A 51562-nucleotide genomic window follows, 5' to 3' on the forward strand; every position below is an offset into this window, starting at 1 on the left:
CAGCCAAATCATCAAGTCCACAGCAAATCAGCTGGCAATAATCTTATTTTCAATTACTCAAATGGCATCCATCTTCATATCTGAACGGCGCGGGCCAGTCACTCAATTTTATGAATCGCGCTTTTGCGTGAGCTCTGTTTGAGTTAACGAGCTACTTACGTTAGGGTTGACAAAATTATATTTATTTATGGATTAGCGAATACTAATATAGGGTGTTCTTTTTAGAGGTATACAACTTTAAAATGAAATAAATTATGTAAAAATATGTTTGATTCACCTGGTATTAGTTTTGTTTAAAAGATGTTCTTATGCCTTTTATGCTTTAAAATGAGTTGTTCTGAAGTAATTCTATTTAATTATAAAATGGCAAAACATACTGTCCACAAATGTACCACCAACTATCAAATTAAATATCGCTAGAAACAGTGTAACCTATTTAAAGTTGTATACCTCTAAAAAAAACATCCGTTATAAGTTAGTTACTACGTTATCTTTGAAAAGAGGCTGACAATAATTTACTGAGTGATTGACTTTATTGCGCTGCTTCTTTTCAGCACTGGCACATAATAATACTGTCCCGAAACAGTGGTAGGGTTAGGTAGGACGTATAAAAGTGGTCTTTGAAAGATTTTTTTAACAGTTATAAAAAGGTCAACCAACGCCAGTTGTAGGTAACTTCATCATCATCATTTCGGCCTCAGGATGACCACTGCTGATCTTAGGCCTCCCGTAGTGATTCTCAGACTCAGATTGAGTTGAACGCGGCCTGCACCCAATCATTTAATTGATGTATGAATACACAAATATAGCTGTCATATATGAATTTCAAATTAGCCTAATAGGAGTAAAGGTAAAGTTTAATGAGTACCAAGTATATTCTTGAATTACCTACACCTCAAAATGTTATTAAAAGTTATGTGGATATAAAGGTTACAGCCACTTAGATAACAGTTTTTATAGTAATGCGTAGTTTCAAACTTCGACTACGCCATTATGCATAATTTCAGCCTAGTTAATTTTTATTTCACAGCAAAATGTTAAGTATGACTTGTTGAGATCTCTATGAGATCTTCAACATACATAATTTGAATTTCTTGTAAAAGCATCATCAAATCAATAAAACTTCTGAATATAAACCATAAACTCGTAAAGTAGTTGGTGTCTATGACCGACGAAACCTCATTGCGGTCACTGCAAACTTGTCATGTGGGCTTTCTCGTGTAGTTCTAGGTATTTCTCGGGCTTACCGAGAAATTGTTGACAACTTCGCTTGAGGCGGTATAGGATTGCGAGAGCCCCGACAATGCCTTCAGGCGTTATTGTATTGTATGCGTAGGGCGTTATACAATTCCAGGGTGTTACCGCAGATTGCTCTCGCTTTCAGAGGCTTGATTTGAGATTCTCTAGCTGACATTTAGACTTAACCGATTGCGGATAGACTACGAGTATAATGTTTTATCATTAACCTTGTATCACTTGTATATTACGATTATTATAACTAGACAAAATACATGCTAAAGTTAATACTGATCACATAGACGTCTTGTATGTATCATACATATCTCATGGTTGATTGACCATTGATGATGTTTTGTTACATTTTAAGTTTTGAATCATACAAAATGGGAAAGCTGTATCGAATTTGACTAATCGTCACTCTTGATCATTATAATAGTCACCTACATGAGGCTATATGAGTATTTTCGACCTTCATTACACATTTATCACATTTTGGGACTATTCCCACATCTCGTTCCCACCGTTGGGACTCCTGTGTAGCCAGGATCTACAGCTAACCGCCAATAAAAACCCGCCCAGTAAAAGTCAAGTTTGTCCCCGGGGAAAGTTAAAATGTTATTGGACCCGCTACGAAATTAATCAGAAGAACATAGGAGTTTGAAGTTAAGGTTCTACTTCCCTCCAGTGCAAAGCGGATGACAGGAGACAAAACCAAGCTAAGTAATACTTTCCACATAATATATTTTCTGCTTTTATTTTTCAGAATCTTTCAGAATAATTTTAGAATTTTTCAGAATAAAAATTATAACACAGCTGGCAACCCTGGTAACGTTATAACAAACTTAGCCCCCTGAACTGCTCAAAGAATTAGGTGAAATGTGAATGACTAAATTAGCTAGTTATGTTTGCAGGTAGATATGGAATTCAATCTACAAACCCTTGAGATTCTGCGTAATTTCGTTTACGCAGGATTCACGTAACTTTAGTTTGCCTTACAAATTGAGAAAACGAGAATCTGGCAATTTTCAGATTCTTTGACCTGTTCGATGGACCGATGACCTCAAGGAGAAACCTAGTAGCGGCTGGGTGAAAAAAAAAAAGAAGAAATCAATATGGCGTTCTTTGGGAAAAACTTACGTCTAGGCTAGCAGTGGATTGTTATTCTTTACAGGTTTAATTTTTCATAAGAAAGGATGATTAAAGAAATTGTCATCAGTTGGTGAGATATTCACAAAAAAAATAAGTTTTATAATATTACTAATACTTAATCAAATCTGGGGGCACGGCAGTGCCCCCACCAAGTCGAGCAAAAAAGCGGCACGGCCGTACCATCCTTTTCTCGAAGCAATTCAGGCCATTTTCGACCACCTGTAACTTCGTTGTGGATAAAACTAGAAGGCTGAATTTTCATTAGCTATGCAGGCATTGTAAAGACACGGTATATTTAAAATTTCATTCAATTTGAACCAGTAGTTTAAGAATTATAACGGGTCAAAGTTACTTAATTTTGTCACTCACTGACTCACTGACTGACTCACCGATCATCAAAACTCTAAGGCACTTCTAGCAGATCTAGAAGCCTCAAATTTGGAATATAAGTAGTGTTTGGTGTATGAATCAAGGAAAAACTAAAATATTTGGGGGCACGGTAGTGCAACCGCCAAGTCGAGTAAAATTTTTCAATTTCGGTCCAGTTTTCTAGATACATAACTGCTGTCTACAAAATACAAAAAGAAATGAGATCCCATCAAAAACAATACTTGTCAAAAAAACCAAGTCTCGCAACTCAGTTGTTTTACGGTAAAAAGTTGTGAGATCCATGTAATACCAAGTCCAGGCCAGGAAATCTTTAACGTTTTACATAAATTATTGACTTGGCCATCGCACTAAATAATTTAATTTACACGTGTTTTCATGCGATGGCCAAGTCAATATAAATATAAATTTTTACCGTAAAACAACTGAGTTGCGAGACTTGGTTTTTTTGACAAGTATTGTTTTTGATGGGATATAGTTGTCTATTACAACTTTAATAACTACCAACTTATCAAGGTTGTACAATCTCGAAGTTATTTCAGAACTATCAGTAACACGTTTACTTTACCAAATGTAACTTGTAATCAATGGGAAATTCCAGTGAAATCACCTTCATTACCGTCCAAGTCCAGAAACCATCGCCCAATGAAATTCCTGAGAGCAGATATTTCAGGTACGACCCCACATTTGTGAAGTTCCGTGTTAAATAAATTTACATATCAGCGGAAATGGGGGCAGACTGGAGGAGTATCGCAGATAACTTTGTGGGATAGACGCATACAGGGTGGAAACGATAAGAAAGTGATCTCACTCCATTATTTCTAAACAAGATATCGAAAAACTGGTTCCTGATCCTGAAAGTGCTTCATGAGCTCAAACGGTACCAATAACAGATTACAGAATAAACTGGAACTATCTGATAATTCACTTCCTGCACCTGCACTTTCAGGATCAGTAAATGAATAAATATCCTTGGACATTTTACACTGCGCTTCTAGTCCCAAACTAAGCAAAGCTTGTACTATGGGTACTATCAGTAATTGGTTTTTTGATATCTTGTATAGTTTAAAAATAATCGAGTGAGATCACTTATCATTTCCACCCTGTATAGACCTAGCGGAATAGAGCAACAAAGGTCTGAACGAGGGAGATGTCACTAGCAGCAACACTGTGTGATGAGATGCGAGATGCTACGTAACAGAACCGTTTTTTTCAACTGTTTGACAGTTCTTTAGCACTTATTGGTACGCTGAAAATTTTAACTATGAGATTTTTTCAGATTTTTTGTGACTGAAGTCGTGGATGTTTATGTAAAAAGTGCTTCAAAAACGTGATAAATCAATCACTGAATAAGTCACCACGGTAAACTAATGCTGACAGTAACACACAAAATGTCACCCATGACATTCTAAAATCGGTTTCGTATGACAACTTGTAGTTCTTGCTTTATTCCTTGTGGGATAAAGGTACCTACGAACGAATTTGTAACGAGATGAAACAGGAGCTAGAGTGAGCTTTAAAGTTATAGCGACGATCTAACGCTCGTATTCACAAACATTACTATGAGTTTTAAATAAACAACTTGAAAAATCGAACTGCCTAAGGCGGGACTCGAGCCCACGTCCTTCCGCTTGCCGGGCGAGTGCTCTTCCAACTGAGCTACTTAGACACTGGATGAACTTGTCTAAATATTGTTTGATAAGCGACTCTATTCGCTAAGAAATTTTAATTACTATGAGGTCTCACTGTGTGCGTGGACGCACAGGGTGACACATGAACCAATCACAGAGCTCTATCTATTCAACGCTGCGCGTTCGATTTACTGCTTTACTTAAGCAAGCATCGTTTGAGAATACTGGCGTAAGTCTCTATTAAACGCAAAGTGCAAGTACCTACTTCATAAATAATTACACATTCAATTTTGTGATTTATGTGTGTTTGTAGACAGTGCTTTCACTGCTGTTATATTAGTTTAGTATTCATAACTAATAAATTCTCTATCTTCAGTTAACCCCTAAGAACTAAACTAGATGTGCTTGTATCACGAGTTCACCATAATTAAATAGTCGAGAGGCGGCGGGATTCAAACCAGCGTTATTCGGATGTAGAGTGACCTTCATATTGTCACTCTTATATTAATATGATTTGAAAATAAAGTGCAAGTACCTAATCTGATATCACCATTTTCCCTTGGATTTTAAGGTAAATTAGAACACAAACAAGGCCAGGTGAAATTTTTTGCTCAACAACAAAACTTATACAACGCTTTCAAGCGTGAACACTATTTTCCTTGCAACGCTTAACTTCTATTAACTACAAAATGCCAGCTTTTGAAACTGACATTATTAAACATAATTTCAGGTAAACACTCCTGTACTCGCCACGGTGCATTTTTTTGTGCAGAACAGGGCAGGTATTTAACCGCAAAGGCACCTGATATTAAGTGAGATGCTGTCTAGGATGATACATACAAGTACCTACCCCTGTAAGTGCTATTCACTCTCCCATTGAAAAGGTCCGGATTATAGAGATCGGGAATGAAAACAGCAGGCAACGAATTCCAGTCCCTAGCTGTTCGCTTTATAAAATTAACTAAATTAAGTACTTTCAACGCACTACTTAACAACAGAACTTACCAACCTCTTTACGTGAGAGCTGTCATAATATTATGAATTCATAATTTTATACAGAATTAATTTAATGCTATAAAGTTGACGTCATTTGTTTTCTCTTAACTCTTTACAATTAATTGAAAACCATCTTTTATATACCTAAGTTGTCTGTGTAGCATACGCTGAATTATTGCGGTACGAAATGATAGGACAAATGGAGAGTAGTGTTCAGTAGATAACTGAACTTTGCAGTGAACAATGAAGAATGATCTGATGAAGAAGCCCTTTCTTTGGTACAGTCGACATAAGACTTAAAATGGCATGACTTTTGTTGCAAAATTGCACGTTATTCCATAGCGCTTACCTACTTTGATGTGACGTCATCGTACGTCAAACATTTTGTTTCAAATGCTGTAATACTGTGACCTAGTTAATCTCTGCTTTAATCATAAATGTAAGCTTTAATTTAACTATGCACATTTCAGGCGAAAGACATTGTAAACAAGTTTAACACACTTCAAACTTTTACCTTCCATTATGAGATTCGGAACATTAGCGAGAACGAACATACGGACACTTCGGATGGTAAACAAATTAAAATTTAAGGCTGAGTTGCACCACCTAACTTTAACCGTGACTATAACGATAACCGGTGTATTTTGTATGGATTTTGACAGATTTTTAACCTTTCTTAAACACAAAGTAAGATGGTTCAACCCAGCCTACTTCATCTTCTTAGACTTGAATCGTGCACCTACCAAAAATACTACTTATGCAATTAGATTTTGTTAATCTCATTAAACTGCATCCATGGTAGCCTAGAAGCTTGCTTTTTCAAATCTAAGTCAATATAATTTCTTTCGTCGTTTCAGTCAAAGGACGTCCACTGCTGGACACAACCTCTTTCAAGAATTTCCACCACCCAGTGTGGGATCTGCCCACATTGTGTTTACTAGTCCGTGGTAGCCACTCGAGAACTTTTATGCTCCAATAATAAATTCTACGATCTACATTACGTAATATTTTGTGGCAAATTGCAATTTGTTGCCCTCACTGTCGAGCAGTGTGTACCTCTACTTTGTCCCAGCGTGGAGTTCTAATGCACAGTCGTGGTTGTTGGCGGAAAACAACTTACATTGGCGCGCTGCCACCGGCTGGACTCGTATTGATTCTGTTCGGTCATGGGGCACATCATTGAGTGCACTTTTGTTGCAAAGTCGAACTTATTACTACTGTATTAAGATCTAGGGGCTTAGCTTGATGTGAGGTCTGTGCAAACAGATAAAAACGCGGCAGTAAAGTTTAACAACTTGTACGTGAAGAGCAAGGCTTTACCAAAGTTGGTTTTGTATGGTATGGTTAAGGAGTTAGACTCCCTCAATGTTTCCTGATTCGAATTCCAGGAGAGACAAATAATGTAGTGTGATTAACCAATTTTATACCTTATACGGAGAGTCAAAATATGAAGTTTGATCACTGCTTGATTTCGAGCTACAACTGGTAGAACTGATGATCATCAATAAAAGCTTCATTTAAGAAGCTTAAAGCTTGCACTAAGTGTAATAACGTCAGAAGTTCTCAACAACAAAAAATTGAAGCAGCCATCATGACATTGTTCGTTTGAGCCAAATGACGTCCACTGCACTGGACAAAGACCATCCCCAAGGATTTACATTTCCATTTCCATGGGCATTACAACAACTATTATGGAATCACTGTTAATTGCGTATCATGTCAGTATTCCGCGGACAGCGTCTATTTGCGCGATTATTCCGTACGAACTGAATATGCAATCAGCGGCCATCAGCGCTGGGACGCGCGTGACTGTGTCGAGACCTATTTACACGCGTTTACAACGCTGCAGTAACATAGTGCTTGTGTATTTTGTTCTATAGAAAGTAATTGGGTATTTATTGGTATTTTGTTCTATGTTTTAAAGACAATCGTCTGTCCACATTGTGGATGGACGTCTGACGCTGCGCTAACCGGTACGTTAAGGTTACAATCATACTTACTTACAATCAATTGAGATTTGACTTAACGAGCCGAAACATTAAACTGTTGTGTTTATCAAACTGTGTTCACCAACTGTCTTGACAAACTATAGAAATGGACGTAGTCCAAAAATACCTTAAGTTAAAGAAAGATGACTGGCCATGATCAGCGGTGGGAACGAGAGGTTGGAATAGTCCCGTTTGGCCATGATCTGTGAAAACACGGGTTCCCAAATCGAAACACATGAACACGTAAACCTCCTCTATGTAGGAGTTATAACTGGCAGTGGCGGGATTAAAAAGTGGGAGAATTATGCTTTGTGGTAGGTATTCATCTTGCAGTGTACTGCAATTGGATTAAATTTTGATAGTTATCTTCCTAATTCTCCCCGTTTTAGTCCCTCTTCACTCCTACTACGAGTAAGTATTCTCGATTAACTAAATATCCAATTTTAAGTTTTCTGACAGCGATTTTACCTTTATAGACTAGGCTAAAAGGCATCTAAAAACAAAATCATTATACATCTTACAGCGTTACGACGCATAATAATACTGAAATATAGTAGCGATTACAGAAAGCGCTTTCAAACGATTGTATCTGCCTGACCGCCATTTTCCAAAGCAAGAGTATGCTCAGGAAAGGTTATCGCCCATCTAACGATTCAGCAGTATGACGGCGTTGTCTTTACTTAAAGATATTTGTGTGATATTTGAAAATTTCCTCTAGGTGATATTAGATAGGGCACATTTTAGAGTGAGCGGAGGTAACAATTTATAACGAGAACTGCTTACCGTGGATGCATCGTTTTATAAAACGAATATCGTTACGTGTTATTAGCTCAGAAAAATACTAATATTACGTTCTATAAGTTGCGGATTTTTTGGTTTCGCAGTTAACTTTTGTGAATGAACAAATTCATAATGGAAATGAATTATGTAAATTAAATGCTGCTCAAAATATAACAAATATACAGCTTACTCACTTAATTTATTCCTTGTAGAAACTTTATATTATGTATGTTTTTCGTTTCAAAAGTAAAAGTGTTTTTGAAATCATAAATCACAAAAATCAGCAAATACTATGTTCTTTAGTAACTTTATTAATTTGTCTTATTACTTAAACTACAGCTCATTTCATGTCAGACAAAATTAAGTTTCGAGTAAAAGCGGGTTGCATAAGATCAACGGTGAGTCCGCCATACTAAAATGTCATTTCCCAGTTCCAGTTGAGTGAATGGCCTTTTACTGGAATGAGTGAAATAATTAGTTAACAGTTAGCTGCTGGAGCCTTAATAAATCGCAGTGCTGCCCTGCGCTTGGACTGAAATAGTGATGGGATTAATAGGTCTGTATCGAAAACTTGTGGATAGTTTTTGTTAGTTGGTCATTTATATTCTTTAGGAGGACAGGTTAAAAAGGAAGAAAGAAAGGTCATCGCAGACATCTAACTCAAAACGAGGTTGAGGTTGTAAATTGGCTTTATTGTTTCTGTATTATTCAATTATAATACCTATTAGTGCCAATCGGACCAATATATCTTAAATCTGAAGGTGCCGTCCAAAGTAAATTATTATTAATTCTTCTCAGCGACAATATTTCCAAACAAAAAAATAGGCCTTCGATATGATTGAAAAACAATGTAAAAAAGATAAGTGAATGTTGTCGAAGATAGTTCATTAGGTATATCTTTTCACCCACTAGAAAACAATAAACGGAAGTAAGAAAAAGAGTGAAATTGCAAATGCATGTTGCGCCAGGAAAATTAGTAATTTTTCATCTGCATAGTTTCTCACGCATTGTTTATCGACACAATCACATCCCTAACCAGTACAAACTGCGAGTGCATTTGGCGGTGCGCCAGGGTTAGTAAGAAACCTGTGCGTATCGATTGCGCGACCCGACACGTTGGCTTCCAAACATTTGCCAAGAATAAACACAGCAGTTGAGGGTTGACTTTCGATGTTATTTGGGACTCAATGCCACCGTACGAAATTTGATATAACGTATGCCATTGTGAAAAGTCGACTGCGTATGGATTTTGAAGAGCACGGGTGGGAAGGACAGATTGAAAATATTATGGAGTTTGCTCTTGCTTACGAGTTGAAAATAAGTAAAGTGTATTTCTGGGAAATTCTCGATTATTTTACTAGATAATAATAATAAAAGTGTGAAGCTTTTTTCGGCAGAAGTAGTAGGACGCCCTCCAGCTAGGTGAAGTGTAGACTTGTGAAGAGTCGCTGGCAGAAACTGGATACGGCAACTTAAAGACAAAAAAATGCTGTTAAATGGCGCGTATAAAAAAGGCCTATGTCCACCAATGGACTGCTATACGCCGATGATGATAATGATAATAAAAAAATCATCATTATCATCATCATTTCAGCTATAGGACGTCCACTGCTGAACAATGCTGCTGTCTCCCCCAATGACTTCCACATCTCATGGTTTGTAGCGGCCTGCATCCAGCGCCTTCCTGCTACCTCAATCAGGTCGTCGTCGGTCCACCTTGTGTTGGAATATATTATGAAATATATTTATGTTTATTATGTGCCGAAACGTATTGGAATAAATGTAACCTTGCGTCCAGCTTATGACTTGTAGTGTGGCTTCCAAGTTAAGGCGCACCCGAAGAGATTATGGGTCAGAGATTAACCCATTAATCATGCTGTAGGCTCTTACCTACTTACCATGTCACTTCTCATACTGCTAAGGTTTCTAACCTTAATTTGATTTTCTTCAAATCTATGTTTAGGTGGTAAATAGGTGCAATTATAAAGACGAAGCATGATAAACAACATCAATATTAGTCACACATTTAATATAAAAATAAAAATTACATTACAATGTCATCGTCCTCTATCATATCGGTGTTATTTAACAAAAGCCTTTGAAATTCTTTGTTAAAATAATCAGTTATCATATTCCAAACACTAGCCGAATACCATACAATAATGCCTATTGAGAAAATCAGACGAAAGAATAAGCCTAACATTGTTAAAACTTTATTTTAAACTCACGTATTTCGTTTAAATAAAGTTCAATTTACTCTAAAGTGTGAAGACTTTGATCTTATAAACTTGTAACGACATTCAAGATTCTATCAACAAGTAGTCCCAAATATCTACATTCGCAAAACCTACTTTTAGTGCTCATAAAATAGTTGAGACTGTCACCAGCAAGATATTATATTAGTTCACCGGCTCTCAGTGTTACTGGAGTGAATAAAAATGGACCTTCGTGAATACAGGACAAAGGCGGTATTGATATATTGTCGGATCCAGCAGTCAGTATAAAGTGTCGGGGTCATATATCATCTCTGATATGATCTCGATTGCGGTTTGAACGTGTGGATAGACGATAGTCGTAAGCATTACAATGGTGTTCGCTATGACGAAAAGTTTCATGGTCTCAATGCCGTCGGAAGACCTGAAAAGTAAAATATTACAAGCATTTATACAATTTTACGAACTACAATTTAATAATTGATATTTTAAAAATACAGGCTGTTAAAAAACATAACTCTCCTTTAACAAGTACAGATTTATTACAAAAGTTATTTTGATCCTCTTAAATATGACCGTCATTTTAACACCACATTTCAAGTTACATTTTATAATTATTATTAAAAGTTTTTATAAAATATTGGAGCAGCGACAGATTTTGTTTGTTGTAAATGACTTTGGAATTTAAAATGTGACTTTGTTAACAATATTAAATCTAGGCTTCTTAAAAATGAAAAGCATTTATCTGACAATACAATTAGTATATTGTCTGAAAAAAGCAGTTCATTGAGATTCAAGCCTTGTTAAAAGTTTAACGAAAAAAAAGCATTATTGATGTTGACACAATGTTAAAATTTTCTAGAATATCATTCTTAACACCCGCTACAAATTTAAAATTTGAATTTTCTTTTGAAATAATTGAGTTAAGTACCTACTCTTGTGGCGGAGTTTTGGGCGCACACTGTATTGGTTTGTTGTCGACACGACAAGAAGAAGAAGATTCAGTTGAGTAACCTTTTTTCTTTTCTACACAAAAATATCTTAAAACATTCTAATAGTAAGTTAATAATTATTCGAATACTTTTAAATATCGTTGTTTTAATATGCCCGTATACGGGACTATTCTCACAATGACTGCTGCTCACACTCTGTATTGTAAGTTCGTTCATTCGTTCGTTTCAGCCAAATGACGTCCACTGCTGGACAAAGGCCTCCCCCAAGGTTTTCCACAGTGAACGGTCCTATTATAGTATTGCAAGTATAGAACTACAAATACTTGTCTGATCTGCTAATTAATTAATTGGAAAATAAATACAGACCTCAGCCATCCTCCAAAGCCTTGATCTTCATCATCCAACGAGTCAGGTTTGACACCAACTTTATCGGTTTTCTCAGATTCCTTGCTATCAGCCACTTTTGTTGATTTTCTCTTAGATTGTCCACTACTTTGCCTGTTCTTCTTCATAATCTACTGAAACAAATATTAGACATGAAAATTAAATATACTTGACTATGGGACCATGGGGTCCAAGCGCTCGTTCCTTTTATAAGGAACTGGCAAAGAGGCTCACCGAGGTGACCGGTGATCAAAAGGCTGGCAGCTATTTCGGTCAGAGAGTTAGCCTGGCCATTCAACGTGGCAATGCTGCCAGCCTTTTGGGCACCATTCCTGACTGCGGCGCTGGGAGTGAAGTATTTTTTATTTTGTAAATAGTTTTTATCATTAGTAATTTTTAAATTTTAGTTTTTAAGTCATTTTAAGTTAATGTATTATTATAAAATTTATTCTTTAACTTGAAAAATACATATTTAGATCTAGAGGCAACTCCTAACCTCAGAAAAAAATAATAACTATGAAAATTAGAGTTTTAAATGATATTTTATTTTTACGAAACCCAAACTGTTCAATCTCTCAGAAATACACAATACGAGTATCTAGTAGTCGTAACATGAAATGTACCTCTTTATTATTTCAAGACTATTTTTATTTCAAGACAAAATGGATGGTGAAAAAATGTATTACGAGTCAAAACAGTCACATTCAATTTGCTGAACAAATGGCAAATTGAGAAAGGTTGCACTCATACGACAGAACGTCAAAATCTTGGGAAAATACCTGAAATACTTCAAAGGTATCTGAATTCAAATAGTTAGTTACTTGGTAATTTTTTTCATGCATAACAAGGCAGGTATTTGACCACAATCCCACCTGGTGTTAAGTGGGATGCAGTCTAGGATGGTAACATATTTGCCCTTTAAGTGCCTATTCACTCTTATTCACTCTCACCTTGAAATCATTGATGATATCACAAACATTTGAAAAAAAAAACGTCAGTATTGGACAACTAGCACAATAATCTACTGTAGCAGAAATGTAGAGCTAGTTTTCTACAAATAATGCTCCTCAAAATTCATTGCATCAAAAACGTACCTGTTCCAGATACAGCCATCGAATTCTTCTACCAAATAAACACTAGCACCTGCTCGGTAATCAAATATTATCTGATCCAATACAACCAGTGTGGTGGACGAAGAAACAACAGGCACGCGCCTCCCCGTCGAACTAACGTGCTTAACGAACCGCATTCAGAAGCCTCTCAAACGCTGATCGATAGTCTTATACAGGTGTACTATACAGTAGCTTCACGTGATACATGGTTATAGTATAACCCGATCAAGCTACACTAAAAAAATGTTTGGTTACTGCTTACACAACAAAAGTGACCACCGAACACCGTGGTTATGAGGAACAAAATGTTGTGTAAATTAAACAAACAATTCTGTAGTGAGCTAGACTTAGTTTGGTTATAGTTAACACTTAGTTCGGTGGTCACTTTTGTTATGTAAGCAGTAACCAAACATTTTTTCAGTTTAACTGCGCCTCTCCCTCGCACTTACCCGCGCACATCCCCGTATTCGCCCTGTCCATACCAGTACCTCTAGCATGAACAGCTTTCGTCTTCGAATCGTTTGCGTATTTGACAAAACTCGACACTCGACCTTCGAATTAAACGATAACGTGACATTTTTGATGCTCAAAATAAGTTTCGTGCATCCATTTCTCATACTAAGTTCACTTTACGACACGTTCACAAGGGCGCAGTTGTAGTTTTCGTACTAAATCTTTTGCTGGCGATTCGAATACGCATACGATTTGAACTCGAAAGTTTTTCGTGCTAGCCGTACGGAGCGTCAATATAATGTCACGGCATCCAGGTGCGCGCAGTTAACTTGACCGGGTTATACAGCGAAAGACGTAGCAAAGCAGTCACAAGATACCATCTGTGATTTAGAAGTAAAAAACGATCTCCGCGTACTTTGGTCTGTTGTCAAGCTGTTGGTTTGTACAGACAACGGCAAATCAATGCAAATACAATAATGTCAACTAAATCTAATACTATGTTGTTAGTCAATAATTAAGTTCCTTATCTAGTAATTCCGTCGGTTTTAATACCAAATCATTGAGAATCACATTTTGACTGCATATAAAAAGTATGCCAATTGACAGTGGTGTCTAATTGCCTTGGCTCTGGCCTGAACAAAAGGTATCAAAATAATCAAAATAACTTACTTAAAATATCTTCAAAGTGACCGACATAGCTCGCAGAATTGCTAAAATCAAGTGGCAGTTGGCGGGGCACATAGCTCGTAGAGACGATGGCCGTTGAGGCAGAAAAGTTCTCGAGTGATGACCATGGGCTGGAAGACGTAGCGTGGGCAGGCCTACTACTAGGTGGACCGACGATCTGGTGAAGGTCGCGGGAAGAGCCTGGATGTGGGCAGCGCAGGACCGTTCATTATGGAAAACCATGGAGGAGGCCTTTGTCCAGCAGTGGACGTCATTCGGCTGAAACGAACGAACTTCAAATATCTACGTAGGCATATCATCAAAAGTGGGCCTACGTTACGTGTGCCATATTGTATTGCTAACGCGCTGCAGGTGAGACACAAGAGCGGGTTAGTTAGCGGTTATTGATGTGAGCGTTGGAAATGAACAAGTTCCATATTAACTAACTAATAGTCAGTTCACCGAGTCACTGAACTAGTGGAAACAATAAGGTTGAGTTGCACCACCTTATTTTAACAGTAAAAATAACAATAACCGGTGCTTTTTGTATGGAGTTTTTTGACGTTTGTTAAAGTTAAAGTACGTAAGAACGTCAAAGAATAATAAATAATTAAATAATAATTTGATATAGATACTTATGGCTTCCAAAACAATAATTGAATTAACATACGAGCAAGCCCAAACATGGCTTCACGAATAAAATTATTAAGAATAAGAAAAAGAATGGACACCCCTTAATTCAGAACAGGACTTGTGAGTACTTTAACACACTTTAAGCTGATAATTCAATCAATCTAATTGTTACATGACACACTTAAGAAGGTTTAAAGGAGGTCATGTAACTTTTGTAAGCCAGCCTTAGAAATAAGATTATGTTACTAGTACGAATCACTATCATTGGACTCCAGATATTGTCCAGATATTTAGTTTCTAGAATTTCCCACAGTTAGTTTCATGAAGTTTGACTTTCAAAGGTTTCAATATTGTAATTAAAACTGTCAATATTCTAACATCCAAACTTTGTTAATTTGACTCTTCACGGTCCAAATGTTGTGGTGAGGATAACTTACAGACTAGTTCATGCCGCAGTAGTCTATTGTTTGTTACAGTTTAGAAGCACAGTGTAAGTGAATACGGTAGTAGGTATAGAATACATATAAAAATGTATGAATCACGCCAGGTAGTGCTATTGGTATTGAGGCAAGCTCGTCTTATTCCGCTGGCAAGAGTTAGCTCTTCTATGGCATAATATTTGATAGACGCTTCTTGATTGTATACATATAATCAATTCCTTTAGCTGCTTTACGTCAGAAAAGCATTGGGTCATTTGTGTAGTTGACAGAATCACAGAAAAGCTTATAAGTTTTAACTAATTGTGTAAAACATAATTTTATTACATACCTACCTTTGAAATCGATTATTTTTTTCCGATTGTGATGGCCATGGTTATTATTGGCCTCTACAAATTTATGCAATTAGGTATGAAACATGACACGTACATAGTCTAAATCTTAGAGAAGTCCCAACATTATTTATAAATATCTACTATTATGTTTGACTAGACTTAGCAGAAAATCGGGAAAAGATATGTATAGTTTCTTGCAAGTCACCTTCATTTTCTATATTAGGAATGAATGAGCCTTTTTCATCTACTTCCATTATGTTAGTTGTACGAGTATAATAACAAAGTGACGCTGTCATTAAAACTTGGTCAACAATATCAGTTGCAACAAGGAATATTTGATTCAACAATGAATGACAAACATTTATTATTTATCTTCTATTGGGCCGTGGATTGTTTGTCATCCTACTGGGAAATCTAATTGTTAGGATAAGATATAAAATATGAAAACAGATTAATTGGCTCATCAAGTAAGTAAACACTGAAGGTTGGGGGTATAATGTCCGTCCAATATTATCGATGCAAGCTATACTCATAGGTACTACGCTGAAAGCGTGAGATCAGTCAAAACCACTTTTGACTGCAAAAATCAGTCACAAGAGGTTTTGACTGATGCCCTTGGTCAATATCACTTTTGACTGATTTGTCCTGTCAAAAGTGGTTTTGACCATGGGCGTTAGTCAAAACCCCTTTTAGCTGCAAAAAAAACAGTCTAATATAAAATGGGCTTTTGTTAAACTAAACACAAATAAAACTTAGATACTTACGAATAATGACTATAATAATTATTAAATGCAGCCGTTATCTCATAAAACAATGTTTTAGGCACCAAAATGTAACAATAGGACTTTTTATCTCCAATTGGCTCCAATTTAAGAAAGTTGTGACAACTCTGAAATTAGCTGGATCTCAGATCTGTTCAATCTAGAATTTACCAATAACATCGCTCCTAAATTGACTTAAGGCATCAAACTGCTGCTTAAACCATACCCGGGCGACACAAGGGCCGACAGTGTTAAGTTTCAGCCAAACCAACGCGTGCAGCTCACGTTGGCGATAACGCGGGCGACGACGATCACTGCGCGTGAATAAATCGCCGCGACCAATGACAGGTCGCGTTGATGTAAACTCATCGCTACAAATTCATTATACGACGTAGACGCAGGCTTCCCGCGTTGGTTTGGCCGAACCGTTACAGGCAGGCTATTACCGGGACAGGAGAGGCGTGACTTGTGGCCTCTGTGACGTAGCTGATTGTGATCCTGCGTACGGAACCCAATTGGTAACACAGAGGCTGTCTAGATTTGGATCCTAGGTGAAACAACCAATATAGTCTAAAATCATTTTGTGTAAATTTTGCTTTTTTAACACGCTTTTATTAGGGTGACTTGTAACGAACGAACTAATTGCAATAAAACTATACAGGGTGGAATTTTCTGATGCCACTTGAAGATAAAGTACTCCTAATTACTATAGCTAGAAAAGAAAATATTCCTTTATTTTTTAAAAGAAAGAAAACGACATTAAAAATTTCCGAAAATTCGCACCAACTAAAATATGATAAAAATTACACCTCGTACTTTTATTGAATGGATCATTAGGGTCAAATAAAAACATGATTAATCTCTGTAAAAAACTTGATAAATCAAATGAAAGGAAAACCATGATATTTATTTTATTTTATATTTTATTTATATTAAATCATAATATAATTACGTTTAAGTAAATATTTAAATTATCAATTCTAGTAAGTTACTTGAACTAACTATTTATTCAGCACCAAACCGAAAGCTTAAGCAAGCTACGAGGTACCCTTTGATGCGTCGCGTCGTAGCAAGCTGTAGCAACAGATCGTAGCGCTCGTAGTTCGTAGCTCGTAGTATGTGCATCGAACACGATAAAGCCGGGGCATTAAAAATGTACATCGTGAGTCAAACCCAAGACTGATCTTGTAGTCAAGATACTCGTTGTTCACAAGTTCGTGAGTATAAAATACATAAGTGGTTGATTTAGTTTTTCAATTACAAACATAGGGTGTATACTTTACTACAATGTGTACTTGTATAGTTGTTATAAATGCAATATTCAATATAACCTACCTATGTCATAAAGCTTACGCTAATAGAAGTAAATGAGTACTAAAAAGAACTTGCTACTTGATTGTGTTTTTTGTTACCGATATTTGTAATAGATTGAAATAGCCGTTATCGACGTAATCAGGTCACTTGGCCTAGGTATACCGGCATTTCCCCTATGCCCAGAAAGAAGGACATTCGTGGTTGTTTGTGGTTGGGTAGGCCCTGCCCTTCTGGCATGGAGAGCCCCACATAACCTGTCGCCTGACCACAGCGGCAGGTATGCAGTTTTATGCATTTTTTCCACGTACAAAAAAAAGGTACCGCGTCACTGCAGCGTGCCGTTCGTTGCTGTAAAAACAATTGCTTGCATGAAGTTGGATGTCATTACAATTTTAACTCAATAAGTAGAGACGACAACTCCTATAAACAAAATCATATTATTTTCAACATAAAGTTGCTTAAAGAAGAAAAACACCTTATCTTTTAGCTTCAAGGTTCAGTATCATACAAATGAAGTTTACAAAAACAAATATTACAAAACATTAAATCAGTAAGAACACGAATCGCGTGGTTTCACTCTTCTCTGAGTTTGTTGCGGCGCTTTTTCTCAGCACTTGCGAAATTTTGGTCTTGAAGCGCTAGCAAAATATTTGACGATTTGTAAGTTCCATTTAAATAGTCTATACAAATAAAGAAATTTTGACTTTGACTTTGCCTTCAAGATAAGAGTCTTCTAAAAACATATGAAACATGACACATTCAATTTATGTCACATTGATGCGTCATTTCCGAATTAATTTACCAAGCTTGCTTTACATGTCGACAGATCAAAGCCCTCCAAGTCTTCAATTTTCCATAATCCCTTGATTATTTCTTCGGGTGTTATTTATTAGGTAGCTGGGAGTTTCTTCAATTTTGTACGAACGCTCGGCGCGTGCCAGGTTTCAATGAAAATACACGGTACTATTGTCTGCGCATTTCTGTTTGATTCTAATAATAGACTTGACTTGAATGAACATGTCTCTCAAAGAGTTGAATCTAAAGAATGAAACATTCTATTTTGACTCGACTTTATGATCTCTTGACTTTATTTACATCTCTAACTATGGTTTAAAGCTTTATTGAATAAAAAAAGTTGATGAAATTAGATATTTTTTAAGTAGGTATACCTAATTCATTGATGACATTCAAATTTATCAGTTAAATTTTAAATTAATTTTGCCTGCTACACGTAAGTATTAAAAATACTTACATCTTATTTTGCCAAATTGGGAACGCAAGTCTGCCAAATATCTCTAATTATAAATCGAAATCCGTAAGCATCTTTTACCTTTCTACATTCTCGTAGTAAATACATACGAGTAACCTCATTTATGTCAGCCTCGTAGCGTGGGCAGGCCTCCAATTAGGTGGATCGACGATCTGGTAAAGGTCGCGGGAAGAACCTGGATGCGGGCAGCGCAGGACCGTTCACTGTGGAAAACCTTGGGGGAGCCCTTTGTCCAGCCGTGGACGTCATTTGGCTGAAACGAACGAACAAATGAAGGAAGGAAAACTCCGAGCTACCGCACGCAACACCCTCCCGTATGCTCATTCCTAACACGATTATCGGCAGGCAGTATTCCGGCCGCGGCCCATTCATCCGGCAGACGTTATCGGTCGCCCACGTCACGGATCCGTTTGTCAGTCGGATGACACTTTCGTCTGACAGTGTAATGCGACCCTGACGGAGGACGATTAATATGAGCGAGATCCTCTTCAACTATAAGAATGATATGTGGACTGTCCGTTAATTTATGTGAATTATTTCCCGTACTTGGGAATAACACCTTTGTTACATCCACAGATTAGGAGCGTTTGTTAAATGACACACTGATATTGGTCGCTTTTTTTTTTTTTTTTTTGAAGGGACGCGCTGGTAGCTTGAGGAGCTTTTCCAGCTTCACCGGGCAGAGTGGCGATTGGTCGCTCAACGAGAGTTGAGCAAAAGTAGTTCAATTGCTGTCGCGTCTGTGCGACGGGCGCCCGCAGTGAGTGTGCGAGTGCGACAGCAACATAATTACGCGCGAGCGATAAGGATGGGTAGCTTGGGGTCATTGGACAAAATTCTACGTGCTCACGGACCAGGCTTTGGTGCATTCTGCCGGGCTTGCAGAGATTCGATAATTGAATGTGTAATGTGTTGTTTGTGTTCTGTATTCAAATATTACATCAGTGTGAGTACATGTTCGCCTCAACTTTCGTCGAGCGACCTATACTAATTCACTAATTTCCATTCCAGGTTGAGGTAATTCGAAAATGCTAGGTGAGTTTGTTCTATTTTTGTAACCAAATTAATGAGTTCGCGGCAATACGTTCGTTGAGTTTGTATTTACTTTACCTATTTGCCACAAGCTTACCTAACATTTTCCTCAATTCACTGTAATTTGGATTTAGACATAGTCCAATATGCTCTCGACTGTACAGATAACTTAAAACTTAACACTGGTTCCTAAGTTGTTGCAACAGGAGCGATTTTCAAACAAAAGTGTAATCTAATGTAAAACCTACTACTTACTATGTAAACCGATAAAATATTGAATGTTTAAGACTTGAATCGTAATTTCCCAGCCCCTTTGCTTTCTTAGCTGAGTGTTTCAGTCCTCAAGGCTTCGATAGGAATCTAAAACACGCTTCTTTGAGCCATTTGGCAGTGACTTTACGAATATAAAATAGGTTGCTTTAGACAAGAAGAAATAGCATCGATAAAGTTTGTTTCTAACTTTTGTGCAGTTGATGTGAGATTTAAAATCTGTTTCAGGAATGAATCATTGAAAAGGTAGAAATGTGTTGTGATACTTCTCTATTTATGATGTTATTTTCTCCTTCGTAATTCAGTATTCCTCTGTTAGTAAATAACATTATAAAAAATCCTAGATCGTCTTTGTTTGGCAAGAAAATAACTTAAAACAACAGTTTTGAAAATTATCTACCTTAGTAAAATAATAAATGATAAAATTAGCCACAGATTTATTCACTCGCGATTTTTAATATTAATTGTGCAATAAGTAAGTAAATAAACCTTTCACAAGATAATAATATTTATACCACAGAATAATAATAAGTACTTGTTTATACGGGAAAAAATATCATAATCGGAGCTTTCGGAGCTTTGTAACTGTCAATAAAGAATTCACATTAAAGGCATGTTACTCTTAACCTACTGAAAACATTTTGTGTTCCTCGTCGATTGGTGATAAAGTTTTCATTTTACTGGACGAACCCGTAATATTTTTATTAAAATTGAAAGCCTTTAACCTTATTTCGCACGTGACTTACAGAGGCTAGTGAATAAACAAGTCGTCCGCAAATTTACCCGGCTGCAGAAATAACATACAGAATTTGTATGTAAAACTCATTACGTTGTTTTATCGGCCTTACCGCGAATTGAATGGATAATGTTTTTTGGCGATTGGTTCTACATTTTTTCATTAAACTAGCTGTGCCCGCGACTTCGTACGCGTGAAAACCCGTTTTCGCAACATTTTTCATTATTGCTCTGCTCCTAATCATCGTAGCGTGATGTTGTATAGCCAATAGCCTTCCTCGATAAATAAGCTATCTAACACTGAACAGAATTTTTCAAATCGGACCAGTAGTTCCGGAGATTAGCGCGTTCAAGTAAACAAACAAACAAACAAACTCTTCAGCTTTTTAATATTAGTATAGATAAAGCTTTTTTATTGACAAGCTATTTCGTCAACGAAATAACAATCGTTAAAATGTTTTGACACATGTGGAGTTCGTTTCTGTTAATGACGTCCGCTGCTGGACAAAGGCCTCCCTCAAGGATTTCCACAAAGATCGGTCCTGCGCTACCTGCATCCAGGTACTTCCCGCACGCAACCTTCACCAGATCATGTGGAGTTTGTGTCATCGGGCCAGATAAAAAAAATATTTTTTTGCTTAAATTAATTTTAGCAGTGCACAAATCCCAACTAATATTATAAATGCGAAAGTAACTCTGTCTGTCTGTCTGTCTGTTACGCTTTCCCGCTTAAACCTCGCAACCGATTTTGATGAAATTTGGCATAGAGATAGTTTGAGTCCCGGGAAAGAACATAGGATAGTTTTTATCCCGGTTTTTGAAACAGGGATGCGCGCGATAAAGTTTTTCTGTGACAGACAAAATTCCACGCGGGCGAAGCCGCGGCCGGAAAGCTAGTTGCTAATAATCCCGTTAACATTTTCTGCTAATCCAATTATAATACGTTTGTGTAAGGAGGTTGTGAACGACGGGATTCGAACTACGGACCCTCAAATCGCTCGCTGGTAGTAGTCTCAAGCTACCGCTGTTGCGAGCTCGCTGACAGTTAATAGGTTTTCAAAAATCGACAATGTCACAACTCTCCTCTGTTACAGCTCACCTCGGTCTCCCCTACATGAAATTTTTTAGTTTTTATTAAACTTTTATAAAAATTTTACGACACAAAAACTGCAAATTCAATGCATACTAAATGCAACGGTATTGCCGCATAAAATAACCCAAAGTTACCGCTCTCTTTTTATCACGTTCAGTTTTTAATCTGCGAGCGTTGAAATGCAATATGTTACTTACGTACGTGTATAAAATTGTCGGCGTCCCATGCTTCGGCGTAATTTGTCACAGCCGGTCGCTACTGACGTGGCCTGCCCAATATCCTGCTCTAAAAAGTAATACACTTTAAGTAACCTTTCACGTTTAAAGGTATAAGTAAAACAAAAAGTTGGTGAATAGGCTTATGGCCAAATGGCACGGTAAGTTACGTTGATGTAACATAGTTAATTCATCACTAGCTGTGCCCGCGACTTCGTATGAGTAAAATATTTTGATCATTTTTCCACTTTTCAAAAGCAACACGATGATGCTTCTATTGGTCGTAACGTAACCTATAAGCCTACCTCAATATACGGACTAACCCAGTAATATAATAATGAGCATAGTGCCCATGTATTTGTAACAAGTGTGATAAATGCAACCAAAATAATAACCTGATGTATGTCACCTGTAATGTAACAGGACTTTTCTTTATGAGAAGAAAAGTTGGCAATTTTTCACAATTATTTGACCTAAATGTATATTTAAAGTGACGTTGTTGATCCCAAATTGCTTTTGGCATAGCAGTATATTTTTTAGATTTCAATTAAGTTTCAGGACTTTAGCTGAAAGAAACTTGGAGATTTGCCTAATTGGCCGCCGATTTGAATTTTATGAATACCTAATGTGTTTCCAAGAGTTTTATCTAAACTGTCATTGCTTTTTAGTCTTCAGGCAGATTAATAAATTCAACAATAACATGCTAACCGAATTACATTTACTTATTTTAATGAGCAATCGAAAATTCTCCGACACGATTCCGTTCGTATTTTTGTTTCATAACTATGAACCGTTTTCATTAGCATTGGTTTGTTATTGTTTTACAGATAACATTATTTATTTTATTATTATGGCCAGTTTGCTTTACTAGTAAATATTTATATTCCTGAGCCTAAAATGCAGACATCTCTTTAAAAAATAAGTACAATGTGAAAAAAATAACTTAGAAAAACTAATTTAATGTTTTAACTCCATTTAAGTATTTTGTCATCCATTTCTATACGAAGGTCTCCCTCATAGATTTCTACAATCATCGATTTTGTACTGCCTGCATCTGGGTGCTTCCTGTAACCTTCAACAGATCGTCAGTCCACCAAGTGGCAGTTATATGGTTTGAATTTAAATAGTACAGTTGGCAAAGTTCAAATAACAAGAAATTCATGTTAGGTATTTGAATTTATTAAACAAAGTTCGGGGCACATAGCTCGTAGAGACGATGGCCGTTGGGGCAGAAAAGTTCTCGAGTGGCGACCACGGGCTGGAAGACGTAGCGTGGGCAGGCCTCCTACTAGGTGGACCGACGATCTGGTAAAGGTCGCGGGAAGAGCCTGGATGCGGGCAGCGCAGGACCGTGCATTGTGGAAAACCTTGGAGGAGGCCTTTGTCCAGCAGTGGACGTCATTTGGCTGAAACGAACGAACGAACGAACGAAACAAAGTTATTCATTCGTTAAACACTTGTTTAAAAGTGACGTCTAGTTTAGAAATGACACTTAAAACTACTGTTCAGCAAGTGTACAACTTTTAATTAGTAAGGGGGTTAAAATTTAACCATAATTATTGTTTGTTTACTTGTCAAATACAGAAGCTTTACGATTAAGAAAGCCAAACATTCCATTAATACTGTTTAGATCGCTATCGTTAATTTAATGCTAAGAAATTAATTGTATGGCATTAATAAGTCACCACACTTTACATAGCTTGAGTCAATGGATCGTCTCACGCGATTATTTTTCCAGTTAAATTGCGGTTCTATTATAACACCGAGTTACGGCATATTAAAAATTAAATGGCCTTTTCAAGCCTTTGCTAACAAGTTTATGGTGCTGTAATATTTTATACGTTATTATTATTTTCGTAACTAGTAATTTTCCGTTATTAAGGCCGTCAAACGGTTAATGCAAAAGCACATGATTTTTACTTAGCTTTAAGGTAAGTTATAAAGCTATAAATACCTTTTTATTTTTAACTTATTAATTTGGTTTCTTATGAAATTACTTTTTGTGAAAATTAAATAAAACGGTTCTTTTATTACTGATGATTTGGTTGTGTTTGTTAAATTGTATTGCGTGTTAAATGAAAATAAATAAACCATTCCAAATTGTCGTTTAATTAGTGAGATATAATGCTATTTTATTAAATAAATTACTTTTAGTAAACGTGTTAATAAAATGTTATTATAAATAATGGAATAGGTATACTAGTACCAGTGTGGTTTTGAACGTTGTGTTTAGTTATTAAACATTGTTTAATAATCACGGTTTGTTGTGGAACTTATTGGAAAATAATCTGTTAATGAATGCTCGCTGTCTATCATAATAATGGAATTTGATTTGATTCACTTTTCATGAAAAATACAGTAATGGTCAGAATAAAAAAATATCAATGTATTATTTCGACAAGTTTTCCTGGAAAAAATAACAATAAAATCATAAATTATTGAGTTACACTTATTAAAAAAAACCATTCAATTTTTCTCTAAAATTCGATTGCGTATTTTTTTTGGTGCGATTTCGTAACGCTTTGGCTAGGGTGCACCATCAACTGTCAAAAATCTGTCAATCTCAAAACAAAAAACACCGATTAACGTTTAAGTTATTAAAGTTAAGGCCGGGTAGCAGAGAAAATGGCGAAAATGAGGTTTTCGTTTTTCATTTTTGAGGTACTAAACAGTAAAATTAAAGGCTAAGATTTTTTTTGGGCATAGTTGAGGATATTTTCTAGGGCTATTAACGGATGGAAACACGATTTGATGAAGTTGACTCGATAGAATAAATTCCCAAAGTTACCTCTATTCGTTTTCTATATATGGTTTTATTTTTAAAATAAGCTATTTTAGATTCTGAATCTTTTACTAAACTAAAGTTCAGAAATAACTTGAGGGCTTTTAACGGATGAAATTTTTATATTGCGTCTTATTTAGTTACTATGTTAAAAAATGTGGAAAAAATCGCCCATGACGGCTTGGACAATCTCAATCAGTCGCGCGGTGGCGCTTACGGAGGACGGACGCGTGTCAGTTTTTAGGCCGTGACAGTTCGCGATTTGTCAATATTTTTGACAATGATGACTTTGATGAGTCACAGTATAATAATATCAGTGTTACTGGAGAAAGCTAAAATTTTTGATAATTAAGAATTATGAATTTTGTCTACCTATTGAAATTTAAATCGTTTGCATCCTTTTAAACTGAGACTGCTCATGATACATAGTACATTCCTCAAATATGAGACAAAACCAATGAGTTAAAATTACATTTTAATAGTACCTACCTACATACAATCGTCTTACACTCTTTAGAAGAGCACACTGACACAAATAAATAATAAAAAATTAGGTCAGTGGGTCAAATATAGGGGCAGCTGCACGTCACTGAAAGACGATTCTGTTTACTCGGCATCTGGACTGGAGAACATGAATCCTTGCTTACAGATGCAGATGTAAATAGAGTTATAACTGGACAAATTTGACATGAAATGTTTAACAGAAATCAGTTAAAAGACACATACATGGAATACCAATAAGGTTGCGGAGGGAAAGCTACCTATTATAAACTACCGGCCGCCCGCGACTTAGTTGGCGTGGACCTCGTTTTACCCCCGTTAGATATTATGATGTTTTACCTCGTTTTACCCATGTTAATAGATGGCGTTTCACGGCTTCCCCCGAATGAATATTTACGAACGTCATACCGTAGTTTGTCCAGTGCTGTAGATTTTAATCAATGACGATAGATTTTTAGACACGTCTTATTTATTTACTAGCGGCCGCCCGCGACTTCGTACGCGTGGATCCCGTTTTACCCCCTTCATCTATCTTACGCGGTTTAGATTTTTTCATACAAATATTTTTTCCCGCTAACTCCCGTTCCCGTGGGAATTTTGTTATATCCTGTTGTAACTAAGCTTTAAGTTTACTAAGGTACCTGCGTGCCAAAATTCAAGCGTCTAATTTAAGCGGTTTAGATTTTTCATACAAAAGGATTTTCCCGCTAATTCCCGTTCCCGTGGGAATTCCTAAGTATACTATAACCTGCACAGGAGTATGAAGAATAATTGTACCAAGTTTCGTTAAAATCCGTCAAGCAGTTTTTGTTTCTATAAGGAACATACAGACAGACAGACAGACAGACAGACAGAAAGACAGACAGACAGACAAAAATTTTACTGATTGCATTTTTGGCATCAGTATCGACCACTAATCACCCCCTGATAGTTATTTTGAAAATATATTTCATGTACAGAATTGACCTCTCTACAGATTTATTATAAGTATAGATTGAAATTTATTTGCCACATATCGTCATAATGTTAATCTGGGTTAGAAACAATACTTAATACTGTAAAGTTTCAACAAAATCCGTTCAGTAGTTTTTGCGTGAAAGAGTAACAAACATCCAGACATCATGACATCCAGACATACAAACTTTCGCCTTTATAATATTAGTAGGATATTTCACAATCCAAACGAATATTTACTATTTAGCATTTACTTACAGTAAATATTAGTTTGGATTGTGAAATATTTAAAATAAAAAAAAGAATAAAACAAAATAGGGTTTCAAATTACCTATCTATATCTAATATTATAAAGAGGTAAAGTTTGTGTGTTTGTATATTTGTTAAATTGTAAGGGTTAATCTACTGAACAGATTTTAAAAAATCTTTCACCAATAGAAAGCCACATTATATCAGAGTGTAATAGGTTATAATAAAAACCGAAAGCTAAAATTCAGGCAGCGCAGGACCGTTCATTGTGGAAAACCTTGGGGGAGGCCTTTGTCCAGCAGTGGACGTCATTTGGCTGAAACGACGACGAACGACGACGAAAAACCGAAAAATTCCACGCGGGCGAAGCGGCGGGTGGAAAGCTAGTTTATTTATAATTATGTAAGAGCATAATTATTAAAGTCGAAGTCAAACATTCTTATTTGTGTGGAACTATATTAACGAGAGATTACAAGGCGTCAAGTACCGATTTCAAGAAAAAAATTAAAAACTATTATAAAGCTAAATTTCGCTCTCATGGAGCCTTTACCTACTCTGACTAATTAAGACTTAGAGAAGAAACTAATAATAACATTATTTAACTGTCCTGCAATGAAAAGCTTGATCGGGTACAACACCTCAACTTATTTCAGAACTTGATTTCATTAAAAGACTCCGAATATCAAATCGCTTAGGTATCTAAAGTCAAACGATTCTGAAATGTCAAGTGGCATAAAGTTGGGACTAATTAAGATAGTAGCGCCCTCCTGTCAATGACATACCTGGAACGATAGAGTATTGGACAACTAATAAAAATGCTTTGTCCTAAATGACTGACGGATATCGTAGAGACCTGAAAGTTGGAAGATGTGTTCTTTGGATGACGTAAGCATCTCATAAGAAAAGATTTTTCGAAATGGGGTCATGAAATGAAGGGGGTGAAAAAAGGGGGCAAAGTTTGTATGGGACAAAGTGATTCCTTGGTTCAATCTACTTGAAATTTAGCTTAACAATTCCTTAATATAATTCATGAAAGACGTGTGGAACGAGTATAAAGTAATTTTGGCAGTCATTTTCTTCAAAGTTGATATCAATACTACTTAGTGCCTTTGATTTAATTACTTTTTATTTTTACAAGTGTCTGAAAACTCCATGTCAGATTGTGTTCAATGTCAAGTGAAATCTCAAATTGAAATGTCTCAATCTCAATGAGGAGACTCTGTATTTATTCCTAGAATTCCCCTATCACCGTCAAATTACCCTTTCGAATTCAAGACAGTGCAGTTTCCCATCAGTCTGCTTCGTAATGACTATAAACAAAGCTCAAAGTCAAACTCTAGGGACCTCTGCTTAAACTCCCATGAGTGCACAGAGGTACGCAGGTAACCGCGTGTGATGCTCATAGTAATTTTCGATACAGAACCCCGTACATATACGTCATACATATTATAGAAAGAAAACACCCAGACCAATACAAACAATGTTTCTGCAATTTTAGTATAATATTTTTATTTATTAATAAACAAAGAGACTGAACAAAATTGATGCGTGTACTGATTAATGTTATTAACCACATGCAAAGCTTCGTGAATTGCAACAACTATAATTTATTATCCAAGCTCTAAATAATCGCTACTAAGAGTAACTTATCATACAATGTTTTTCTAATCGCTCGAGCTCCCAAGGGCCTACCGATAGGTCGGGTGACGTAATCTTGAAATTATTTAAGCCGGCGCAGTACTTCCAGAAGGTCGGGCGACGCCACGGCCACTTTGAACCGTGTTTACTTCTGCAGTTATATTTTATATCTATTCGATTCTAGAATATATTCCCAAAAAGTCTGAAAGGTGTTTTAATTTGTATCACTTGGATATGATTTGTATTAGAAAGTGTTGTGAGTGTGACGCTTGAAGGGAAGGAAGTCAACCTAACCTAACCAACTGCGTATTTCTATACTGTGTAGCTGGAAATTGTGGCGGGAGCTCTTTGGCGCGCTGTCTTTGGCGAAGAATTGCGCGCGCAGATTTTGACAGCGCGAAATACCTACTTTAGCAGAAATACCAAGCCTTAAGTGGTGCGACTCAGCCTTAATCTGTTGATAATGCACATATAACCATTGTATGAAACACTCTTTGCCAAACCAACCGTGCATATTCCTTACTGTGTTAATTTTAATAAAGGCCCACGCACTTTAATCAAGGCTTCACGGTGTACATTTGAAGCGTTTTCAAAATTACTTTCCCCAAAAACGCACGAGTCAACACAAACATCACTTATTCTAAACATGCCCTTTAATCTCGAAAGAGGAAAATTCACCACGCGATCTTGATAACGTGGGTAAATTACCTTGTTTTTACCACAGTTAAAGGGTAAGCAGTAAGTCTTTGAGTAGACAGAGCTAGTATTTCATCTTTTCGTGCCAGTTTTCGGGCACTTGTTTTTTATACATTTTGTAAAAAAAAGCTATTTAGATTGCATTTTACAATTTAATTCTTGTTATAGAGAGTTTACTGTGCCTAGACCCAAAAAAAAACTGGAGAAACTTGAAGGATTTGAAATTTTCGACCATATTTCTATTATAAGAGAAGATGCCAGATGATAAACAAAACTAGTACATATTAAAAAAAGCAAACAGGCCAGTATGTATTTTGTTTAGGGTAAGCCCAATTCCCACCTTTCGTTCCCACCGCTGCAACTCCTGTGTAGATCCTGGCTTAAAGTAAGCCTACTGAATAAACCCATTTGCACTGTGGTTCACCGTACCCAAAAAATGTTGAAGTTGTAATATATCGTGGTTATGCATGCCCGTCTTGCCCGACAAAAGGTATAATGGCACAACTCTACCAAAAAGGCTTGCTGCACGTACACCATTGCAAGTAAGGTTTGTTTTACGGCGGCACTTTCTGCAGAATAGGGTAAGTTTAATGTGATATAACTTTACAAAGTATTATTTATTTGTTGTAACGTGATACGAACGTAATGAATGTGATAACATCATTATTTTTTTGAAAGCATTGTGTGACTGTGTTTCTTGAATCACTGTTGGGCTATTGTTGCCTTGATAATAATAAGTTACTTTGATGTAGGATCGGTAGTGAAGTGTTTTGTCCTTCGCGTGAGTTACTGCATAAATGAGAAACGCATGCCATTTACACTAAGGTACAGCTTTGTGCAAGGAAACCTTTGCGTAGCGTTGCTACGATATTAAGTAAAGCTATCGATATTATTACGATATCCTAACAGTATCGATATGACCTAGAAGATTATTGACCATGTAAGGATTTTAACAATATTACTGGGCACTCTGGGCAGGGGTTTTAAAGGCATTAGTAATGGTTATTTTTTAAAGTAGCAATACCGAAGAGTGCTTTTAGTCTTAATGTGACTGTAACTAATATTTTATAGTTGTAGTAGTACAGTTTGAAGTGAGTATTTTACACAAATCATAATCAACAATCAAACAATGACCAAATGTATAGAATGTTCCACATTATTAACATTATCGACTAAATTACAGATATCTCATCGTCGGGCTCCGCTTTCATGAAGGTAAGTACGTAACAAAGCCTTGAAGAAGTCTAAAACCTTCAAGCACTATGAACAAGTGACTAGTAAGGTTTCCTTTTGTAAGATAATTATAGTCTCTTCGGTTGGGTCTATAAGGTTCGAGCTGAATACACTAAAACAAGCAACAATATTTTAGTTTTTAGTCTCGTCAACTTTTAAAACTGAAGAGACTGACGTTTGATAAAAGTTTAAATCTATAAAAAAGACTGAATCAATAAGCTAACAAAATATAAACATTCAAGTATGCTTTTCCGTGTGTGGCCAAAACAAAAATAAAAAGCATGAACTAAGCCATGCAAAGCTCTTTGAGCTCAGTCTCTAAGCTGCAAATATTAGTTCGAATATTGGCTTTTTATAGAACGTTAGCTTTATTAAATAAACTAGGAGCACTTTTTGAAGTAAATCTCTCTCAATATTTAGTTTACTAAACTGGTCTAGTTGCTAAATCAAGTGGCAGTGGGCGAGGCACAAAGCTCGTAGATCTTCTGCTGGGGCAGAAAATCAGTGTGGCCAGCGGGCTAGGTGGACCGACGATCTGGTGAAGGTCGCGGGAAGTATCTCGATGCGGGCACCGCAGGACCGGTCTTCTTGGGCGAGGCCTTTGTCCAGCAGTGGTAGTCATTTGGCTGAAACGACTGAAATACTGGTCATTTACTATTAATTATTGTATACGTGTCTCATGCAACTTGACTTGACTTAAGGTCCTATGTCCCCTAGATGGGGCAGAGGGCGTCCACAACAGTCCTCCATCTCGTTCGGTCTTGAGCTTCGCACTTGATCTCGCTCCAGGTCTCATGCAAAAAGGTACATAAATGTTACAAAATGTTTTAATAAAACTCGGACGAATTCATAACTTTTTTTGAAACTCCATAACGTACAGTCAAACTTTGAGCTTATTAAACAGTCGTAAGTCTGCAGTATGAAGGCGCCCTTACGTAAGTGATGATACGTACGTGTTTGGAATGGGTCGGATCGAATGGGAAGGGAAGGACAACGCCATCACTCTACGTTATGGGCCGAGTCACGAGTGTCCTCTGATACCTACAGAAGGATTTGCGCTAAGAAATTAGATCAACGCAATGTCAATCCCAAGTAATGACAAGGATAACCAACTTAAGTGGATCATCAAGGAAAAAATATGTAATTAATAAGTAGGTACTTGGAATGACTTATTAATTTGGTTTTGATAACAACTAGTCTTTTTCCATAATTGTGTTATTACTATTTCTATCTATCTATCTACGAGTATTAGTCTGGATTGCCTGAATTTCATAATACTTTTAGGAAAATATTTTAAAAATAAAAATAAAATTCCTCAATCTTAAAACGTGACAGACTTAAATTAATAATTACGAGTAGGTATTTTAAATACTTCGAACAGAGAAAAAACTTCCGAAGAATTAAATCCTGAAAATGTAATGTAAGAAAATGAAAATGAAAGAATTAAATGGGATGTTTCTTTCGTTTGTAAAGCTTGTTGCGGCTCGTTCATCTCGTATAATTTTACTGGCACAAAAATACAAACCTTGAATTCCTTTTCAATACACAGCCGTAAACTACGAGTGTGAAAGGAAGCCAATATCGCAAAGAAAACACATAAAAATCCCTTCTGCTCAATTACTCCCGGCAAAAATGTAAAGATCAAATGTTGTTCGACATATCGAATGGTATTTGTATCGGGATATCTGAACTGACCTTCGCTTTCTGATGATTGATGGTTGCGGTTTCTCACAAGTGGGTTATTGGCAGCGAAATATATCAGCGATACAAATGAACTCTTTCCTGTGTAATCTGAATGTTACGCATTATATCTTCTGTGCGTCAGAAGGTATTAGGTATTATTTTTTATTTATCTGAGGGAATTTTCATGCTTGAAGTGTCGTTGACCTTTTGATTTCATTACTGACAAAAGTGACTGTGATTCTAGCGCTGCTTATTGTAAGCACTGGCTCACTTTGATGTCCCGAAGCAGCGAAAGGGTTAAAGTCTCCCACTATATATTTTTTTAAATTTTTATCTTAGGTATTTTTATACATTTATTTTTCCTGACAACAAGGCGGGACGTGTAAGCGCTTTTGATAAGCGTATATTTGCAGAAAATATACGAGTTTTTGACTGTCATTAAACCTGAATAACCTTTACATAATGTTGCTTTAATGACGTTTTAAAGGGTGCCTGATTGATCAAATGAGAAACTTTAAGACAAAGTGAAAATGTATATGAACTCTTTGCGTCTAAGAGCATAATAAACAAACGTAAAGATACGAAATACACAAGAAACATTATTATCGATGCTAGCGCGAGTAGCTCATACACTTGTTTACTTTACGAGCTAAGTTACAGTACATAATTAACATCCTCAGACATGTTTTAACACTACGAGGTTCTTGACTTTAAGCTCTTGTTTAAACAGATCCTTCTTAAGAAGCGTTCATACTCGTAGGGATGCATAGAGTAGACACATTCATGACATGATTAAAGCCTATTATTTACTTAATGGAGAATTAGTTACTAAATATTATTATTATACTTACTGCTAAAAGAAAAAGGGTAGAGAAAAGGGTACTGACTGAGTGACAAAACTAGTTGCATAGGTATTTTTTCCTCAGTTGGCGATATTCAAAATGGTCAGTTTTAAAAAAGTAGTTACCTAAATACCTACAGTCAATAGAATAGCGCAAAGTATGCTATTTTTTACACGACATCAAAAAAGGTGGAGGTTCTATGATCGGCTGTATGTAATTTTTAATTAGCACCTATCAGAACCATCTAAGATACCATAAATTATTTAGCTTGATGAACATAAATTTATTGTTTCAAAAAAATCTTCCTTTGAATCTTAATAATAATAATAGCAAGTAAATTTAAAGTGTCTTTGCGTTGTAACTTCAGAAAACTTTAGCGCTTTGTCTTTTAGTCAATGTGTACGCATCTTTACCCGATTCGAAGCTCAGCTGCGAAACAAGCTTAACGATGCTCCAGCTGAACCCTAAGTATAGCCAGAAATTATGTTTAAAGAGGATAAAAAACTGGCGGTTTTAAGAAACTTACTATACAAACCACTTTTAAAATAACATTAGCTATTTAACTGTTATCACCTGGAAGCGAAAGGTAACTTAAAATTCAAATTTATAAAGCTGATAATATCGCCCGTATTCACAAACGATGCTTGCTTAAGTGAACCAGCAAATCGAACACACAGAGTTGAATAGAGCTCTGTGATTGGTTCGTGTGTCACCCTGTGCGTCCACGCGTACTGTGAGACCTCATAGTAATGTTTGTTTAGTCTCCACTGCCACCTCATGCTAGAGAAAAATGAAGGATTTAGCCTACAATACTCAGTACTCATGCTAGCCAGTGAGGAGGTTGATATTTGCATATTTATCACATAATCGCCTTTCTGACGTCTACGGGAAGACTGACGGTGATCCTATTCTGCTCTGCTGGAACCACACATCAATACAGGGTGACTTTGTAATCAGTATCTTTAATCGATTCACGTTAAGAAAACTTAAATGTATATTTTTTTCACATTTAATTATTTTTATCCGCTGCGCGCGGATTCAAAATTGGCTCACGTGGATAGTTTGCTTCATCATCATCATCATCATCATCATCATTTCAGCCATAGGCTTACACATAGTTAACTGCAAAGCTTAATAGACATAAGCTTAATAGGCACCCGCGAATTAGATTTTCATTTCTTTTTGCGAAAAATACCACGATTAAAAATAATTAAGATAAAGTTGTATTGTTAAATTGTTCTAAAGCTTATTAAAAAATGGATACTGATTGTAAAGTCACCCTGTATATTCAGCTGCAATCATGTTTTACCATGCCTCACGCAATCCTGCACCTCAATATGCAGATTAGCCGCCTAAACGCAATCGAATATGCTCCTAAGAGCTAATAATCATTGAGTACACAAATCAATACTAATTCACGGCGAGCAAGCAACTCGTTACCTATTGACATTCCGATATCAACAGCCAATAATTGCGTGCTGAGGTCCCTCGGCCATAACTATACTTCATTAGTATATTATATGTAGCGGATCAAACATCCCTCTGACACACTGACGGCGTGGCCGGCGAACTTTCCGAAAATAAGACCGTCTCACTTTTCATAAAAATGCGTTTTATACAAAACAGGTTGGACTTGTTGACTTATAGTTCTTGCAACTCACGAAGGTAAGTGAGCTTTACTTGTGTGTGTACGTGTACATGCACATAGCGCTAGTTTAATTTTTATCAAAACTTTTGGAAATCGAACAGTAACGAACCACCACACATGTAAAGCTCACTCGCCTCCGTGAATTGCAACAACTATACCTACTTAATTTTATCTGTAAAAGTTGTATCTGTTTGTTTTAAGGACTCTACACACTAAGCCCGCCTTCATCCTGGCGGCTTGGTGTCAGCAGGTTTATTTCAATTCTTGACGTTCTTTCTAGACTTTTGACAACATGTCAAAAATCGACGACTCCAGTCAGTGGGTCGGCGGGTTTGGTGTGTAGACTAAATTACTATACATAGTAATAATATTAACCTCGTGTGTAGTATTGTCTAGTCTAAAATTAGGTCTTTCAGTAAATTGAAAGCATTAACCTTTAGTTAGACGAATTAGTATGCTGAACACATTTCCTCGTGCTAAAAATACCCAGACGTGCTCCTCAAAGATAGTGTACTCCCACGTTACGCATTATCTTAACCTAGTTTGAATATAGCCTTCATAGTAAGTAATTAATTTTACTCAAATCTACTAGTGTAAACTTATGAATAGATTCATTTATCTTTGATTAGTATGCCAATTTCATCTAGTAATCATCACAAAATTATGTGTGATATAGTCCATCAATTATGTATTACCAAAAAATATTGCAGACGTATTTTTTTATTTGTCAATCACTTAAGTAATATCAAAGTTATGATGCGTTGAAGTTCCGCGTGACATCACAAAATGCTACACTTTTAAGCACTCCTTATAAACTTTTGCACGCTTTTTCTCTTTCATTTTTCAATAGTTTGAAAAAGTGAAAAATACGTGTCGAGTATTTTTTATTAAGTTACTGACGGACTAATTCAAACTTTTGATTTTTTACCCAGGAAACATCCCTATTATGCTGGTCAATTTTAAATACAGTGTGTCCCAACATCAAGCACATACAAATAGTCAACGGCCAACTATACGGGCTGACAAATGACGACCGAATATGAGGCCACTGGCGGACAATGATAATGTCGCCAGTAACAAATGGGGGGGCTGCAGCGAATAGCGAGGGCTCGTGATTTGAGGATTACGATATATTATTGCCCCACGACACTATCGCGGCGATGACACGGCCGGCATGGCGTGTGCTGGCTCGGATTTAGAGCCACTTGGTTTTACGAGCGGAGGACACGCGATGTGTGGGATTGAATACGGACTGTGTTTTGCTAATGAGTTTTGTCTTGCGTAAGTTATAGTTAACATTCTGTTGCTCCTTTTATTACACAAATCTCCTCTCTTCAGGTTGTCAAAAGAGATCACCTCTTTTAATCAACATTGCTATGAGGTCTCACAGTACGCGTGGACGCATAGTGTGACTCATGAACCAATCACAGAGCTCTATTCAGCGATGTGCGTTCGATTTGCTGCTTCACTTAAGCAAGCATCGTGCGTGAATACGGGCATTAGACTTTTGCTTGACTTGTATGGTGTAAAGGAAAGAAAATTATAGTACATTAATGTATCTAACTGTAAAACCTTTCAAAAATCTTTCCACGCCCTAGCTGTAAATATTTTTTGTCTTATAAAAGTTCACAGATTTGGTTAAAAATTAGTTACTATTATACGAAGGTACGGTTTACACAAACTTTAAACCTAGACAGAAACTAATTATAGGTCTTCAGTTAACAAACCCGAAAACAACAGAAAATTAATATTGGGCAGCTCCCAGCGACTCTGTTGTTGAGAACAATACGACCGCAAAAATACAATGCATCTCTTGGGACTGCGTTAGGTCCCAAAACAAAAGAAGTCTATCCATTTCACCCACTTTAGACATTTTAGATAACAACTCTATGGTAATACTATCTTCTATTTAATCTAAATCGCTTCAGAGGCTGAAAAGGTAACAAACAGACCGAGTTATTTTGGTATTTATAATATTAGTACGGACTAGTAATGTATTTTATCTCACATCAAACCTGAAGTCAAAATAAATGTATCTTTCAACATTACGTTATCTGTATAAAAAAGATAACAAAAGATACTCCAATACTAGATACTACTTATCAATCTTATCTTATCCAGGGGCAGCTTTAACCCACTGGGATACCTTGTTATTTATTATTCCTTATTATCTTACAGTTCCAAAATAAAGCGTATATCTGTATGATAATGTTCCTGAATCATTGTTTATTGGATTTTGAGTGCATCAATATGTGTAGGAATTTGAATTTAAATGCATTAACCGAAAGCATAACGAATAACGAAAACCTTTATTTACATTTTTATCATTCAGCGTACGGGAAATTTAAAAAAAAAACATCTTCTATCAAAACTATGCCGTATTATTCCATGTGCCTCATAATAAATTATGCAAATATAGGTTAGTGTGAAATCAAATGGATGTGTCACGTAAAAAAACTAATAAAAATTTCAATGAAACTTTCGTTAGTTCTGATGTTAGAACTGAGTTAATGCCCAAATTACAACGACAAGTCTTAAATAAGTCAGACTTTCTGTAACGAATTGATTTTCACGCGGACGAAGCTGCGGGTAAAGCTTGTGAGAATATCACTGAAACAAATTCCAAACAAACCACTTCAGTGATTGAAGAAAGAATCGGACTGCCATTTAAAAACAACGAAACAAGACATTGGAAATGTTAATTAAAAGTATGCTTTGGAACTTAGCCGATTGCCAAAAACTCGGTCAGCTGTATTGGAAGGCTGGAAGGAGATTTTCGTATTAAATTCGCTAATGAAAAAGCCTGCAAAAGCTACAACACTGAAAATATGATTTAAATGTACCTTCAATTTGTATCAGTAACATTTATGTAAGACACTTTGAGTTAACCACAAATGAGATCTGAAATACATGAAAAAATGCTCTTTAAATATTGATTTCAATTAATTTTGTTTACTTAAAAATGGGGGTGGGTTCAATTCCCGCCTTAGGCAGTTCGATTTTTTCAAGTTATTTATAATTTTCAAATTACTTAAAAATAGTCAATTTAATCGATGGCAAGTAATGTAAAGTACTATACAAACCAAGCCCGCCAACTGCCTGGTGGCTTTATTTCAAAAGAATCATGTCCACGACTTGTACATTCTATGACTTTTGACAACATGTCAAATGCAACGACTCATGTCGGTGGGTCGGCGGATTTTTAGTGTGTAGGCTGCATTACATCAACACAACAACAAAACGAAAAAGATATTATCTCATTAGGTAATTGAAACTATCAAGCATCACGTTTTTCTAGTGCTTACTGTATGAGCAGAAAAGTCTAAGAGGGATCTTTTTAGGTCATTATAATTCAGCCAGTGTGGAGCAGTTCCGATATCGTTTGTCAAGCTCGCTCTCCGAGGAGGGTGTCAACTCATTTGGATGATATATCTACCTCTTAAAGGCAAATGGTTTGTTTGCTCTTACAACCTTCTTAAGTCTGCAGGGAACTTCATTTTAGAATTAGGTACTTATTAATTTAATTAAAGCTTGGTTTTGTTTGAATAAATGGTACTGATAACTGTAGGTTATAGCTGTATGTCATTTGTCATTTATTTGAAACTTTATTATACACTAGCGGCCGCCCGCGATTTCGTACGCGTGGATCCCATTTTACCCCCTTAGGGGTGGAGTTTCGTAAAATCCTTTCATAGCCTGCATGCCAAATTTCAGCCCGATCCGTCAAGTGGTTTGGGCTGTGCTGCGTTGATAGATCACTATGTCAGTTAGTCAGTCAGTCAGTCAGTCAGTCACCTTTGAGTTATATATTTAGATAGTCGTGTATATCATACTATAATTTTTCCAATATACGTAGCCAAATAGCCCAATGGTGTCGGCGTCGGACTGGCCAAGTCGAGATCCGAGGATCACGGGTTCAAACTCCGCCGCCTCTGGCATATTGTGGCCATGTGGTGAACTCATTCATAACAATACAATAGCTTAAGATGAAGGGTTACCTAACAGTCTATTAGTAATTTCTAAATAAAATTTTAGAAAATTACTAACGTACCTACCTACTTAAAAAGAACAATCTTCACCATTAAAAGTGTAGCTACAAGTAGGTATAGGTATTCTAAACTTACTTGTGAGCCTTCCTATAAGTCCATTCACGACCGCATTTTCTAGTAGGATCTAATTTTATTGCTTTTAGTCTAACCTTTGAGATAAATACCTTTTTGCGCATAGAGATATAGAGAGATGCCAGCTAATGCGCTGAGTTCGAAACTCAGTGTCGCATTAGAAATTTACACACACAAAGTAATCAAAATTTGTGCTCATTATCCACTTTAGCACTACGCAGGCAATGTAAACTGTTTCGTTATAACGTCGCTGCTGACATTATTGCTCTCACAAGAATTGTGTTCTATTTTTGGGCATATTGCTGCAACACCGGCCATGCCCCCTTGTCACATCTTCCTTTAGTTTCTGTGATCTATGACTTTGCGGTACATCGTAAAGTCGTTTCAAAGCCACTGGATGCACGTCGGAAGTGACAGCCATCTCACATCCTACATCACGAACGCCCGTATTCACAAACATTACTATGAGGTCTCACAGTGCGCGTGGACGCACAGAGTCACACACGAATCAATCACAGAGCTCTATTCGACGCTGTGCGTTCGATTTTCTGCTTCAATACAAGTATCGTTTGTGAATACGGGTGGAAGTGTACCGAATACACGTACTGTAAACATTGAAGTTATGAGTTACTAAAGAAAAACAGGATGTATGAAGATTTACAATGTTGTTATTGTATTGATCTCATAAAATACAAATTTAGTTTCTGCTTTAAAATATTTTACCTGTATGAACGTATAGTTGTGAGGATAGATTTGTTTGTTCTTCACAAAAATTAAAATACTGAAAGGATTTTAATGAAACTATACTATTTTGTAGTTTATATCAGAATACTAGCAATACATAGTTACTTTTCACCGGACTGCGCTAGAAGATAATGTTTTATTACAATTTATCCAAACAAAGTCGCAGGCAAAAGTTACTTTCTGATAAATACCCAAAAAGTTGCCCTACAAAAAAGACTTTCCAAGACCTAACGATGTTTTCAGCAAACACGGCATTAATAATTGCGAATTCTGTCTGTACCTTAGAACCGAGCAAGCAAATGGAGTAGAGGAGACCGAGGTGAGTTGTAACAGAGGTGACTTGTCACAAAGCCAAATTCTCTGCGCCTATGACAGTTAGCGAGCTGACAATTCTACGCATACTGTGTAGTGTCGAAAGAACAACTCATTCGAATGAAAACACTCATGTCGAATTTACTCGCTCGATAAACAGTCTTACGTTCAGAAAAATTGATTTATGTTCAAACCCATCTGATTGACGGCCGATGGGGCAGCAAGTTTCTAGAAAGGAGGTCACGTTCTCGGAAAACGCAGCGTCGGACGTTCACCCACAAGGTGGACCGACGACCTGATAAAGGTAGCAGGAGGGCGCTGGATGCAGGCCGCTACCAACTAGTCATTGGGGGAGGCCTATGTTCAGCAGTGGACGTCCTGTGGCTGAAATGATGATGAAAACCCATCTCTGTTACAACTCTCCCCAGTCTCCCCTAAGCTCTGCGTCTGTTTGCTATAGTCTGCTACGTCAAGTGGGCTCAGAAATAATATATGACGGAATACGAATGAGCTACGCAAAGTTTAATTTAAGACGAGAACGTGTGACATGGATAAACTTAGAGAATTAACCTGGAGGTTGTGCAAAAGTGTCCCTTATTCAATGTCGAGGAAAACGAAAGCTACCTCATTTTTACATTTTTGTAATTTTTAATACACAACGATTTGTAAGCCTGCAGTTTTGTCTATGTTCTCTATAGGTAGAATATAAAAAGTTGATATTCCTGCGATTAAAATCAGGCAGTTTCTTACCAAGAGCACACATCCAAAAGCATGAAATTTGATTTTCATACGCTAACGATACGGTAAGTATAACGAAAAACGATCAAATCAAATCAAATTCGTTTATTCGTGGAACATAGGTAAATAACATATTACAGGTGTAATATATCGATTTCATAGAAAATTATTTCATACTTTAAATTTTTCATAGAAAAATAAAAAACAACATAAATTAAGTATGATCTTATATTGAGACATTAGAAATAAGTAAGGAAATATTTTTTAAGGAATCCGTTCGTCTAAATAAAATTAAATAAATAGTGGGTTCTGTTTTTTGCCTTTTGGCTACGGAACCCTAAAAATAACTATACATATTACTCTTTGGTAGAACGTCAATTCAGAATCTAAATTCAGCCTACTTTATGTGACAGGCTAGCCATCTGATTCTTGGTATCATTTGCACATTGATTGCGTATTCCCTGTGTATTTGTGTCAGCGATTCAAGCTAACATTGAGGTCTCGAAACATGCGATAGGCCAAAATAAAAGATAACAGTAGGTTAAATTTAATTTTTCAAGTTAGGTAACGCTGCGTTTTTCAGTACGTGGCCTCCACTTCAGAACCTTGCTGCCGCATCGGCCGTCAGTTCTGCGTACTATGTGCCCTGTCCATTGCCACTTCAGCTTGCGAATCCGTCGGACTATGTCAGCGACTTTAGTTCGTTTACAGATCTCCTCATTTCAGATTCGATCTCGTAAAGAAACACCGAGCATAGCCCTTTCCATAGCACGCTGTGCAACTTTGAGTTTCTTTATGAGGCCTATAGTGAGAGGCCACGTTTCAAAGCCATAATTATGTCATAATTACAATTTCTTGCGACCGTGAGGTTCGAACGCGTATTCCTCGGATCTACATATTATATTCAGCCAGCCAGTTTTACATCATTGACGAAAAAACTCAAGCAGACCTACTTTTCATTTCTACTGTGTGCTCATGTCGTCCTGAATAAATAAATTGCGATGTTAATGAAGAGTTCAGTTTCAGGAAGGGACGTTGGAGTGTAATTTCATTAATAGCTATTTTTTTGGGATCTCTTTGGTAAGGTTAACTTTTCTAACACATGTTACTGATTAGCTAAACAGGTGCCTTCCGAGACCTTCATCAGATCGTCGGTCTATCGAGTGAAAAGCCCGTCTACACTATGTTTTTCTCCCCGTGTTGCCACTAGAGCAGCGTAGGATTGGTTTTTATGGAAATCTATGGGGAACGCCTTTATCCAGCAGTATGAAACGAGAACCGCTTTATTCAAAATATTCATCTGAACCTAAATCAAACCTACGCGCATATAAACTTTCTGCTTCAATAGATACCGAAAAAATATAGCCAAATCTAGGTACTAAAACTTCAAACCGAGCACATTGGCCTATAGATTGATCGTAAATCATTTATATACGCTATGATTGCGCTGGTATGTGATTTATGTGACGCAGTGGGTTAAAATTTCAATTTTGGACGGAAAAAAATAGCCCAACACCGAAATAGGAACAAGAATTTTTATTGCATTTTAACAACGTAAGTGGATTTCATATCAATATATGATCAGAACTTGAAATCTATCCAGTTGGAGCGACAGCTGAGAAAAGTAGACATCATTGAGTTTGATAGTCCATGCAAATAAAGCAATTTTGACTTTTGACTTTTTGAGACGGTCATAATAATCTCTGAAACTGTCACCGCCACCCTGGAAGATGTTTCCAAGCTTCTGGGCGGCTCGTCAAGAGTATTTCGCAATTAACTGTTTTGACAAAAAAGTTCTCGAGTGGCGACCAAGGACCGGAGAACTCAGTGTGAGCAAGCGTCAACTTGGTGGACCGACGATCTGGCGAACGTTGCGGAAACCCTGGATGCGGACAGCGTATGACAAATCGTGTAAATCTGTGGATGCTTCTGTCAAGCAGTGGATATTCTTTGGCGGATATTCTTAACTAAGACACAGAAATATCCTTTTCTTTGCAGTATGCAGAAATTTTAATTAAAATAATTCTAGCTTCGTAGAATAAATTTAATTCCCACAGTCTAAGGTGCGCATGGCGCCGCGAGACGTGTCTTGCATACGCGTTGCACATTAGTTCAGCGTGCAAGCAATTCAGCGTCTGTGATTATCTATTCACACTATTTCACGGAAAATTAAGCTCTATTGATATTTACAAGTGGTTGATTTTGAATTCAGGGTTCTTTCGTAATTGTAGGGTTGTCATATTACAAATGTATGGAGGTAGATTCGTATTACTATTATTGACAATAAACCAGTCAGTCTCCAACCTCGGTGTTTTACTTACGTTCCATTGGCGACGGGTCGATTTCACGCGTACTTCATACGAATTAAAGTATAGTTGGTTTACTAAAAATGCCGATCGGTAAATTAGAACCGTTTGAATTGGAATCTCAGCAGTGGCCGGCTTATATACGCCGAGTTAAACAATTTATATTGTTGAACGAAATCAAATCGGATTTGTGGGTATCGTGCCTAATCACGGTAGTCGGTAAGCGCACGTACTCGTTAATGTGTGATTTGTGTTCACCGAATGTGCCGGAAGAAAAGACCTTTGATGAACTTGTGAAACTTGTGTCAGATCATTTAGAACCAAAACGCTCTGAGATCGCCGAGCGACATGTTTTTAGACTGCGTAGACAAATGGTCGGCGAACCTCTTTCCGATTATTTACAAAACTTAAAACATCTCGCAACGACGTGTAATTTTGGAATGAACCTGGAAGAAAATCTACGCGATCAATTTGTGTCTGACCTGGCGAGTGAAGCAATGCGATCAAGGATTTTCGCTGAGAGACAAGTCAACTACAAAAAAGCATGCAAATACGGCTGCGGCGCAAGCAGCGTCGGCGGTGGCGGTCGCGGGCCCCAGCGACGTTTCGGCGGGCGAAGGCCTGCACCAGGCGAACGTGAGGCGCGGACAGCAAGGTGGCGGCAGCGGCGGCGGCGGCGCAGCCCCCCGCTGCTGGCGGTGCGGCAAGCCGCATCGGGCGGACAAGTGCCGGTTTGCGAACTACAATTGTGATGAGTGCGGTGTGCGTGGGCATTTAAAAGTGATGTGCAAGCGTAATACGGGTCGCGGTAATGTGCGTCAAAATTACGTGAGTGATGACGACTGCGAAGGCGAGGATTTCTTTAACATTCAAGTGGATGGTGCAGGTGACAAACCATATATGATTTCGGTAGAGGTAGACAGTCGCAGCATCGAATTTGAAGAAAGTAGAATCTCGACGATAAATCAAGACTTTTATGAACATTATTTTAGAAAAATAATTATACCAGATAATTTAAACATACGTAGTTATGTCGGTTCAAAAATGAAATCACTTGGGTTTATTAAAGTCAACTTATGCCTTGGTAATATTTCCGTGTCAGACTGTCGTCTGTATGTCATTAAAAGAGGAGGACGACCTTTACTAGGCAGGGAGTGGGTACGCATTCTCGGTATTAAAAATATAACAATCGATTTGCATAAAATTGCTGATAAAATGTCTCGAGTGATCCATTAGTGAACAGACTGGTAAAAGAGTTCCCAGAAGTGTTTACAGATAAGTTAGGTACATGTAAAAAAACAATTAATTTGGAAGTGACTGACGACACCCCGGTGTACGTGCGCGCACAACCAGTGCCGCTGACGCTGCGCGCGCGCGTCGAGCGCGAGCTCGAGCGGCTGGAGGCGGAGGGCACGATCTACAGGGTCGAGTCGTCTGACTACGGGACACCCATTGTGCCCGTGATCAAGGAATGCGGCGATATACGTATATGTGGCGATTATAAAATTACGATAAATCCTAAGCTTAAACGTGATCCGTATCCCCTCCCTCGTATAGAGGAGATGTTTGCGACTCTTAGTGGAGGGGAGGAGTACACAAAAATTGATTTAAAACATAGTTACCAACAACTGCTCTTAACTGAAGATTCTCAACCTTTTACTGCCATTACAACACACATTGGTACGTTTGTATATCGCCGCACTCCATTTGGGCTTTCTTGTATACCTGAAAAGTTCCAAAAAATTATGGAAGAAACCCTGAGGGGCATACCTAACACGGTCGTATTCTTAGACGATGTATGCGTGACGGGACCCAATAGGGTTAGTCACTTAAATAATTTACGTGCAGTATTAGAGCGGTTACGTAATATGGGTTTTACTGTTAAATTGGAAAAATGTGTTTTTCAACAACCAAGTGTAAAATACTTAGGCTTTATTATAGATAAAACCGGCTTGCGTCCCGATCCAAAAAAACTCGAGGCAATTAATAAGGTTCCAGAACCATGTGACGTAACTCAATTAAAAAGTTTTTTAGGCATGCTAAATTATTACGGCAAATTTATACCCAACTTGAGCATTATTTTACATCCATTACATCAACTGCTTAAAAAAGGGGCAGAGTGGAAATGGGATGGCGAGTGCAAAAAAGCTTTCGTTGCTGCAAAAGAGTCACTTTTGAACGATAAATTACTCGCGCATTATGAAGAAGGCCGGCCGCTCGTGCTGTCGGTGGACAGCAGCGCGTACGGGCTCGGCGCCGTGCTGGCGCACGTGTACGCCGACGGCAGCGAGCGGCCCGTCAGCTGCGTGTCCGGGACGCTCAACGCGGCCGAGCGCAATTATAGTCAGTTAGATAAGGAGGCTCTGGCAATCTTTTTTGGTATTACTAAACATCACCAGTATCTATACGGGAGGCGATTTGTTTTGCGGACAGACCACCAACCACTTAGTTTTATTTTTGGCAAAAAGGGTGGGATCCCGCAAACCGCAGCCAGTCGCTTACAGAGGTGGGCGGCCCGTTTATCCGCGTATGATTTTTCAGTACAGTTTGTTAGGTCAACTGATAACGGTCCCGCCGATGCGCTGTCGCGTTTACCGCTGAGGCACGAGTCGAGTCGTAGTCACACTATCACTACGGTAAATTATCTAGAATTAGTTGATGATACAATGCCTGTGAGTTTTAAGGAAATAGCGAGGGAAACTGGTAAAGATAAGTTGTTATGTAAGATAAAAGGTTATGTTTTGTTTGGGTGGCCAGCGGGTACCAGCTGTGAAGAGGAAAAAGCCTATTTCGCACGCAAAGACGAAATATGTTTAGAACTGGGATGTTTGCTTTTTAAATACCGACTTATTGTGCCCACATCTTTGCGAGCCAGGGTTTTAGGGGAAATTCATGAGGGTCATTTAGGCGTAATAAAAATGAAAAATTTGGCACGTAATTACGTGTATTGGCCGAAATTAGATGGGGATATTGAAAAGATGAGTCAATCTTGCCATGCGTGTCAGGTGGTACGAGATGCCCCCCCGCACGCCTCTTTGCATCCATGGGAGTTTCCACTGAGGCCTTGGCAAAGAGTCCATGTTGATTTCGCGGATTGTGGGGGAAAAAAATACATTATCATGATTGATTCACATTCAAAGTGGATTGAAGCAATATCTATGAACAGAACGGACGCTAAATCCACAATCGAGATACTTAGATCTGTGTTTGCTAGATTCGGGCTTCCAATTCAATTAGTGACCGATAATGGTCCGCCTTTCTTGTCAGTAGATTTTAAAAATTACTGTGTAAAAAACTGTATTAAACATTTAACGTCGGCACCGTACAGACCTCAGGGTAACGGGGCCGCAGAAAACGCTGTCAAAATTATTAAAAAGGTCATTAAGAGAGCCATCCATGAGGGAGAAAACGTACCGAAAGCATTATCTAAATTCTTATTTCAATATCGTAATGTAGAACAAGCCACAACGAACGTCGCCCCGGCCGTGGCGCTGCTGGGACGCCGACTGCGCGGGCGCCTAGACGCGCTGCGGCCGGACCCGGCGGCCGTCGTGGAGGCGGCGCAACAAAGACAGATAAGGAACAAGGGCGGCTTGGACAGAGATTTAGCCGTAGGTGATGCCGTCCTTGTACGAGGTTATTCTGATAAAACACCTAAATGGGTAGAAGGCAACATAACACATAAAACAGGTCCGTTATCTTATAAAGTGAACGAAGGGCAAGATGTTCAATGGCGTAGACATCAAGACCAAATCATACCTCTGAGTTCGGATCCAAAAAGATTTTCACTATCTAATCCGAATGTAAATACCGAAACAGAAGACTCGGACACACAAAATGACGACCTCACATTTGAAGACGCAGTGGGGGAAGAGTTGGAGAAAGATAAATTTGATCGAACATGCGCGCCCCAAACTCCTGAACCTCTCCCTGGGTTGCAAGCGTGCGCGCGTTCCCCGACTCCTCCACCGCCGGGCGCTTCGGCTCGGGCTATGCGAGCATACCTAAGAGCTAAGAAGGTTTAAAATTTGGCTATACTGTATAGTTATCCCTACTGCTTAGGAAGTTGGGACTACCTAGTTAAACTAGTTATATGCATTATGTATTTACCAACAATCAGTAGTTATGAGTATTTGCCTGCTAATAATTAGTAGTTGTGTATTTTGTATATTTTAACTGTTTAAGCTTAAGCTTCGTTTACATTAGTTATAAGTAAGCAAAACCTTATTAAAAGGGGGAAATATGTAGGGTTGTCATATTACAAATGTATGGAGGTAGATTCGTATTACTATTATTGACAATAAACCAGTCAGTCTCCAACCTCGGTGTTTTACTTACGTTCCAGTAATGATGTCATTGAAGTACACATGAAATTAGGGTCAAGTGTTGTATCATCTTTGGATTTCTTTAATAGTCTATGATTGTGTTCATTGTCTATGGTACTGAAAAAGACGGCCATGTTGTTTTGGCATCTTGAGGGAGCTGGTTATTAAACATGCAGTGTCAGTAATTCATTCAGTATTTTATTTATCTACTGCCTCTTATCACATGGTGGCAGCGGTAAAAGTAATAAATGGAGAAAAAACATAAATCAGACATGAAGGAGGCAGAGCAGGGTGGAAGAGGCCACCAAGCCAAGGTGACGCCACCCGGAATTTTCAGTTTTGTGCCGGAAGAATGGCCGAAGTATAAAACCAGATTTATGAGGTACATGAGTTTAACAGGTCAAAACAACAACGTCGACGAAGAAAAGATAAATTGCCTCATTTATTGCATGGGAGAAAGGGCAGAAGACGTAATATTGCAGTTTGGGGAGGACGCCATGTGCTACCTTAAGCTATTGAAAAAATTTGATGATTTTTTCGCTCCCAAACGAAATGTAATCTATGAAAGATTCAAATTCAACGCCAGGGTGCAACTACAAGGCGAAAGGGTTGACGAATTTGTCACTGAAATACACCGACTTGCCGAGCACTGTGAATACGGCGTTCTGAAGACTGATCTTATCAGAGATAGAATTGTCGTTGGTATTGCAGATAAAAGTCTAAGCGACAGGATGCTACTCAAACCAGATCTTACATTAGAAGAAGCCATACAAATGGGAAGACAATCTGAAATACAGCAGGAAGAAACTAAGAAAATGAGGGGTGAAGTGACAGAACTCATGAAAATTGAAAAAAGAAAAAAGACAGGAAACTGCTGGTTTTGTGGGAAGGAGCGACATCCAAGAGAAAAATGTCCCGCGGAAAAAGCAACTTGCTACAATTGTAAACGTGTGGGACACTGCTAAATTGTGTCGGTCTAAAGCAGTTAAAATTATAAAAGAGGATTCAAACGAGTATGAGGTGTGTATGATACAAGGTGGGAAGTATACGTTAAATGTTTGTATATTTAATTCAGACAAATTTGTGGATAAAATATTTTTTTTAATTGATACAGGAGCAGATATAAGTGCTATACCAGAAAATGTTGCAGTGAAGGCCAAACTACCGTTGGTGAAATCAGGTGATAGTGTAAAAGGGCCAGATGGGACCAAATTGAATGTACTGGGAACGGTGCAACTGAAATTACAATATAAGGACAGGATATATGAAGGTAAAGTCTATGTAATCAAAGATCTTAGTACAGCAATATTAGGCAGGCCATCAATTGATAGTATGAATATTCTAAAAGTTTGTGCTATCTCAAATTCAAGTCAGATCAGTGACACACATTCAAATGTTTTAGTAGAAAAAGAATTCCCAAAAATCTTTGATGAGTTAGGGGTTTTCAAAGATGAGTTTCACATAAAATTAATTAATAATCCTAAGTCATATGTCCAGGCAACACCTCGCAGTGTATCAATACCTCTTTTGCCCAAAGTTAAGGAAGAACTGGATAGATTGCAAAGATTAGGTATTATTAGTCCAATTGAGGAACCTACTGATTTTGTGTCACCAATTGTGGTAGTGCTCAAGAATGATAAAGTGAGAATTTGCGGTGACTATACACAAGTAAACAAAAATATTTTGAGGCCAGTTTATCCAATTCCTAAGGTACAAAATACATTAAGTAGACTGAAAGGTGCTAATTATTTCTCTAAAATCGACGCTACTTCAGGATTTCATCAAATTCGTCTGGATGAGGAGTCTAAAAAGCTGACAACCATTATTACACCTTTTGGAAGGTATATATACAACCGTTTACCATTTGGACTTAATTGCGCACCTGAATATTTCAGTATGAAGTTCTCAAATCTGCTGAAAGACCTAAACGTAGCAATACATGTCGATGACATTCTGATTTTTGAACCTACTAAGGAATCCCATGATCAGGTACTTAGAGAAGTTTTAAAAAGATTGCATAATGAAGGGATAACAATTAATAAAAGTAAATGTGTGTTTGGGGTAAAGGAGGTAAGTTATTTGGGACACATTGTTAACAAAGAAGGAATAAAAGTAGATCCAGACCGAATCAAAGCCATTAGTGAATTTAAAAATCCGTCTAATAAAAAAGAATTACTACAATTTTTAGGCATGGTTAATTTTGTAGGAAGGTACATTCAAAATAAGTCTCAAATCCTTGCACCATTACATGAGCTTTTAAAAGAAGACCGGCTATTTATTTGGGGTTACCTTCAGAGACAAGCATTCCAAACTATAAAGGACAATTTACTAAGGTCACCCACTCTAGCACATTTTGATCCGGAAATGAAAATAATTATTTCAGCAGATAGTAGTTCTTTTGGGCTAGGAGCAGTTTTATTACAAGAAGATAAAAAAGGCCAAAGATCAGTAGTGATGTATGCTAGTAGAACATTAACAGAATCCGAAAAGCATTATGCACAAATAGAAAAGGAATGCTTGGCTCTGACATGGTCAGCTGAGAAATTTAGAGATTATATATTAGGTATTCCTATTATACTAGAAACTGACCACAAACCTTTGCTGCAAATATTGCAAACAAAACCATTTGATGACCTTAGTCCGCGACTCTTAAGATTTAGATTAAGGTTGACTCGTTTTGACTATGAAGTAAAGTATATCCCTGGGAAAGAATTGGTAGTAGCAGATGCCCTGTCCAGACAGCCACTGCCAATTTATCTTAGTTCAGATAAGGAAAAGGAGTTACAATTCAATATCAATTCACTTGTCAGTGAAACTGTGTCAGAGAACATTCTATACAAAATAAAATCCAGTCAGAGAAACTGTAACATATGCACTCAAATTATAGACTTTACAGTTCATGGGTGGCCTGCAAAACATCTGTTAGGTAATTTGAAACCATATTATCAGTATCGGGACAACTTCTCAGTGGAAGGGGAATTTCTTTTGTTTAATTCAAGAATTGTAATACCTGACAACATGCAACAAGAAATCTTAGATAGAATTCATGAAGGACATTTAGGAATTACAAGGTGTAGGGAGCGTGCAAAACAGTCAGTTTGGTGGTTAGGTCTATCAAAACAAATTGAGGAAAAAGTTAAGACTTGTTCAAACTGTATAGAAACATCACAAAATTATAAAGAGACCATGGTACTAGACCCACCACCAGATAGACCCTGGCAGAAAATAGGAATTGACTTATTTAAATTTTCAAACCATTGGTATTTAGTTGCAGTTGACTATTACTCTAGATATCTGGAAATATTTAAACTACATGATTTGACTGAAGACTGTGTAATAGTTAAATGCAAAGAAATGTTTTCTAGGTATGGAATTCCAGAGGTAGTAAGGTCAGATTGTGGTACACAATTTAGAACAAAGTTTAATAATTTTGCCAAAGAGTATGGGTTTCAGTCTATAACTAGTAGTCCCTACTATGCACAAAGTAACGGTCTAGCCGAATCCGGAGTAAAGATTGCAAAGTCTCTTCTAACAAAAAATAAGGATATTTATCTAGCTTTACTAATCTATCGAAATACCCCTTCTGAGATAGGTTATAGTCCAGCAGAATTAATGTTTAACCGAAAACTTAGAGATAACCTTCCTATTATATCTAGTAAACTTGATAACCCAGTAGTCTTAGGTCAAGAATTCAAACAAAAGATGTTGGAAAAGAAACATAGAAATGGGTGTTATTACAATAAGAGACATAGAGCAAGGGATCTGCCAGAACTGAATACTAATGATAGAGTGTGGGTTACTGATTTGAAAATATATGGAACAGTTGCATCAAAATGTAAGGAACCTAGATCATATATAATTAATACTGAAAGAGGGAAATTTAGAAGAAATAGATGGCATTTGAAGTTGGCACCTACTGAAACTATTTCACCAACGGTAGGAGGGTATGTCACAAATAAAAATGTAATTTTAGATGAGGAGCATTGTAAGGGTTCTGCTGATATTACAAATCCTGTTGAGGATCAGATTGTTGATTCTGCAGAATCCATTGAAGTTAATCCTTCTAATTCTAATGTTAGTAGCTCGGAGGAAACTGGATTTGAACAAAATAATACCAGACTTAAAAGATCTGTAAAGCGTCCTGCTTATCTAAATGACTATATGTGTTACTATGGTAACTTAACTAAAATAGAAATAATTGATGTAAACCTCTACCTAAACTTGGTTTCAGCAGTGTAACAAATCACTGAACCCAAGTATTTATTTACGTAGGGCTGAAACCAAGTAACTAGGCAATACAATTATTTAAGTACATAGAATGTAATAGCTATGTTATGAAACTTAAAAATAGTGGTTAATGTTGCTGTTTAACCTAAGTTTATTGTAACAAAACATGAAAGTATTATTTTGTGTTGGTGTTATGTATGTTGCTGTTTAACATAAATGTATACTGTAACAAAACAGAAGTATTAGTTGTGTACTTATATTAACTTAAAATTAGCTGCATAATTTATTGTCATTAGCCGTAATACTTGTGTTAATGTATTAAGTTTATCTTAGCATTTTTGTTTCTAAAAAGGGGAGATGTTGTATCATCTTTGGATTTCTTTAATAGTCTATGATTGTGTTCATTGTCTATGGTACTGAAAAAGACGGCCATGTTGTTTTGGCATCTTGAGGGAGCTGGTTATTAAACATGCAGTGTCAGTAATTCATTCAGTATTTTATTTATCTACTGCCTCTT

General features: G+C 37.2%; 1 long non-coding RNA gene across 1 annotated transcript; it reads right to left on the bottom strand.

Annotated features, from left to right (window-relative positions):
• Positions 1-10182: 10182 nt before the first annotated feature.
• Positions 10183-12941, bottom strand: LOC135072981 (uncharacterized). The gene is made up of 3 exons (XR_010257554.1): positions 12815-12941; positions 11703-11851; positions 10183-10807 (listed from the first exon to the last, which is right to left on the bottom strand). It is a non-coding gene; the product is annotated as an uncharacterized LOC135072981 (long non-coding RNA).
• Between the last annotated feature and the right edge of the window lie 38621 nt (positions 12942-51562).

Source organism: Ostrinia nubilalis, chromosome 6, assembly GCF_963855985.1.
Source record: "Ostrinia nubilalis chromosome 6, ilOstNubi1.1, whole genome shotgun sequence".
Classification (NCBI taxonomy): domain Eukaryota; kingdom Metazoa; phylum Arthropoda; class Insecta; order Lepidoptera; family Crambidae; genus Ostrinia; species Ostrinia nubilalis.